This window comes from Schistocerca gregaria, chromosome 4, assembly GCF_023897955.1.
Source record: "Schistocerca gregaria isolate iqSchGreg1 chromosome 4, iqSchGreg1.2, whole genome shotgun sequence".
Classification (NCBI taxonomy): Eukaryota; Metazoa; Arthropoda; class Insecta; order Orthoptera; family Acrididae; genus Schistocerca; species Schistocerca gregaria.
Window position 1 is genome coordinate 601973902 of NC_064923.1, and position 72089 is coordinate 602045990.

Here is a 72089-nt window from a genome sequence, read left to right on the forward strand (position 1 = left end):
GTATACTAAAAACTATGAATGTCGCTGATAGGGTCGATAATGCCAGATCGCTGACTGCCCGACCGCAGAGCCAAAGATTCTGCTGTGCTGGAGTAAGAGGGCGCTGGTCGCATAGTTGTAGGCAGCTGTCTGTGAGCGAAAGACGGTGGAGTAGGCAATCTTTGGGGTGTGCTGTATGAAGCCACCAAGAGTTAGATTAATGTAGATATGTCAATATTGTTGAACATGGAAGCAGAAGTCTTCATGTAAATAAGGTAAATATGTTCAATTATTATGATTTCTGACTTTGTCATGGCGTTAGTATAGATGAGTTGGCTGATAATTTGTAATTGTTGAGTAACGCCAGAATGTACGTAAATGGATCTGATAAAAAGGCTAGTTAATTTTTTCATTTTTGTAGTGCTTTTAAGATTTGTTAAAAGTGCTATGTGCAAGTTGATGATTTGCATTGATGTGGGATTAAAGAAGGTAGATAATACTTGCTGTTTAAATCTCATTGTTTGTAAACCAATTGTGAGTAATGTAACTTCAATTGTCAGATGTTTTTGAAAAGACGAAGTTAACTTGAAATATAATTTTCCTAAGAAACTGAGTGTTAAGTAATTCAGCATAATCAGTACCGCCATCCGGTTCAGGTCATACACTTTTCAAAGCATTTGGATTTTCTTAAATGTTTATTAACGAAATGAATTTCATGTGCATTTCAAGTGTTATGGCCGGAACTGCACACTGCTGAGCCTGTACATTTTTTTTTTTTTTTAATGAGAGACCAGAACATATCGCGGTTCACCGTTGCTGCCTTAGACGTAATTTATTTTTTATGTGCACAGGCATCAAAGTTATGAGTTTTGAACAGGCTGAGATGATTTAGTTCGTAAGGGGCTAAATGTCTTTTGCAGTCACAGTATTTCTTTATTCGTACTGGCAGTTGCATTGCCCAATCGATTCGTGTAAAGTTTTTCCAACAATAACACAGAGTAAGCACACCACTTGCAGTTACAACACGCAATGTGAAATTCTAGTTCGGTACTCATTCCACAGATCAGAAAGTCATTCAACGTAATCGTAAAGTATTAATTCTTTGAAAGAACGTTACAAATGGAACGTTACAGACTCTGCTCCGAAACGGGACAGAGGCACATGTAAAAGAAGAGTTGCTGAAATATACAGTGCTTCAGGAGGAATGATAAATACACTCCTGGAAATGGAAAAAAGAACACATTGACACCGGTGTGTCAGACCCACCATACTTCCTCCGGACACTGCGTGAGGGCTGTAAAAGCAATGACCACACGCACGGCACAGCGGACACACCAGGAACCGCGGTGTTGTGCGTCGAATGGCGCTAGCTGCGCAGCATTTGTGCACCGCCGCCGTCAGTGTCAGCTAGTTTGCGTGGCATACGGAGCTCCATCGCAGTCTTTAACACTGGCAGCATGCCGCGACAGCGTGGACGTGAACCGTATGTGCAGCTGACGGACTTTGAGCGAGGGCGTATAGTGGGCATGCGGGAGGCCGGGTGGACGTACCGCCGAATTACTCAACACGTGGGGCGTGAGGTCTCCACAGTACATCGATTTTTTGCCAGTGGTCGGCGGAAGGTGCACGTGCCCGTCGACCTGGGACCGGACCGCAGCGACGCACGGATGCACGCCAAGACCGTAGGATCCTACGCAGTGCCGTAGGGGACCGCACCGCCACTTCCCAGCAAATTAGGGACACTGTTGCTCCTGGGGTATCGGCGAGGACCATTCGCAACCGTCTCCATGAAGCTGGGCTACGGTCCCGCACACCGTTAGGCCGTCTTCCGCTCACGCCCCAACATCGTGCAGCCCGCCTCCAGTGGTGTCGCGACAGGCGTGAATGGAGGGACGAATGGAGAAGTGTCGTCTTCAGCGATGAGAGTCGCTTCTGCCTTGGTGCCAATGATAGTCGTATGCGGGTTGGCGCCGTGCAGGTGAGCGCCACAATCAGGACTGTATACGACCGAGGCACACAGGGCCAACACCCGGCATCATGGTGTGGGGAGCGATCTCCTACACTGGCCGTACACCTCTGGTGATCGTCGAGGGGACACTGAATAGTGCACGGTACATCCAAACCGTCATCGAACCCATCGTTCTACCATTCCTAGACCGGCAAGGGAACTTGCTGTTCCAACAGGACAATGCACGTCTGCATTTATCCCGTGCCACCCAACGTGCTCTAGAAGGTGTTAGTCAACTACCCTGGCCAGCAAAATCTCCGGATCTGTCCCCCATTGAGCATGTTTGGGACTGGATGAAGCGTCGTCTCACGCGGTCTGCACGTCAGCACGAACGCTGGTCCAACTGAGGCGCTAGGTGGAAATGGCATGGCAAGCCGTTCCACAGGACTACATCCAGCATCTTTACGATCGTCTCCATGGGAGAATAGCAGCCTGCATTGCTGCGAAAGGTGGATATACACTGTACTAGTGCCGACATTGTGCATGCTCTGTTGCCTGTGTTTTATGTGCCTGTGGTTCTGTCAGTGTGATAATGTGATGTATCTGACCCCAGGAATGTGTCAATAAAGTTTCCCCTTCCTTGGATAATGAATTCACGGTGTTCTTATTTCAATTTCCAGGAGTGTATTTTAAGAGGTGGTAGTATAGACGAATTGCAATTAAAGTGCGTTCTAACATGTGTCCAATATTTGTCAAGTACAGAGATAAAGCTGAGTTCGATGCATTGCGTTTCGTGTGTTGGCACATTGGTTGCTAAGGGAGTATTTATCTAATGTCAACAGTAGAGTGTTGATGTTCCCGTTGAGAAGTTGTGCTTTAGTTTACATTGCGATTTGTTGGCGAAGTCTACTGTACTGTAACGTGTAAACCAGCCGCATGTATTTGTGCTTGCTTGGTATGCTGATAAGGTGTTTGTGTATGGGTTTTGTAATTGAAACGTTGCTGCTGCTTGTAGAGAATACGGCATTTGATTTTCTAACAGGAGACTACCAGATTCAAGAGTGTTCCCCATGTGTTCAATACACTGCTTGACACTGGTACAGTGCCAAATAGGAATATTGCATCCGAACCTGTGAATAACATACAGTGGGTGAAGTAGGAGACATTATTCAGACGGAGGGACGTAGTCCTTTAACAAGAATTTATGCACGTACCGGTGTTCCACATGCAAGTGTGTGGCAGACATTAAGTATGCACGGGTTCCAACAGTATGATTCACAGCTCATTCAACATCCTCTAGAAGAAGATGAATATAAACAACTGGAATTTTGTCATTGGATATTTGATAATCACCAATTAACCTGGTTTTTACGCTTCAATGATGAATCCATTTTCACTTGTGACGAGATCAGCAACACTGTAAGTCACAAAATGGTTGAAGAAAAACCCACATGCCGAAGTGGAGAAACATTTCTAGGACTGCTTCTCTGTAAATGTCTGGTATGTTTTGATAGACAATCGGTCGATTTGTCCTCTTATGTCACCACATCGTCTTGCAGGACTCCGTTATCTACACTTTCTTGAACAAGAGTCTCCGTCGTCATTGGAAGCGATTCCTTTGGCTACAACAATGCATACGTTCATGCAGTGTGACGGGGCTCCTGCACTTTGGAGTCGGCAGGTGAAGCATCATCTAAACCTAAACTCCCCGAAAGTAGGAACGGTAGATAGAGGCACGTTTCTTCGCCGTCAAGGATCCCGCACCTTACCCCTTTGGACTTTTTCCTGTGGATATGGTGAAAGGTGAAGTCCACAACGAAAAAGTAACCACAAGAGTCGATTTGATCGTTCGGATTCTGAGTAGTGCGGCCCTCGTAAAGAGCGCAAGGACGCCCTCAGAAGAGGTACAATTGATGTCATGAAGAGAAGTAAAAAACTGCATTCAAGTTGAAGGTGGAATTTTTAAAATAAACTGTGAATATCATCATTTGCCTTTGTTTTAAGTTTATTTGGTTTACATACTAACAGATATATTTCCGTACTCAGTTAAGTTACAAGGAAGTTTCTAAATCTCCATCAGTAAAAATTGGACACATGTTAATGGCATTTTTATTGCAATTCGTCTAAATTACCACCTCCTAAAATATTTAGTATTCCTACTGAAACACTATGTAGACACTGATACGATTAATAAATAATCACATTTGTATTTCCCCGTCGATTTCCAGATTTGAAGAAATTAGTGATTATCATTGTCGCTGCAGCCAAAAGGCACTCCACAAAAAGTTCCAGATCTTTACAGACAAAATCGATAAATTAGAACCTGCGGAACTGTCCTGAGATTAGATATTACGGTACTGTTGTCGCTGGTATACACGTAGGTCCACAAAAATATATTCATAAATTGAAACACTCAGAAGCAATGGCCTGCAACGCGCCACGATTAGAGAACGTCTAGAACATAAGTACCGTTGTAAGTGATTTAAATGGCAGAGAGATGACAATATCGTCCTCTTCTGTATGACCAGGCAGGGCAGTGTTTCGCAACGCTCAGTAGGTGTGGAGACGTCGTACGAAGTGGAAATATGTAACCACGGATACTGGAATACACGGTAGGGATCACAAGGTGTATGCGCAGTAATAAGCCGCGTCCTGACGTCAGAGTGAATCCAACCAGCGCGAAATAGCTCTCAGTTTCCCTAACAAATGGTGTTGATATTGAGTTTACGAGTGAAAGTAAGGTTGCTTACGACAGTGCGAATTGTCATTAGTGACTATCATTTGAGTACAGAGCTTTGCCGTGATCATCAGTGTATTGAGGGATTTAATAGAGCAAATATTGGTTCGCTGTGCGATAGCCAGTTGTACTAACCACAGCAGACAAACAATAAGTTACAAGGAAGTTTGTATATCTCCTAAGATGAGACGAAGCGAAAACTGGTAAATGCTTGTAACGTTTTCTGTTGAAAATGCTCGTATCTGCACAATACTTTTTACTAATTCGGATCATGAAAAACAGTTGAAGAGTAAGCTGCTGAACATTGCTTCGAAATGCAAGTTGAAAACAGATGCTGCTCCAGCACTAAATCTACCATTCCCCGGTGCTGATGTAGGGCGCAGAAATGAGCCTAACGCATACTCGGTCACAAAAACGAAGCTGCCAAGCAGAAGTGGAAGATATTACACATGCAAATATATTATCAACTAGTGAAGAAATTACTACTGAATAAAACGTTAACCGTGTAAATAAACACTGCTCTGAAGGCAAAAATATGTCATTATGCTAACAATTATAAATTATGGAAACAGAAATAAAAGACGTTAGGCAAAAGACGATTTAGCGATGAGTTTCAGAAAATAAAACATGTTCAAAAATGATTCAGGGCTATTATTATTACTGTCAACAACAAGTGTTATGAAAGAACGGTGTACTAAGTGGTCAATTGGACGTATTTCAAAGGCTCTGGAATTACGTCACCGATCTTATAAAGCATTATCCTCTTCAGGGATTTGCTGTAATGTGTTTTGCAAGCACACGCACTTTTATCAGAATGAAAGCTGTCAACAAAGGCAGAAATGCAATGGTAGTAAGAAAACAGAGTGAATAAGGATAAAAAACGGAAAAAATTAGAACAATTTTAAGATAACTTTCCAGAACAGAAAAATAAAGCCTGTTAATACAGTTAGAGAGTTTTAAATGTCCTCGCAGAGGATTTCTCCACACTACAGGTTTATGTTGTCCAAGCCTATGTGGTGATCCGTTCCTATGTGAGCCTCTTTCCTAGGGGAAAAAAATCAAGAGATGCCCTCCAAGGTCCTTGACATGCCTCAGAAGCTTGACCACAGACAAAAATAATCTAACTAATATAAAGATCATCATCATCATCATTTAATACTGATTATGCCTTTCAGCGTTCAGTCTGGAGCATAGTCCACCTTATAAAATTCCTCCATGATCCCCTATTCCGTGCTAACATTGGTGCCTCTTCTGATATTAAGCCTATTACTTCAAAATCTTTCTTAACCAAACCAGGTACCTTCTCCTTTGTCTTCCCTGACTCCTTCTACTCTCTACTGCTGAACCCATGAGTCTCTTGGGTAAGTTTGCTTCTCCCATGCGTGTAACATGATCCCACCATCTAAGCCTATTCGCCCTGACTGCTACATCTATAGAGTTCATTCCCAGTTTTTCTTTGATTTCCTCATTGTGGACACCCTCGTGCCATTGTTCCCATCTACTAATACCTGCGATCATCCTAGCTGCTTTCATATCCGTAACCTCAACCTTACTGATAAGGTACCCTGAATCCACCCAGCTTTCGCTCCCATACAACAAAGTTGGTCGAAAGATTGAACGGTGCACAGATAACTTAGTCTTGGTACTGACTTCCTTCTTGCAGAAGAGAGTAGATCGTGGCGGAGCACTCACTGCATTAGCTTTGTTACACCTCGCTTCCAGTTCTTTCACTATGTTTCCATCCTGTGAGAATATGCATCCTAAGTACTTGAAACTGTCCACCTGTTCTAACTTTGTTCCTCCTATTTGACACTCAGTTCCCTTATAGCTCTTTCCCACTGTCATTGATTTCGTTTTGGAGATGCTAATCTTCATACCATAGTCCTTACATTTCTGATCTAGCTCTGAAATATTACTTTGCAAACTTTCAATCGAATCTGCCATCACAACTAAGTCATCCGCATATGCAAGACTGCTTATTTTGTGTTCACCTATCTTAACCTCACCCAGCCAGTCTATTGTTTTCAACATATGATCCATATATAATATGAACAACAGTGGAGACAGGTTGCAGCCTTGTCATACTCCTGAAACTACTCTGAACCATTAACTCAATTTACCGTCTACTCTAACTGCTGCCTGACTATCCATGTAAAGACCTTTAATTGCTTGCAAACGTTTTCCTCCTATTCCATAATCTCGTAGAATAGACAATAAATTCCTCCTAAGAACCCGGTCATATGCCTTTTCTAGATCTATAACGCATAGATACAATTTCCTGTTCCATTCATAACACTTCTCTATTATTTGCCGTAAGCTAAACATCTGGTCCTGACAACCTCTAAGAGGCCTAAACCCACACTGATTTTCATCCAATTGGTCCTCAACTAATACTCGCACTTTCCTTTCAACAATACCTGAGAAGATTTTACCCACAACGCTGATTAAAGCGACACCTCTGTAGTTGTTACAATCTTTTCTGTTTCCATGTTTAAAGATTGGTGTGATTACTGCTTTAAGATTAATAATAATAATAATAATACCCTAACACATAGAAAATTACGATTGCATTCATACCTAGGTATGAGCTGAACACGTGTGCGCCCTGTGCCTATAAGCTTCAATACAGCGTGGTGTGCGGAGACGGCTCACGGAGACGTAACAGCCCACAGCACGCTTGCTCCTGACCCCTATCGTGTATTCTAGTATCCGTGCGTGTAACCAAGTACCATTACGTCTGGCTGAAAATACAAGGTGGAACACAAGCAAGTGACTTATTTAGAACGGGACAATTATTGGCCTCCGGGAAGCGGGCCTGTCATTCCGGGACAGCGCGGCCTGTACTGAGCACGTTTTTTTCGACAGTGAGACATATGTAGAACCAGTGGAGAGAAGAGGGCCGTGCACAGCGCCGACAGCCTACTGAATGACACAATGTGACAACAGCGCGAGAAAACCGCAACCTTGTACACTCTGCCGTAACAGAAAGAACAGCTTCGTGTTGGCGCAACGTTGGAGGACTGTAACGGTTGTGAACGTGTACGCTTCTTCAGGGGGCTGGACTGGTGACACGCACATCATTGCGTCGTCTTGCATGAGCGGAACCCACCAACGCCGTAGAGTGCAGTGGTCACGTGAATGTCTACACTGGCTTGCTGAATGGAAAAATATACGTGTCCGGACGAGTTCCACTTGTCCTACAGTGATGGTCGCACATGCGTTCGACGCCATGTTGAACGCACTTAGGCAGGCTATATTGTTGAATGGTATAGCAGACAAATGCCAAGTGAGATTGTATTGGGCCCCATTGCCTGCTTAGCTGAGTGGTAAAGTGCTTGCCTCCCACCCAGCGGGCACGGTTTGGATTCCCGGCTGGGTTGGAGATTTTCTCCGCTAGTGAACTAGATGTTGCGTTGTCTTCATCATCATTTCATCCTCATCACCGGATCGCAAGCCTCCCAATGTGACAACGACTGAAAACAGATCTGCACTCGCCAGCCCAACTTCCCCGGGTGGGGCCTCCCGGCCAACAATACCACTCGATTATTTCATTTTTAGTTTTGCTGGATCCTGACAAACGCTGCTGATGGTGTTGTTTCATACGGACGTTTGGAGCAAAAATTTGATCGCTGTTATCCGCAATACTGTTCATCTCCCATTGGCAAAGCCGTGGACGTTAATGGTTGGATATAGTTTTATCTAGTCATCCGAATCACATTTCTGATTGTACATAATTGACGCTTTTTGATGTGTGTATAGTATATTCCAGAACGCATTGTGATTGGATTATATGCAAGAACTGGTTTATCGGGAGGTGGGCTACTGTTTGAAATATTATTTAATAGACCCTGTTGACACAGAAAACTTGTGGACAACCATAACTCTCAATTTTCTCTGCACGGTTACCTTCTAGCCGGTTGTTTCTTAATTTTTAGTTTGCCAGACATGCATCAAACGCTTGTATCTTCATTGGATGATTCTACTTTTGTTTTTTTATGCTACTTCCCCACAAAGTATCTCCTGTACCGTAACTGAGATTACGGGTGCCAGGCAACTCGTATGAAGTTAAATTCGATTACTCTTAAAGAAGAAATGTGTGCAACGGATAACTATTCCTCTACACCAAACTAACGTATATGGGAGGGGTGGAGAGAGACAGTAACCGCGTGCTACAAGGATGCCTGGCCTAGGGGTATTAGCTACTTTCTGAATAATGCTTCTGAGAATTACTATAACTGAACACCTTTTATGGGGGCAGTAACTATCTCTCATTGCTTATTGGTTGTTTGTTAAGTGGGTTTAGTTAGGAAAGGGGGTCTCATTTTCGAATAGCACTTCATAATTTATATGGAGATAGATTGTACATTTATTCTTTAGACAATACTCTTGTTTAGTTCATTCTACACGCATTTGACTCTACACACATTAATTTAACTATTTGCAAATCTAAATGAACTTAGGAAATTGTCTCTTATTCCTCATTACTGTGAGCCACACTAAGAGGGAGTGTGTGAGATTAACATTCTGTTCTCTCTTTAACCAACCCGATAACTTCGTTTAAAACTTGCCTCCCCCCCCCCCTTCAAAGACACACACACACACACACACACACATGCGTGCACATACATACACAAACAAACTTACTCAAGGCACAGCTATTCTTTTGGTTCCGCAAAACGCAAATGCGAGAAACCAGAAAGTCTACGCAACTGGCTGCAAGTTGAGAGTTTCACAAGCAAAATCAAAGACCACACCAAAAGGACTTATTAGTATGTTAACCGAATTAAACTACGTTACTACAGCAATTCCCTTGATCTGCGCCGCCTCGGCTCGGCCAATTCGAACACTAGTTGGCGGAAGTTAGCAGGGACGCTTTCTCGTCGGAAATATTAGGGCGATTGTTCTGGTTTTAACACGACCGATATGGGATTCATTCGAACTAATTAAAGACTGAGTATTTATCCAAACAAAGAAGAACGGAAACTGAACACGGGGTCAGACCGTCCAGTACCTTAAACGAGGGGGACTCGGAGACAAAGCTATCGCCAAACGTACAAAAATTAGGCGACAAAAGAAAAAGGTTACACTATGAATTGCACTAATGAATTTGCGGAGTGATTAAGTATAGTTCCCATATCTCTACTAAGGCAGGAAACTGTCTCACATAGCACGTGGTGTGAGCAACAACTGTCAGTGTTCACACAAAGAAAACCACCCGGATATTTACAAAACTTGCAGAAAACGCGCCCTTCTCATTTCGGAAACTTTATCTTAATGTTTTAGCAAGAAAAAACATTGCGACAGCGGAATACTACTAATAGTGCTGCGTTTGTTCTGTCTCTGCACGATACGTGGAGGGAACACAACATATGAAGAAACACATCAAAACTCACAAAATAATCCTTAATCTACTGCTTCTCCTATCCTTACTTGCTCACAGAATGTATTCATGTGGACACTGAAGGTGTCACGTGGAAAGCACGCCAACATGCGGCCCGATATCGATCACAAAGTAAATGCAATAAAATATTAATTTCTCCCCACAAAATTTATACCACAAATTGAAATCATTTATATTATAGCGAAAAACTGTATTGCTATTCGTTTTAATTCTCCAAGAACTATTTGGTCATACTAGTACAAAGCCATTAGAAAAGCTCTGAATCTGCCTAAATTACCGGCCGGAGTGGCCGAGCGGTTCTAGGCGCTACAGTCTGGAACCGCGCGACCGCTACGGCCGCTCGTTCGAATCCTGCCTCCGCATGGCTGTTTGTGATGTCCTTACGTTAGTTAGATTTAAGTAGTTCTAAGTTCTATTGGACTGATGATTTCAGACGCTAAGTCCCATAGTGCTCAGAGCCATTTGAACCACTTGCCAAAAGTAGAACAATTACTGCCTTGTTCACCTAAACTGTAGCTAACGGCAACGCCTAGAAACGTATGAAGTAGAATATCGCATTTTTACCACTTCTTACCCCACGGCAGAGGCAGCGCCTCCCCGACTTGTTCTCTCTCCAGCGCGCTCCAGCTAACAGTAACACTCCAGAGGGCTTCTGCTCGGATTCGGCGTCCCTTGTTCGTATCGCTCGCTCACATTGTCTGAGAGCCGACCGATGCCTTGTCTACTCTACCGAACTGACCTGTCTCAAGCAACTCAGGCCATTCCTGCTTTGAGCCTTGCTAATTTCTGCACTGAGAAACCTACTGCCTACTACCTACCATTAAAGCCACCTACATCCGGCTAGTTCTTATTCCTTTCTCTCATCATTAAGTTCTCACATTTAGTAGGAGGGTCATGGAAAGGATCAGGAAGTGTGATCCAGCACGATATTTATTGAATTAAAGCACTTGTTTGCTCCATTCATATCTCCTACAGTTGAGGTGAACAAAAAATAAAAAGAAAGTGTTACGTTAATAGTGACTTCTAATTAACAAAAGAATTCATTATCTATCAACAACCGTCATTCATGAGGCTATCAAGTGACTTTCGTAAACGAAGTGTACTGCTAGTACCGCTTCATCTTCATTCTCCTTTTCATCTTAACGGAGATCTATCATTATAATGCATTGTAGCATCCACAGGGCTAATAATACGACCTTTTGGTTCGATGAACACTGAAAATCAAAGACACATGTAGGCTGACCTCCAAAGTATCTTTGATGAAATATGGCGTGTCATGCTACACACAGTGACCGAATGTAGCTCAGCAGAGGTGCCGTTAGTTAAGGACAGTGTTTGTAGAAAATGCATAAACATTTGGGTGACCAATTTGCGATGTGGAAAGCAAAGGAAGCGTTAAGTAATTTGTCAAAACTTTTGATCTAACTTATTTAGTCTCTAATGAGGAAATGATTACAGTGAAAATAATCGTAATACTTTATAACGCAGATGCAACTTGAGTTTGCAACGACTTGGAATGAAACTAGGTACTCTTCTTTAAGTGACGACAGACTGTCTTGCTTAGTCATCTACGTATTTGTGTTCGGCACGATGAAGTAGCGAAATTCAAATCATTGTCAAATCATCCAGGGTTCCCACGATTTTCATAAATCTATTGACGTGAATGTGGTATTATTCCTCTGATATGGTCGCCGCTGCTCTTCTTCCACATTCTTTGTTGCTGAGCCCTGTACTCCGTCACTAATAGAGTTAAACTCAACATTGATGTGACACTAACCTCTACTGTTCCATCGATGTAGTTGGTTGTTATACGATTTCATAGCATGTAACACTGTCTGAAGATGTGAAGTTTCTTCTTGTTTCTCTGCATCAGGTGTGACTGGCTCGAAGTGTTACCGAGCTGTTGCACCTGATAAAACTGACTATGAGCTACTAAATCAAGTCCCAACCTCCACTGTTACCTTATGTTCGGAAACACATTGTACCCTAATTAATCGACACATAATTATTACCATAGTCAAGACAACATAAGTAACAGATATATCATACACATACAACGTATAAAGAGAAGAACTTACACATCATATCTAAATCAAATTGTCTTCTCTCAGGTCTTCCATTAAATACACTTATAATTTTAATTTTAAATACATCCACAACCTATTACTTATCTTATTATCATAAACAAAATTGTGCATATACGTCAGTACATTTCACATTTTTTTTAAAAAATTTATTTTATCCTTTTGTAAATTCTCAAAACAGGCAGCAGGTCTTTACTTGAGAAATAAATAAACAATATAAATAAACATTCGATCCTTCCGCCCTTTTCTGCATAATTTAATTTAATTTTTTCATGTGGGTGAGTAATGTTACACTCATCATAAACATAACTGTTACTAATAGCAAACACTCCAGTTGATGTTACAGGTTTGATCCCGCAAAGCATTGAAATCTAAGACGGTTCTTCCTAACGCTCTCATCTCTCTCGAAAGATGCGATGTTTCCAATCAGATTGTCTACTGTTTATAGTACATTCCTGACTGTCGAAGGCTAAGTACTACTCTTTACAGGAACCTGCGGCATGGTTTAGTGCTCTGAAAGGCGAACGAATATTCAGAGAAAAGCATCACTTTATAACTGGAAGAAATTTTTAGTTGTGGATTAACACCTAGGAAAAACTGGACCGTCCAACAACCAGACCCTTGGCCGAAGTTCTTTACACAAAATTTATTGATCATCGCTATCATGAACTACTTGTGGAAGCAATAAGACCAAACAACTCATAAATCAACTCAATTCTGGCAATGAATTTTGTTCTGCTGTATGTATTGAGAGTAGAGGCTGAGACTTAGGAAATCAATAAGTGCTGTTATAAGGGTTAAACTACTTTTTTAAACTGTTTTTTCGATAAATATATTCACTCGCAATTTACGGAGTTTAGCATTTTGAATCACCGGTACAATTTTGAGCATAACGTTTAGAGCCGTTCTGTGTACAGAGCGTTATCCAGTCAGCACTTAACAGCACAACTCCTGTCTTCAAGTGTCCTGCAACCACAATACCACTGAGACACAAGCTTACAGGCTGTCAGACTTGAATACACGGTAGTTCTGCTTCTATTGACAGCCAGTAACAACGAGTATATAAGTAACCTTACAGCTCAGTGACAACGTCTTTAATGACGGAGCAGCCGGCTGGGGTGGCCGAGCGGTTCTAGGCGCTACAGTTTGGAACCGCGCGACCGCTACGGTCGCAGGTTTCTAATCCAGCCTCGGGTATGTACGTGTGTGATGTCCTTAGGTTAGTTAGGTTTAATTAGTTCTACGTTCTAGGCGACTGATGACCTCAGAAGTTAAGTCGCATAGTGCTCAGAGCCATATAAACCATATATATATATGAGCCATGTTCCAAGATACAACATGGTCATGGTATCTAGGAACGAATACTCTATTCAAATTTAAATGTGCTGCAGGTGAGAGAATCTTGTCAGTACTGTAATCTGGTTGTGTGTCTGTAACTTTATTAATCTGCTAGATAAAAATTATCAGTAAGTAAAGTCAAATTTAACGGAAGTATTCACAAAAACCTCTTACAAGTCAAATCATTCTTAATCTGATGCTACTGGAAACTAACTCAAATTTCTATTTTCAAGACACGTAATGTTGTTAAGACATTAACGAAACTAAGGTAATTTGCAAATATCACCTGTTCCATTGTAACAGACTGTTTCAAGGTACCAGAAAGTCCGGAGAACTGTGGCTCGACAGTCCACACGTTTCATAACTAGTTTAAAAAATTTATAATTTTACTTGCCATAAAATTCTGTAACAGAAGAATTAACAATGTATTCCGAATAGCATACACTTACACACTGTAAAGTATTTACATATGTAGATCTCTAAAGGTTTACAAATGATTCATATCTAGTAACAACAAAACACTTTAGAAAATGGCGGGAAATGTTTATGGCAGTCCCTAGATGCGCATTCTATGATGTGCTTCTACAAATAAGTCACTAGACTGATGTACTCCGTTGTGCAGGTACGACGTTCTCCCTTTCTGACAAAATACATATTTATATGCAGTGTGTCCTTGAAGTTCCAATATCAAAAGACTGTAAAAACAGAACCACTACTCAGAATGACGTCAAACCTCAACAGCATACTATTTAAACAGGACTAAACATCGTGGAAGAAAACAAAATTTAACGAAAATTTCACCAATACATGGAGCTGTAAGCATATTGACGTATATATGGTATGCTACAAATAACAGATTAATTGCAAGAGGACGAATAGTGTTTGAGCTGGAATTCACGCCATCCATACCGTTCAATGAGCATTATTGCACAAATTCGGCAGGCAACAGTTGCTGTACTGTTAGTTACGTAAGCCCAACCGGCACAGCAAAGTCGTACCACATCGGATGGGTAAAAACCGAATTTTAATCGTCCTGAGGACAGGAACTGCGTAAAAAGGAATATATCATTGGTCTTTAGCTGTCCGGGAGCAATAAACATCGAGATAAACAAAATGACAGAAATGACAGAGATGTTCAGTATACTATCCACCGTTTTATGCCACAAGCTGGTCAGGGAAGAGCATGTCCCCAACAGATCTGAATGTCTTGGGACCACGCTAAGAATGCTTTGGGCAATGCGTGCTTTCAGCTCAGCTACATTCGTATTTAGTGCACTGAACACAATATCTCTCAGATAACCCAATAGCCAGACGTCACGTGGATGAAGATCAAGTGACCTGGGCGGCCAAGCTGCAGGGAAATGACGGCTGATAATTCTAACATGCCTCAGCAGCAGCGCGGAGGAGCACGACTTTGTATAAAAATGATCCTACCCACACATCTACACTGTTGAAGAGTTGAAATGACGTTGGTGACCGAATGATTCTGATACCGTTGAAAGTGTCTGTACGGGTAATAGGACCCACAGGACTCATTTCCTTGAAAAAAAAAAAAAAAAAAAAAGACACATGGCCCTACGATAGACGCCACTGTTAACACTCACCACACAATCGCCTTTGCAGAATGATGTGGTACTGACTGAGGTGCGTGAGGATTTTCTATTGCCCATATTCTGTAATTCTGCGTGTTTGTATATCCTTGGAACTAGCTTCGTCTGTCCTCAGAATGTTCCATGCCCATTCAGTGTCCACTTCCACGACAAAAAGATGTTCCAGAGCGAACGACTGTCTAGTGCAGGGGATATTTTATTTATTTAAACACTTACACAAAAGCGGGGATGTCTTATTTGGAAATGGAACAGTTACAAAGACCTCTGCAGGCCATACCTCCTTAAATGTCCGTAGTATCTCTCTGTAACGGCCGCCAAATTAAAGTACGCCTGCTTCAGCTCCTTAGGTGTCTGGTCTGTTGTGTTTAGGTCCTTTGTATGGATGATCTGGTCCAGTGGTGTTCCATTAATGCTGTGTAGCATGTATTTGAAATTTGAAAGGTTATGCGTCGCAGCGTAATTAGACTAATTGTGGATGGTTGTACACTTCTGGTTCTGGGCACACAACACTTAGCTCTCGTATTTATTGTGTGACACCTTATGTAACCTCTTTTCGTCTTGTAGATAACCTGTAATACCTGTGTTATGTACATTCCTTGCTTCAAACGAGTGTAAATGTTGTTTTAGTATTCTGTATCTTTATATAAGTAGAAATATTATCGTAAATGTCCTATATTTTAAAGCCTTGTTATTTCCGTATACTTACATACTAAACTATTACATGTGTAACAAATTCCTCCTTAAGAACTGTAGAATTGATTAGGATGTTAAGAACTGGAGGGGAGACTCTCTACAATGAAAAGTTTTAGACGGGAGTTTGAGAGGTGATTTGGCACGAAGTGGCGTGAGAGGATCTTCTGTGGCATGCAAACAATGAGCTAACACGACGAGTGCGTAGCGAGACAAGGACTGTAGTAAAAGTGGAGTAAATACGCCTCGGATCTGGATTATTATTTGTTATACACTAATGGAGAAAAAACCACAACACCATTGAGTTGTGCTACATAAACGAAAGTAGGTATGACTGTTCCTACATCAGAAAGATAACGTCTATTCAGATTTTTTTTTCAAGACGTTACTGGCTGCTCGGATATTTCATGCTACTCGTGAGCCGAAGGCTGTCGAAAACTCTGCTTCCTATTTAGTAACCATCTTCACTACCTGCACCACTTTTCTTTCAGGTCCGAGTGACTTACCTTTTGCGACAGTACTGTGTAAGCAGTGTTTTTATGTCATTTTAATTTCCTGCACAGTTATCCGAGGCTTACACCCTTTAAACGTAGACAGTATTTCTTTTAGCCCCGTATCGTGTTTGTTGCTCTTGTGATAATCATTACTTTTGAAACAAAAAACACGTTTTTAATTCATATTGTCGATAAAGCCTCACACGATTTCCCCTTCATATTGCGTATAGTATCTTCTTTTCTTCTCCATCCCCGTCCTTGTAAAGTGCAAAAGCCGGGAGGGTATAGAAAATTTAGGCCCACTGTACGACATAGCGAATTCTATTTAGCGCTTAAAAGTATCGTGTAAATAGGCGCTTCGAAGACAATCTACTAACGTCACATCATGGAAGTTCCAAAAAGCACTCAATTTCCCCAATGAAAGTTGGGTTTTCATCTTTTGCGGCGATCGTGAAACCACGTGTTTCCACTGCTTCCTTTCCTTATTTTTCACGAAACCAATATTCATCAGCACCAATTAAGTGGCCAAACAAGTCATCTGAATTCAGCTGACTAGTCTATAGTACTTCTGTTGCTACCTCGGTTTGGCAGACTTCTTGAATGGATGTGAGGATTCGTGTAGTCCGGCGAGCGGCAACATTTGTTTTGTTCAAAACGTCGTGGAAGATGTTGAAAATAATCCATGCAGGTGTTTCATTTTTTTCAAATATCGCCTCGATTTTGATATGCTGGTCGGTGAGAAAGAGATCCTTCATTACTCTTGGGATTCCCAATTTTCCACAGAGAGATGGACAGCGACTTGGTTTTTTGTCATTAAAACTATATGAACATAATCTGATGTGTATAAGTGAAGGGCGAAAAGAACTTTCGAATTATGTATCACTGCCAAGTAAAACAGATCGATGAAACTTGGACCAGAACTGCTACAGTATAGTACAAGAGGCAACAGAAAGAACACGCAGTGAGATGAACAGAAACGACACTTTCATTAAAATGCAATTACTACGATGAAGCCACTCACCGTGACTCATGATGGGCCCCTGGACACTACAAGAGAGGGACATTGTTGTTAATAGGGTATGTGATCACGATGGATTGGAGTGCACGCTCTGCTCATGCTAGTCATGAGGTTAGTAGAGAGTTCTCGTGGTAGGGCGTTCCATTGCTCAGCAGCGTGATTGACAACTGCTGAACGGCCCTTGGTGCACGAGGAAATGCTGCATTACGTCCCCGCAATGTGTCCTACACATGCTCGATGGGGTTTGATGTGATCGCACATTGTCATCCTCAAAATTGGATCGAATGCGCCGGTGAAGTCGCACGAGGGAAGAGGTGTGTCATAGCAACGTTGACACTGACATGCAGCATTATACCTCTGGACAATTTAACTGATTATGTTCCACAATGCTGAACATACGTTTATATGACGGGAGGGCAGGACACTTAATGCAGCCAGGCACATGTGTACACACTAGTCTACGTTATTCTGACGGTTATTCCTTCGCCATGTGCGTCTTTTCAGGGGTGAATTCGGCCCTGACTTCATTTTTATGGATTGCAATGCCCAGCCACATCTAAGTACACAGAGAGGGGTGAGGGGGGGGGGGGGAGGAGGGTGGAGCTCTTGGAGCAATACGGTATTCGTCAAGTGGACTGCCTACCCGTCCTCCCAGAGTTAAATACCATGGAACACTTGAGAGATGCGTTGGGAAGATGTGTTACAGCACATTCACACGCATCAATGACCGACCAACGTGTAGCGATACACTGAAGTAGGCGAGTTGATGGGCCACCTAGAAGTGGTACGGGATGAGCTGAATTTCTTTGTGAAGCTATGCAGCACTAGAGCCGAGGACTTTCTGCGGTTGGTCCAACTAAGCAATTGGTACAGGCCAGCCAGGTACGAAGACGAACAGTATATCCGGAAATGGAAAATTTCCCAGAAGGGGGAGCTGGACATTGGTTGCTCACTTAGCAGAATGCAGAATGCACCAGCAAAAGGCGGACTTAGGGACATCCTCAAAGGTAGAAAAGTTACTACCCTTCGATCTATTCACAGTTACATGTAACAGCAAATATGAACACATCAGCGATCTCAGGAAAATAAGGCACATGCAATAACACACCAGTACTTTCAATATATTTAACACTACAGATATTAATGTATTACAATGAGTAAACATTTTCATAATGAACCTCTGCATCAACAACTTTTAAACTATTTATTCGAATTCAACAAACTCTATCTCAGTTAACAGCATTGCACTATAGCTATTTATCTGTCTATATCTTATAGGCTGACTTACAGATGTCTTTTATATTTTTTTGTTATGTCTGTCACAATATCTTATTCTCCACAGTAACACAGCGAATATATGCAGCATGAACACCTTATACCTGTTCATAATTTTATAGTTATTTAATGATTATGTTACTAATTATCCAGTTATTTATTTGACTTGTGACTGAATTTGCGAATAAAGAATCATGGGACTTGAAACTTCCTGACAGATAAAAACTGTGTGCCCGACCGAGACTCGAACTCGGGACCTTTGCCTTTCGCGGGCAAATGCTCTACTATCAGAGCTACCGAAGCTCGACTCACGCCCGGTACTCACAGCCTTTTAAGAAGTGGTCAGTTAAATGTGTCAGTCGTATGTGTTAGCTGACAAAATTACTGAAATCAGGGCCAAAAGATGCTCTATCAAGCAGACCTAATCCGTTGTCATTTAACATGAGAACCGGCCGCTGTGGTTTAGTAGTTCTAGGCGCTTTAGTCCGAAACCACGCAGCTGCTACGGTCGCAAGTTCGAATCCTGCCTCGGGCATGGATCTGTGTGATGTCCTTAGGTTAGTTAGCCTTAAGTAGTTCTAGGTATAGTGACTGATGACCTGAGATGTTAAGTCCCATAGTGCTTAGAGCCATTTGAACCATTTGAATTTAACATGAGCGCACATGCACAAGAATAATGGAAAGTGATCAGGTGGAGTTAAATCATGTCTGTAGAACTATGGTGACGAGGTGTATGTCTTTGCGTAGGTGATAGATTTAGATCGACGTACGGCCACTACGATACTTTAACCTAAGAGCTACTTTATGTTGAGTTCTTGAAGAAGGCTGACTTGCCAGAAGAGACGTGATCTATTCGGTCGTGTAGGTGATTGATTCTGGGCGGTGAACGGCCAATACGGTACTCCAATTTTTTCAGATTGCATTATGGAATGTATAATAGTCATAGGATTAGTTTCTACTCGTTATATTGCATGTGTTTATTTGTAAATCATCATGTTGAACTTTGATTTTCTCTGAGCTGGCGAATATTTGGTGTATTGTGGCCACGAAATGAACTTAGTTTTTGCGGATCTTGGGTGACTCTGTAAGGTGTCAGGCAAACCCAACACCTTCAATGAAAACCCTGACATGATAAGAAAATCCAGTAGTATGTCACATAGCTGCGAATAAATCGTGACATTAAATTAACCAAAGTAATACAAGTAACGAGTAAGCAAATGGAATACCACAGACTAACACAAGAATGCATAAATGCATGTCATACCTTCCCACCGTGAGGCAGACGCAGTTCCGAGGGGAGAAACAAGAACAGAAGCTGAGAGCAGAGCCGTGTTAAGCTAGAAGGCCCTACAATAAGTGACGGACTGGACACCCATGGCGCCAGCTAACCACTAAGGCACACCACCCGCACGTTTTAGCGTGAGACTTTTTCGCGTCTCTGTTACGTCAGGGACCACCCACTAGCCCATATTAAAAGCTAGAGCCCTCCAGAAAAACAGTATAGATCTTACGATAACGCTAAAAGGACCACACCAGCTGCAAGTTTTAGAGTGAGACTTTTTCGCTTCTTGTTAAGTTGCAAACTTTAAAAACATTGCCCCACCACGAAAAGTATAACGTTTCTCATTGGATGGACAGAATTTTTGTAGGCGGAGCTTAAGGTTAACATTGAGATCCTAATTGGTCAGATGAAAACACAGCCAGATGGTTTTTTTTTAAACCAACTTCGGTAAATTGTAGTAAGTAGAAGTTAGGAGAGGGTTAGTTCCGAGACGGCGAACTGGATGGCTGCTGCGCCGGCCGCTGCCCCCTGACGAACACCGACAAGGTAATGAACGCACGCGATGCCGCATAAAAGCACATAAAGCTTTACTCAGAACTGCAGAAGTCTCATCTGTTACACCCCCTTTGCGTAATACTAGTGTCGATCGTAAATTAAAGCTCATGGTGTTCACATTTGCCGCTTGAAGTAAAAATCTGAAACGCGATGATTTCTCTGTTATATAATTATTGAGAAGCCACATCAGCCACTGTAATTTACGACAAGTTAGATAAGTAATTAAAGATAATTGAGGGTCACTGTAGACCATTTTGATAGTTTCCTCTCTCGTGAAACTTAATGTAAACCTAGATTATAGATGTGATATGGCATAGGTCATCCTTCGATCCATTGTAGAACTTGGAAACCCACTCAGGGAATATTCGTTCACATTTTTGTTGAACGCAGTTGGTTTTTACCATTCTGTATTAAAACATTTCCTTTTATCAATAGTGCAATTTATAAACGATGTTTTGCGAGTAGAATATAATTTCCAATGCTAAACGTAACTGCTTTTTCGACGTTATTTTACCAGCTAATTAAACTAGGAAAGCCTTGAACCCCTTCCACTAAATTTAGTTAGTATTAAGATTCTTTTACAGGTAGTGCAGTGGAGCTTACGCTGAGATAATTAAGTATTTGGTTATATCATCGCTAGTCTCACAGAACTCTTGTGAATTCTACATGTCATGTGTGGTCTGGCGTCTCCTTACCAGCAACAGGTCCCAGGTTCAAACTAGTTAATTCCCTAAAAAACACGCTCAGAGCGTCGTTGCGCAAAAGTGGTAGGGAGACACGATATAGAACAAAAAGACACCACTATGAATGTTTAGAAAATGGCGACCCTGCCATGATAGTAAAGTACCATGATTGAAGGTCGACCACATACCTAATTAGGATAGAAAAATATCCTGCAGAAAAAATCTCGTAGCAAAAAATTTTTTTTCTAACATTATACATAGTCGAAAACAGTAGCTGCAGCGATAGATAGTAAAAGTATTAAATAGAAATTAGTCTGGCAGAGACAATAGCATAAATAAGTAATGAATTTTAATATTGCTAGAGTTAAGTTTTCTCTCCAATGTAAGCGCACAGGTGGCGGATACATCGTTATCAAGTTGGTTATCACCAAACAAGTAAGTGAATTGTTTATCAAGTAGTGTGAACAAAAATTCTGTGAAACGTGTGAGATCGTATGAGCGCATGTTGACTCGAAGCCGTTCGCGTGAATTGCTTTTAAAACAGAAAATAAGGAATTCGGAAAGGTTAGCAATGACAGATCGAGACCTTGACCGAATTGAGGTAGAGACCCAGCATAAAAATGGACAGAGAATAGAGGACAGTACAACAGACGATGCAGGATCGCGAGATATAGGACAGATAACGCACCATAACGAGGAGAATGTACACCAAGGCACAGAAAACCTTGTTCAGCATACGACAGAGGAGCAGGAAAGAAGAGAGACAGGCGATGAGAATTCTAACCTGCGTCTTGAATACGTAGAACCCATAGTACAAGTAATCAGATTTCCCTCACCACAGAGTATAAGGAATGCGAGCAGAAACGTGTCACAGCACAGTTCAATGCAATCGGTGGCAAACCGACAATTGGGCGAAAACACAGAGCGTAGGACGTCGGAAGAAAAGGCAATAGGACCCACCAATCTGGCGGAATTATTAAAACAAATTACGGAAACCATGACAAGGTAGAATAAAGAAATTGCGAACCAAATTCAAATTCAGAATGCAGAAACCACGAGACAAATGCGTGAGATTAAAGAACAAAACAAAAAAGTTCAGTTACACCTAAGTCATATTGAAGACAAGGCAAAATAATCTCGAAAAGTGATAGGAAACTTAATAACAGGTCACAATCAATTGAGAACAGACATTGACAAGGTACAAGCGGACGTACAAACATTGCGTAATGACACTCAGGACGAGATCAAAACATTACGTAACAACACCCAGGGAGAAGTTAAGAAACTAAAGAAACAGATAAACGAAATTACTAGACAAGCAGCAGGTACAGCGCGTGAAATTGTTGAAAACAGTGTGTTACACAAACGTATCACAAGAGCAGCGCTGAAAATATATAATAATCGCATAGTCAAAATAGAAGCGCAAACGAAGTGACAATTTCAGAAATTGCGAACAGAGTTGTTGCAGACTTTATATGTGCACACATGTCGGGAACAGTCGTAGAAACCATGCAGAATGTTGCAGCGACATGCCGATCGTACGAAGATTTCAGAGAGAAGTTTCTCTCACGATGTTGGTCCAGCGAAGGACAGAACAGAGTGAAGTACGAATTATTACAGAACCCATATTTTGAAAATTCTGGAGAGAAGAGTCCCGTGACATTTTTCGAAGTAATGACGAAAAAATCAATACTTAGATGTACCATAGAGTGACGGAGAGTTGATTAAATTATGCGCGATGAAGCTACCAATGAAATACCAGCAATCATTAGTAGGTCGCAGAGGCAATGACGTCGAAGCATTTAAAGGTATTCTAAGGGAACTAGAGTTCATATTTTTGGAAGATGACGCAAGAAAAAGACGAAGCGCACGTGAAAACGAAAGCAAAAAGCAGTGGAATCCACAAGACACAGTACGAAGAAACAATAATTACGAACCACGTGATAACTTCGCACTAAGAAACGACAATAGATTTCAACAAAGAACCGGTTTTCGATTTAGAAGAGAATATGGTAATAACTATAATTCACTCAGGAACGGCAGCAACTATTACAGAGGGAATAACGACAACCGGAACGGGTACTGGAGAACCAATAGACCGACAAATTATCAACAAAGAAACCACCATCAACAAGCTGAACAAAAAAAGCGAATACAGGTAGAAGAGGTGGAGGTGAGACCACCAAACCCTGATAAACGTTCGAATTGACAGCTAAGCGCCCATGCCAAAGGGAATGACGCACCGACCCAGGACAATTGTAGCACATTGAACAGAGAAGTAAAAATCTTATCACGAGAAGAGAAGAAGGAAGAAACAAATCCGCAGGGACCAGATGAAAACGAAGACAATAACATAACAATATCGTGTTGGGACGAAATTAATTGGGAGAATACTGACGAAGAAGATGAATTACCAGAGGCATGCACAACGAATGTAGGAGGAAAGGACGAAGTAATGAGTATTGTAGAGCTATTTGAGATGGAAGCCAGAGAAAGCGAATTCAATGAGGATAATGCGCAGTCGACAGAAGTTGAAAATAAGTTACAAGTGGGCACACAACCCAACGTATATAATGAAGGAAGTTATGAAGCGATAATTAGCGCATTTAGATTCGATAATGTGGAAGTAGCGACGAAGAAGGAGAAGACAGACGAGGATGAGGAAAACGTGGAGGATGTAGAAGAAAGCGTAAATGAAGGAAGAAATAGAGAAGAGGAAATAAAAGAGAGAGAAGTAGCAGTCGAAGCTCATCCTACAGAATGTTCGAATTCACAAGGGAAATTCCTAAAAAGACTCATGTATGATTCAGTGGAGGATTCCTTGATGCAAGAAGAAGAAGAACAGAACCAACCCTTCCAAATTCAACCAATTGTGAAGGCCATGGTAAAGCATATCCCAGTCAATATTGTAATTGATAGCGCAAGTGAACTGACTGCGATCTCAGAAAATTTATTCATGCAGTGTAATGCCAATGAGGAATTGCCAGTTTTGAAAACACGTAAGATTAAAATAAGAGGTCCTATTAGAAACAATGCTTCAGAAGTTACGAGACAAACAAGGTTAAGTCTTTCGTGCCAGGGCCAAACGATCGAAGCCAACTTCGTGATTATACCTAAACTAACTGTAGATTTGATTATAGGTGCAGATTTTTTAAATGAGAGACAAGCGATAGTAGATATGTGGAAAGGTAGCGTAACATTCGGGAATGTCACACTTCTCTTGGAGCAAAAGCTAAAATTAGAAGGAATACCAGTTATAAACAAACAATTAAGAATGACAGGAGATAAAGTGGATGAAGAATTAGAATGGTATGCACAAAAGAAGGAATCGCCACAACTCATGTTGGAAGTCCATAAAGAAATCGACGAAAAATTGCAAGAAGTTCAAGGTATTTCGGAACACAGTAAAAGAGAATTAGAGGGTATTTTACAAGATAAAGCAGAGGTATTTTTACCTAAGACTGGCAGTATTAAACACTCTCAGTACAAGTTTGAAGATTAATTTTATTGCTGGTAAATAATCAGCACAATATTTCAAGATTATGTTGCAGATAAAATCGTCAGAAGCAAGAAGAATGAAGAGAGAGGAAGGTGGGAAAAAGAAAGTAGTTTCAATAATAGCACCAACAGTACCATAGATTAAGGTGAATGGATAAAGCGTAGATAGTCTAACAGCAGGAAATACTAAAATGCTACACACCACGACACTACACAAAAATAAAAAACGAATTTGAGAATTCTTGAGTAGACGTTAAGACTCCAAATATCTTAGAATTATAACATGGAAAGGGCGCCGAAATTTGTAAAGCTTTTTAAGAAGGCGTAAAACAAGTAGGTACTAGATATATGTTAGATGATTATAAGTAAAACTTTTTGTAAGAACCATTGTAAAAACTCCAGCAAGGAAGAGATGCAACTACCCACAAGTTGCAATGCGAGAAGTATCAAGAAAGAAAGGATGTAATTAAAAAGACACGAGGACAGTGAGACCAACAGAAAGCCCTTGTAGCGACAGTGGGCAATAAATTTGCCTGCTAGGTGGAACCCTGCTGGGATGGACAGTGACAGAGCCCTGCAGATATGCGATGGGATGCCGAACGTCAGAAGGGGCTGGTTGCAGGGACAGACAAGCAGATACCGGATTTTCACCGCTCGTAAACCCCCGATCGCCCCCGACTCAGCAGAGCGAGCAAAAACCAGCCTGACGAGAAGACCGCTTGGGCAAGCCACTGCTGGCAAAAAAAAAAAAAGTGTAAAAGTCACACTACTGCTATTAAACAGCACGGTGATGCACGAAACTGAAGAAAACTTCCACAAAGTAAAAATGACATGCCCAAACAACTTATCAAACTGTTACTAGGACGAGAACTTCAAAGCGACTAGTTATCAATAAATATTTAGATATCCTGCCCAGAGAAGAACTAAGAAGCAAGTAACAAGCAGAGAAAAAGCAGGAAGAACAGAAGTTGAAGATACGCAAGATTGAGAGCAAGAAAGAAGATGGGTGAAGAATAGACGACATACCTACCCAAATCCCTATCCTATTGTAAACTAGTCGTCTGAGAAGTATTACAACGAAAAACGAACGCTTTCAGCGACACATAACAATGACTTTCACGCATACAAAGCCAGTAAACCACGAGATTCTACACTCACAGCTCCATTCCATTATGGGACCTCTACAGAAGCGATACACCCTTGCAAAGCGAACAAGGAACGACGAACGAAGGTGTACATCAAATACTTGCCCACATCCATCTCGCTTAATTCCATGACCTTCATGCAAAAACAGTCGCCAACCTCATGCTTAAACAGTCATAGGATTGTGTGAATGTGTGAAATCAAATTATGTGATGTAGGAATTGTGCAAAGAAAACATGTGAAAAGCTAAATACGTTAAGCACACCAGACAGCTAATAAACTGCAAAATAAGAGTCATTGACTATGGACTTAAGTAAAAAATAGACTATCGATAAAAATAAGTCATTAGTTCTGAAATGGACAGTATATAAAGAAACAATATGCCACTTAATTTATCCTCATAAAAATAAAAGAATAACTATATTTTACTTATTTTATAAAAACAAAAAATAAAAAATTACCTTGTTGGATGTTTACCTTTTTTTAACATTTGTACCAATTTTTAGGATAATATCTCAATATTTGTGTAGGTATATTTCTTTGTCAAAGCAATTTTTGGAAATAATTCTTATTTGTTAGTGTAACAATGTTGAAATGAGTGTCTAGAAACAAAAACATTATACTTGTACATGATATTTAGAAAATGTGCTAGGAATAGATTTTACTTAATTACTACATTTATAAAAACAATATTTCTAAGAAAATCGATGTGAAAGACTCCTCACTTTCGATAACGAACTTCTTAAAAAACAAACTTCGCACTTAAATAAAGAAAGAAAAGAATTAAAAATTAATAATAGGATTAAAGGATTCTCTTGTCATTTTTAATCATAATGTGGAAGAATATAAAAATATAAATTATTAATACAAACTAGCATAGAACAGAATAATATGGCTGAACAGTACGAAAAAAAATTTAAATAAATTAGAAAATTTTTGACTGACTTAGACAACGATTCAATCATTGCCTAAATTCAGCCAAAAATTAAATTCGAAGGGTGGTGATATGTAAGGTGTCAGGCAAATCCAACACCTTCCATGAAAACCCTGATATGATAAGCAAATCCAGTAGTATGTCACATAGCTCCGAATAAATCGTGACATTAAATTAACCAAAGTAATACAAGTAACGAGTAAGCAAATGGAATACCACAGACTAACACAAGAATGCATAAATGCATGTCATACCTTCCCACCGTGAGGCAGACGCAGTTCCGAGGGGAGAAACAAGAACAGAAGCTGAGAGCAGAGCCGTGTTAAGCTAGAAGGCCCTACAATAAGTGACGGACTGGACACCCATGGCGCCAGCTAACCACTAAGGCACACCACCCGCACGTTTTAGCGTGAGACTTTTTCGCGTCTCTGTTACGTCAGGGACCACCCACTAGCCCATATTAAAAGCTAGAGCCCTCCAGAAAAACAGTATAGATCTTACGATAACGCTAAAAGGACCACACCAGCTGCAAGTTTTAGCGTGAAACTTTTTCGTGTCTTGTTAAGTTGCAAACTTTAAAAACATTGCCCCACCACGAAAAGTATAATGTTTCTCATTGGATGGACAGAATTTTTGTAGGCGGAGCTTAAGGTTAACATTGAGACCCTGATTGGTCAGATGAAAACACAGCCAGATAGTTTTTTTTTAAACCAACTTCGGTAAATTGTAGTAAGTAGAAGTTAGGAGAGGGTTAGTTCCGAGAAGGAGAGCTGGATGGCTGCTGCGCCGGTCGCCGCCCCCTGACGAACACCGACAAGGTAATGAACGCACGCGATGCCGCATAACAGCGCATAAAGCTTCACTCAGAACTGCAGAAGTCTCATCTGTTACACCACCTTTTTGCGTAATACTAGTGTCGATCGTAAATTAAAGCTCATGGTGTTCACATTTGCCACTTGAAGTAAAAATCTGAAACGCGATGATTTCTCTGTTAACTAATTATTGAGAAGCCTCATCAGCCACTGTAATTTACGACAAGTTAGATAAGTAATTAAAGATAATTGAGGGTCACTGTAGACCATTTTGATAGTTTTCTCTCTTGTGAAACTTAATGTAAACCTAGATTATAGATGTGATATGGCATAGGTCATCCTTCGATCCATTGTAGAACTTGGAAACCCACTCAGGGAATATTCGTTCACATTTTTGTTGAACGCAGTTGGTTTTTACCATTCTGTATTACAACATTTCCTTTTATCAATAGTGCAATTTATAAACGATGTTTTGTGAGTAGAATAAAATTTTCAGTGGTAAACGTAACTGCTTTTTCGACGTTTTACCAGCTAACTAAAAATAGGAAAGCCTTGCACCCCTTCCACTAAATTTAGTTAGTATTAAGATTCTTTTACAGGTAGTGCAGTGGAGCTGACGCTGAGATCATTAAGTATTTGGTTATATCATCGTTAGTCTCACTGAACTCTTGTGAATTCTACATGTCATGTGTGGTCTGGCGTCTCCTTACCAGCAACAGGTCCTAGGTTCAAACTAGTTAATTCCTTAAAAAACACGCTCAGAGCGTCGTTGCGCAAAAGTGGTAGGGAGACACGATATACACTCCTGGAAATGGAAAAAAGAACACATTGACACCAGTGTGTCAGACCCATCATACTTCCTCCGGACAATGCGAGAGGGCTGTACAAGCAATGATCACACGCACGGCACAGCGGACACACCAGGAACCGCGGTGTTGGCCGTCGAAAGGCGCTAGCTGCGCAGCATTTGTGCACCGCCGCCGTCAGTGTCAGCCAGTTTGCCGTGGCATACGGAGCTCCATCGCAGTCTTTAACACTCGTAGCATGCCGCGACAGCATGTACGTGAACCGTATGTGCAGTTGACGGACTTTGAGCGAGGGCGTATAGTGGGCATGCGGGAGGCCGGGTGGACGTACCGCCGAATTGCTCAACACGTGGGGCGTGAGGTCTCCACAGTACATCGATGTTGTCGCCAGTGGTCGGCGGAAGGTGCACGTGCCCGTCGACCTGGGACCGGACCGCAGCGACGCACGGATGCACGCCAAGACCGTAGGATCCTACGCAGTGCCGTAGGGGACCGCAGCGCCACTTCCCAGCAAATTAGGGACACTGTTGCTCCTGGGGTATCAGCGAGGACCATTTGCAACCGTCTCCATGAAGCTGGGCTACGGTCCCGCACACCGTTAGGCCGTCTTCCGCCCACGCCCCAACATCGTGCAGCCCGCCTCCAGTGGTGTCGCGACAGGCGTGAATGGAGGGACGAATGGAGACGTGCGTCTTCAGCGATGAGAGTCGCTTCTGCCTTGGTGCCAATGATGGTCGTTTGCGTGTTTGGCGCCGTGCAGGTGAGCGCCACAATGAGGACTGCATACGACCGAGGCACACAGGGCCAACACCCGGCATCATGGTGTGGGGGGCGATCTCCTACACTGGCCGTACACCTCTGGTGATCGTCGAGGGGACACTGAATAGTACACGTAACATCCAAACCGTCATCGAACCCATCGTTCTACCATTCCTAGACCGGCAAGGGAACTTGCTGTTCCAACAGGACAATGCACGTCCGCATGTATCCCGTGCCACCCAACGTGCTCTAGAAGGTGTAAGTCAACTACCCTGGCCAGCAAGATCTCCGGATCTGTCCCCCATTGAGCATGTTTGGGACTGGATGAAGCGTCGTCTCACGCGGTCTGCACGTCCAGCACGAACACTGGTCCAACTGAGGTGCCAGGTGGAAATGGCATGGCAAGCCGTTCCACAGGACTACATCCAGCATCTCTACGATCGTCTCCACGGGAGAATAGCAGCCTGCATTGCTGCGAAAGGTGGATATACACTGTACTAGTGCCGATATTGAGCATGCTCTGTTGCCTGTGTCTATGTGCCTGTGGTTCTGTCAGTGTGATCATGTGATGTATCTGACCCCAGGAATGTGTCAATAAAGTTTCCCCTTCCTGGAACAATGAATTCACAGTGTTCTTATTTCATTTTCCAGGAGTGTAGAAGCAACAGACACCACCATGTATGTTTTGAACTACTTAACTTCAGTATTCGGCTACCATTCTCATGATGCTCTCCATTCACTTTTACAGCTTTTTCTAAGGTTATTCTCTAAGTTTAACTGGACATCGTACGACCACTCTCCGTTTAGTTGAGATACACCTTCAGGAATAAAAATTATTCAGCATTACTTTCTGTCGTGTACATGAATTGCAGTAGATAGAATATAATCCCCTTTATTAATCATTCATTTCTCTTTCGTTTAATACGTTTGTTTATCTCATTGAGTCGCAATTCTATTGGACTGCAGATTCACAACTAGAGGTGTTAGATGCTGACATGAAAAACAAACGTGTTCGGTTCGACCCTAGAACATTATCGAGCTATTATTTTTTAAACAGTGTAATGCTTCCCCCCAGTTTCTTGGGGCATGAGCAATATCAGGTAAAGGCGGAATTGGTTTGCTAGTATGAACTGCTGGTTTGAGAGTAAGTACTCAACGGAAAACGCTTTGCTAACGTGGCAAGCAGTTGTGAACCGCACTGCTGGGGAATGGAGCCTTCTAGAACTAGAACTCCTTATCAACCTTGTGGCCAGAGTGGGAGCACGTACCAGAGCATGCACGTACGTCTGTGATGATCATACGCTCCATAAAGAACCGGGTAGCGCTTTTCCCTAATGTCCAGAGCTCCATCATGGAAACATAATGAATTCAGTGTAATTATATTTTTCTGGTAAATGTGTCATTTCTGATCGTATCACTGCATATTTCTATCAGTTACTTTCTGTACTACACTGTAGCAGTTTTCGCTATGTATGACGCAAGATTCATCTATGTACGTTACTTCGCTGTGACGTATTCTGCGAGAGCTACTTTTATTCTCGAAGTTTTGCACACCACTGTATTTGGAGTGTATGCGCCAACTAAACCACCTACCAGCTGTTAATCATATGACAATGCATTGCTGCCGTACACTTCTTATGACTCAACATGGATTTATATGATTTAGGTAACGAACATGATGTTCATGATGTGTAATGGCTGTCAGCATTACCGATTCACACACACAATATTTATTTATACACATAATACAGATAGATACAACTTAAACGCTTGGCGTCTCAGAACACACTGCCCATTTTCCAGAGGTACTGTTTTATTAGCGATATTCTTTGGGACGGAAGTCTATAGAGCTTGTGTCCCCACAGAGTGTTACAGTGCTGTCCCCTCTAAATTCAGAAATTTAATTATCGTAGGGTACTCCAGAGTAGACCTGTTCTGCAAAATTTTGTTTTGTCTGCTGTAAGGGCTTGCTTCAGTATGGTGGAGCAAGTATTTCGATATGTTCCTGTGAACACACAAAAATTTAATCGTGCAACATTATTTTTTCTGGACGATATTCGAAACTCCACGGTACCCCTCTAAGAGATGTTCTGTTGAACAGAAATCGTAATTGTAAGAGTTCATGCTTAAGCTAGGTATTATTAAGCTATGGTGACTTTGTTCACAATTCATTTCTGTTTGATGATGTATAGTCTGTTGTTGTATGCTCTCTGTAAATACAGCGAATCGTTAAATCAGGGAAGAAAATTTTTTTTGCACTCCATAAAGGACCCTGCACTGCAGTAACACTCCACGTTTAAGTAAGAGACGAGTTATCATTGAAAAAAAATTGAGTAAATGTAAGATAACTGTTAATTTAAAAACATGGAGGCTCTGTTACCGAGATATCACTTACATTTTGAATATTGGCTCTTCAAATACCAGCTACTAATGTTCCTGCAGCGTTTTTCGGAGTGCACCACAATTAACGAGTTCTGATTGCAAGTAGTACCTTTACGTGATTACTAAATCGTCTTATGTAGTCAGTGCACCTACCTGTATAAGGTGGCAAAATTGTTAATCTGATGGTGCAGCATTATTGTAGTGACTAATTTCCCTTTTTAGTCTTTTACGAAGGTATGTGATCTTTAGCCAACTACATAGTTAAGTGTATAACACATTTCACAAACATTTATAAGTCAGACTCAGAAAACTTACAATTTTAGACATAAACAGTTCACAAGCCTGTCTCATTACGAAAAATTGTGTTTTCTTTTGAAAGAGTGTGGAAGTTACATTTATTTTCGCTTTTCATAGTTTTCCTTGCTACAGATTTATTGTTGTCCTTCAGCATCATCACAAGTCGCTGTATTTGCATTATGTCGTATAGTGATAGGAAATACGAATAGTGATAAGTGTAGTTGTCAGTTGATTTACCTGTCCGCCTTAATATTTTAAATTTAATTTATTTCGTCGTAACATGTCCGCTTTAGGAATCAGTTGCTCGTAGACTTCAGTAGCTTGTCCAAAAGCCTCATATTTATGAATTTTGTTAGATAGTTACTTAATACCATTGGGGTATTACACATTTACTTAAGATCACTGTTAATTACTGTCGACGATGTCGTAATTAGTATAAAATACCTAGCGTGTATAAAACGTAGGCTTGGGACAAGTAGTCATAACAAAAACTTTAAAGCTTTTTATTTACGTGTAGAAAATAATTTCTTACGAGCATTTCTACTGAAGAGCCAAAGAAACTGGTACACCTGCCTAATGTCGTGTAGGCCGCGCGCCAGCACGCGGAAGTGCCGCAGCACAACGTGGCATACACTCGAAGGATGTCAGAAGTAGTGCTGGAGGTAACTAACACCATGAATCCTGCGGGGCTGTCCATAAATCCGTAAGAATACGAGGGGGTGGAGATCGCTTCTGAGCAGCACATTGCAAGGCATACGAGATATCCTCAATAATGTTCATGTCTCAGGAGTTTGGAGTCCAGTGGAAGTGTTTAAACTCAGAAGAGTGTTCCTGGAGCCACTCTGTAGCGATTCTGGACGTATGGGGTGTCGCATTGTCCTGCTAGAGTTGCCCAGGTTCGTCGGAATGCACGATGGACAAGAACGGATGCAGGTGATCAGACAGGATGCTTACGTACGTGTCACCCGTTGAGTCCTATCTAGGCGTATCAGGGGTCCCATCACGTTAGCTGCACACGCCACACACAATTACAGGGCCTCCGCCAGCTTGAAAGTTCCCTGCTGACGCACACGGTCCATGGAATCATGATGTAGTCTCCATACCCGTACACGTCCATCAGCTCAATATAATTTGAATCGAGACTCGTCCGACCAGGTAACATGTTTCCAGTCATCAACAGTCAAATGTCGGTGTTGGCTGGCCTAGGCAAAGCGTAAGGCATTGTGTCGTCAAGGGTAGGCGAGTGTGCCTTCGGTTCTTAAAGTCCATATCGATTATATTTCGTTGAATGGTTCGCATGCTGACATTTGTTAATGCACCAAAATTGAAATTTGCTGCAATTTGCGGAAAGGCTGCACTTCTATCACGTTGAACGATTCTCTGCAGTCATCGTTGGTCCCGTTCTTGCAGAATCTTTTCCAGGCGTTGCGATATCGGAGATTTGATGTTTCACCGGGTTCCTGATTTCATTCGTGAAATGATCGTACAGGAAAATCCCCACTTCGTCGCAACCTCGGAGATGCTGTGTCCCATCGGTCGTGCGCTGACTATAACACCACGTTCAAACTCACTTAGATCTTGATAACATCTCATTGTAGCAGCAGTAACCGATCTAACAACTGCGCCAGACACTTGTCACCTTATACTGGCGTTGCTGACGCAGCGCCGTATTCTGCATGTTTACATATCTCTGTATTTGAATACGCATGTATTCTTTGACGCTTCAGTTTATGAAGAAAAAGAAATTGGTAGGAAGAACACATCAACGTCCATACATAGTATCATAATTGATGTGTGTATCTGTGTTGTGCGCACACGTTTGTGCGTGTGTGTGTGTGTTTGTGTGTGTGCGTTAGCATGTCTTTTCTTGAACCTCTGGGCCGATTGCAACCAAATTTGGTTCACATTTACCTTACTGTCAGGCAACAATAACTTGGGAAGAAAAACCACCTATCTATCTTCCAAAGGGGTGGGTGTGGGATTGAGAAAGTACCGTAAGCCACAACACGTGAATTCCTAGATTGTAACCATCCGGTATTTTCAATAAGCTTTACACGTAAGTTCAACACTGCACGAAATTCTTTCTCTCTGAGAACCCCTAAAAATGATGTTTTTTGTGGTTGTGTACTGAATTTTACTTTGTATAATAATGATGTTAATCAGCATAGTAATGGATGGGTAACTGTGGCTGTAGTACGGTATCCAGGATGCAAAGTGTCCAAAGTCGAAGGACTTGAGAGTTTTAATGACAGTGACATTATTAATTATCGCACCTTTCACCGGCCGGAGTGGCCGAGCGGTTAAAGGCCCTATAGTCTGGAACCGTGCGACTGCTACGGTCGCAGGTTCGAATCCTGCCTCGGGCATGGAAGTGTGTGATGTCCATAGGTTAGTTAGCTTTAAGTAGTTCTAAGTTCTAGGGGACTGATGAGCACAGCAGTTAAGTCCCATAGTGCTCAGAGCCATTTGAACCATTTATTGCACCTTTTAAATATGTGAGGTGTACAACAGTCATGGGAAGATCTTATTATACGTCTACAATACCGTTGGTTCTTTGGTCGAGGAACCATCGCAAAATAAATGAGTAGGAGTTGATGTGCGTGTGGGTCAAAGGTGCACTGAACTGTGTAAAGATTAAAGTTACTGGTGGTCTCAGTTATTGCTATAGAAATTAAATAAAGTTCCCTTCCTCATTCTTATTCCTTATCAGATAAAAAAGAAATACACATTGATCTTGAAAAAAGCCGAGAAGCGATTCTTCTTGGTGCTGTAGCTGTCAGCGGCACCCTGGGATTCTCTCAGTGAGGTATCTCAGTGCATCTCCGTGAGGCGCGGTTCATGAGTTGTAGCGCAATATTGAGCCGTGTCAAAGGAGGGGCTGTAGGGGAAGTTGGTGGGGTCCTGTTTTTCCTCTGTTCATTCAGTAAATGTACCATACGAAGCATTACGTTATAATTTATTACTTCTTTACTAGTAACTTTGTTAGTGACATTTAGCAAACAGTACCCACAAATGGCACTGATGTAATTGCTAAATTATTTCATTGTAGAACACAAAGTTGAGGAGATATGACGTCATGAACAATTAGATGAGTGAAATATTGCCACATCGGGCATGACTTTTAAATTTATTATTTCGTAGCTACTAATTCCATTGGCAACATACTTTGAAGGTGATACACCGCTGAATGTAATTAAACCATTCGTCCATGACGCCAAGCGTAATCCTCTCTCTACTAAGAGCAATCTTCAGTTAAATTTCTTTGGGAACATAACGGAGAATGGTACATTTAGCTTGCGTTTTAGCTTTCAGAGTATTTAAATGTGTACAATCACGTTCGTTCATCTGGTGTGTGAAAAACAGAAGCGGAAGTAAACAATTAATTTTGTGATCTGTACAGATATATGGAGCTCTCCTATATCTGTGACATAGCTGACTGGCTCTCACGTTACTGTAATACCACAACAGCCTCCTCTTCTCCTGATCCATCACCTGCAAACTCGATCGCTTAAACAACTGATTTCGTTGTTGCGGAATTATTGGAAACATGATTTGAGAAACTACAGCGAAGCGGGCGAGGTTTTATTCCCTGTATTTCCAAATATTCCAGTAGCTTGCGTTAACAATACACCACGTATCTGAGTTTATTTCCGCATTCTGCTCATATTGTTTTGTCTTTCATATCATAAAAGGGGTTTAGTTCACAAAGCTATGAATACAAGTATTGTTTGCTGTTACTTTTTTCCTCTTCTTCGAATAAAAAGCGTCCTACAAACATGTTTAACTGAAAGAGCGGACAGGCTTTTGTGGGTAACATTGCTACGTATCCAGCTTTTGATATCAGCAGAGATTTATTCCTCATGAGCAGAGAAACACTTCATCCGTAATACTCATGAATGTACATTCACTTGTTTGGGAACAACTGTTATTTGCGCAGAAGGCCATTAACCCCCGTAAGAGTTCACGAGGTAAGTGCCTTTATGTTTTGAGCTTAATGCTATCTAAAATTAAACGAACTGGCGTAGAGTGCTCGTAGTCACACGATATCTTGAACAGATCATATATCTCATATACAAATATTTGACAGTAATATTACTACAGGCAGTTATTAAAGAAAAAAATGAAGATTAGATTCCAACGTTCCATCGAAGGCGATACCTCTAATAACGGAACACGAACTCGGATTGACGAACGATGGGGGAAAAAAAGAAATATTCAGAGTAGTTTCCAAAGAAACCATCCGGGAATTTGCCATGAACAGTCTAGGAGAACAATGGAACACTAAATTTTAATAATGAGGTAGGAGTTTGAGTCTTCGATCGCCCAAATATGACACCATTGTTTTAAGCAACGCGTCACGTATGGACATGTTACAGAAATACACAGTTGGATTATCACTGTGTTCTCGTGGAATTTCATATGAGCTTGTTATTGCTCTATTAGTATAACGGGACCTAGCTACGTTCCATGGTGTGTAGCAATCCTAACCTTCTAGGACAGCGTCATGTTCAGCTCTCAGGAAGGTTAGCGTTTAAAGTGCGAAGACGAATTGGTTAGAGAGGAATCACAAGCCAAGCCCGCACGTGGGAAGGATGGGGTAAGATTCATGCCGCATCCTTATCAAGAGAACCAGCCCAGCACTTAAATAGTTAGGAGAGCACAGAACATCTACATTGACATACGTTCTTCATAAGTCACCGGATGGTGTGTGGCGGGGAGTGTTCAGTACCACTACTAGACATTTTCCTGTTCCTGTAGTAAATATAACGAGGGGAAAAGAACTGGCTATATGCCTCTATACGAGCCCTTATGTCCCAAATCATATGCCGGGGCAGAGAACATCTCCGACGTAGTGCTATGCTGTAAGCATTGGGCACGACATTCCTCAGAGAGACATCCAACAACTTCATCAATCAATGCCAAGCCGATTAACTGCTTGTTATAGACTTGTGCAATTAGTGAAGCACTTTCTCTTGAACGAATCTTACAATTTATCTGAAATTATAATCTTTTCTTTTTGCCTGTACAGAGTGTATTTCTTCGGATCTCTGTGTCTAAATAATACCCACTTTTCATTGCTGGATTGATAATCATTTGCATATGCAAGCAAGTGGTACACCTCATGACATTTTGACGTATGTTGCACGCCGCTTTCACTGTGCTGCAATTTTCGTGGCCAGCGGGTTAAGGTGGTGATAGTGATAATATTAGTACTACTAATAGTCAATGATTCAAATGACTCTGAGCACTATGGGACGCCGGCCGGTGTGACCGAGCGGTTCTAGGCGCTACAGTCTGGAACCGCACGACCGCTACGATCGCAGGTTGTAATCCTGCATCGGCCATGGATGTGTGTGATGTTCTTAGGTTAGTTATGTCTAAAGAGTTCTAAGTTCTAGGGGACCGATGACCTCTGATGTTATGTCCCATAGTGCTCAGAGCCATTTGCCACTATGGGACTTAACGTCTGAAGTCATCAGTCTCCTAGAAGTTAGAACTACTCAAGCCTAACTAACCTAAGGACATCACACATATCAATGCCCGAGAAAGGATTCGAACCTGCGGCCGCAGAGGCCGCGCGGTTCTGGACTCAAGCGCCTAGAACCGCTCGGCCTCAGCGGCCGGCTACTAATAGCAATTTGTATATTATTTTAAACCGAAGCTTTATTTGTCAGCTTTAAGTGAACGTAGAAACATAATTACAGGTGGAAACTGTGGCCTTGTTTAGACTACTCCGTAATAGGCCATAATGTTGAGTGAATAAACAAATAATAAATGTTAACAGACAGCCCAGTTGTGTACACATAGGTGCCACCGTTAGAACCATATTACGAAATACAGATTTCCCCCCTGCGATGAAGATCTGAATCTGACCACAAACATAAATAAATATAATTTAATACACGTAAATAAAGCGAAAGTATGGGTTTTAGATTGGTTTTTTAATCGACGGTATGCGACTAGAATCAATCACAATTAAGAAAAAGCTTCAAATCCCCGTCCGGACATCCAGATTTAAGTTTTCCGCGATTTATTTAAATCTCGTTAAACACTAATCTACCCCCTTTTCGTCACAAGTAACAACAAGTATCTTACAGTATCAGTGCGGTGTGATTTTAAGTGTAAAGACAACGGGATAGAAATTGCGATAACCAGTCTTATGACTCTTGGATAGTTGAACTTAAAGCTTGTGAGTTGAGCTGTGACACGCTGATTACAAATACTTCTATGCGGAACAGAAATAGGTGATGCTGCTTCATTTTGTCCCTGACCAAAATGTTCGTGCTCACGTTCATTTTAATATCGTAGTAGTAGCTGAGCTATTGATTAGCTGTGTGAGGTTTTGCTGATGGATCGGAAGACATTTACGTAAATGACGGTCATCCAGCTGCGTTGGTAAGTGCGAGAAGGTACATAGATTGAGCGTCGTTCCACAACTCCTTTAGCTTCCTCATATCTCAAGAACGGCCCCTTTGCAGGTACCACGGTCTGCTTTCTCTGTCTAGTCAAGATATGAATGTTATTCGGAAAGTAAGGAACGACCGGTCGCAAATTGGAAACCACAGCGAAAATCCGATGAAGTCTTGCACAGGTGCGTTGGGAAGTGTCTCTACTATGCCCGTCGATCGCATCACTTCGTTCTTTTTAGTTCTGAGCACACAGGGAGCACATAAAGATACGTAGAACGATAGTGTCTCACGCCAAGTACGAGTGCATGGTAAGGAATTTCGCCTGAAACCATGCAGCAAACATTACACAACTGTCACGCGTTTTCTTCTTCAAGACAGTTCTCAGCTGCATTCTGCAGAGGCAATGAAGATGCTCCTGCATCGTTTTCAATTGTAAATGTTTGATTACCCACAATACAGCTCGTATGAGTCTCCCTCTGAGTTTCATCTCTGCTCACATGAACTGCCGGCTATGAAGAAAACATTTTAGCACAGACAACGACCTGTAGGCCAGCGTAGAGAATTGGCGGAAAGCACTGGTGGCTGCCTTCTATAACGAGGGTACACGAAAGTTGGTAAAACGCTATGACAAACGGCTAAGTCGGATCGGCGACTATGGAGATAAGTAGCTGGAAGTTGTAGCTAACTGTTGCAAATAAAACGGTTTTGATTTTCACTGTGGTTTCCATTTCACGACCTATCGTTCCTTACTTTCCGAATAGCCCTCGTAGCTTTGAAAACTGTAAGCAAAATAATTGGCACAAATACCTCACTATATGAACACACTGCACTACCTCGGTTTATCCCAGCAGCGCATACTGCAATGAGCTTCGCCACTCCTAAATACTCCCTCAGTTGGTTTCTATTGTAAGGCGGTTGTGTCCGCAGCAGCAAAAACGACAACCTTGACGACAAGGTAAATATTACTAATACTAATAATAATAATAGTAGTAGTATATAGTACTAATAATTGCTGTATTGCTGTTGTATATAACAGACGTGCCTTACGATGAAGACGAACTGTGTTTTGCTACGTCTAATGACAATAAGGCACTAAAGTTATCACAAACACGTAAGCTCATATGTTTCTTATTTTTGCCAGCGTGGTCATCACCACCATCGTGTCACTGAATATTCTATGCCGGATTAAGTCATCTTTTGACTTTTCCATCGATTACGTTCTTTAGCCAAATGCTTCCACGTCATTCAGGTAAATGAAGCTGTGATCAGACTGAAGACTATTTGAACACCACAATGGTTTACTAGGGATGCTCCTGTCTGACGTTGCCTGTGCCTTTCTTCGACCTTTGAATTGACTTACACAACGAATTATAGAGAAACTCACAGTTTAAAGTGGAGTACGAACCACGGTGCAACAAGGCATCTTTCACGTCAAAAAACATTGGTATACGTGAATGAAGCGATAATGACAGACAAAAGTCCTGTGACTAACCGGTGCCGAAACACACTTCTTTGTATAGGTAGTGTAATACCTTACCACTAAGAATCCAACCACTTTCGGATACATCCGATCATTTTCTGCATATGACCTAAACACAAAAGCTCTTCCATTGTTTCTATGACTTCATCGTTGCTGTGTACCATTATCTTCACACTGACTTAGACATAATTGTGGTCCTGTTACGATTGATTTCAAAATCAAATTTGGTAGTTATTCTAGTACGCTCTTTCATTCGTTGTTAAGACAAAAAGATTTCATTATCAAAGTAAAAACCGATCGGGTATGTTTCATTGACTTGTTCATTCGCATTTTTCCCACTCGAGGAATTAAAATTGTCCTCGGTATCTTATGGGAATAGGTTTGGTAGTAAGGAATCTACTGTCTGATGCTGGTATCTCCCACTTTCATGATGGCGTTTGAAATAAGCTATAGTATTAACGTGAATATTCTTCAGTATACTAACGAAGGTTGTTTCTCAAGGACTGCTAGTACAGATGATGTTAATCTTGGTCAAAAAATTCGAAAAATGAGCTCATACCAGAATGAAGTTGCAATTCATACTCATTGCTCGATAATCCAATGATTTCCTTCACGAGTTTCCAAACGGTCGATGTTGCTGTATTCGTTTCAAAAGCCAGCCTGCTCTTTTACTTGATTCAAGCCTAACGATTTTTCTACATATTATGTCATAGTTTTAACGGATGTGTTCCACATTAGTGTGAGTAGAGTCATACTTTTTTGGTTTTTTGTTTCTCGTCAGTCCAGCTCCTTATAAAGTACAGTAATTACAGCGCTTTCTCACTTTGGGACGATTGTTTTCTTCCACAAATGTTTTACAAACTTTATGAAATTGTAATTTCTCTCGCTATACCGTCTTACGCTTAGCATAATCTTCATTTAAAAGCACTACTTCCATTTCCCTTTGTTGATTATTCTCATATAGATTGAGTACTATGTTCTCTACAAAACATGTGCCCCCTTTCTTATATCGGGTATCTCTGACAGATAGCTCACAAGGACTTGGTCTGGTGGGGAGATTCAAAGAAGTGTAAAATTCCTTCCGTTACGGCCTGATGACCCAAGAGCACTCTACGTATGCCCCGCACGTTCATTACATGTATGAAATTCTGCCAGGAGTTTAACGTCAACTCCAGAAACGAGGTCTAGAGCGATGCACTTCTATCTGCACGCAACAAACACGTCACAGGGTTTTGCACGGACACAGTATACAGCGTAAATACAGTCGGCAGAAGTCAGCGAATACTGAGCAGTAACTTCTGGACGGAATCCCGAATACACTCACTGAACGCAAAACCACGACTCCGAAATCTATGTGAAGTAGTAGATATTGGACGCAAAGGGTGTCTGCTTCCTCTTATAAGGGAGTCTGCTCTGTCGAAGTTTATGCAGCCCTCCCTACTGGTTTGCATTGCAGATTTTGCTGCCAATGGGCCGCTTTGCAAGGGTCTATGCAGGGCTGCAGCTTACAGATTTCAACGTTCCCCTCCTCCCCCACTTCCCTCTCCCCCGCCCCCCCCCCCCCCCAAACCACCAAGTCGGCAAACAAATTGGAAAATACGGTTTTTAAAATTCCGTACAAAGCTATTCCTTACGCTGTGATCATCGTTCGAAGATAATGAGATAAAAGAGAAAGACCTCTTGTGATTCTAGTACGACTTGCTCCGTAAGTAATTGTAGCCCAACAACACGTGTGTGGGTGTATACTAGAAACATACTAGAAATATTCTCTACTCTTTGATGACGTATACTGATTACATCTAATTCATACTCAGAACATCAGGTAATAGTGGCTGGGGTATTCTTCTGTTGAAGTTTTTGGAAATATACTTACTTTCTTATGGGTGTATCCCAATGTATTCCTAATGGTACATTCAGAGCGTAAGTTTGTAACTGTGGCAGAAAATAATTTTTTTGTGCCGACAGAAATTTTTTGCAAAGATGACAAACTCCGGTAACAGTTGTAAATATACGCAGACGTAACAAAAGGCGAGGGATACCTCTTTATAGCGTGCCTAACCTCCATTTGCCGTTCCTAGTGCAGAAACTCGACGTGGCATGGACTCAACAAAAGTTCGCTGCAGAAATTGAGCTATGCTGCCTCTGTAACCGAGCGTCATAGCTAAAGTGTTGCCGGTGCACAAAGCTCGAACTGATTTCTGGATTATGTACCGTAAATGTTCTATGGGACTCTCGTTAGGGTGGCCAAATCATTCGGCCGGATTGCCCAGAACCAATGTCGAACAACTGTAGCACGTTGAAATGGCGCACTGCCATCCATAAAAACTTCATCGTTGTTTGGGAACGTGATGTGCATGAATGGCTGAAAATTGCCTTCAAGTAACCGAACACAATCATTTCCAGTCAATGACTGGCTCAGTTGCACCAGAGGCCCCTGTCAGTTCTATGTAAACATACAAATATGGCGCCATTACCATCTTGCACGATGTCTTATTGAGAACATGGGTGCAAGGTTTCGTGGGGTCTGCACCACACATCATCACTTACCTACTTGACTCATCCGATCAGGGCAAGGTTTTCCATTCGTCTAGGGTCTCACAGAAGTGGTCACGGTCCCAGGAGAGGCGCTGTAAGCGATGTCGTGCTGTTAGCAAGGACACTCACGTCGGTCGTCTGCTGCCATATCCGATTAACGTCAAACTTCGCCGTACTGTCCTAACGGGTAGGTCCGCAGCACGTCCCGCATTGATTTCTAAGATTATTTCACGCACTAACAATATTTCGCATAATTGTGCAATTGTATCAGTTTGGGCCAAATCAACGCCAGATAGGCAACGTTCTGATTGACTGAATCATCATCGCCCAGTCAAATCGCTAGGAACAGAAATTTGAAATTTAGGGAGGGTGTTGATCTTACACAGTATGCGTCGTTTAAGTAGTGATTTTTCGAAATTCTACAACTATGGGAATGAAACGGGGTATGAAATATGTTTGTAGGAAGTCGTAATTAAGACAATTTTGAAGCTAGGCTTAGTCAAATTGGTATGTTCTTTCTTGGTCAGAAATAAAGAAATGCGTTTTTAAGCACTTTTGTAAATTTAAGCCATGTGAGATGAAATAGATGGTGATTTTTAAAATATATCATTAAAAACAACTTCTAAACTATTTTTAAAGCTATCTCTATGAAGAACAGTTGATGACTTCTTCGTAAGAAATACAAAAATAAGTGTTTCACTGCTTTTGGAAACACAACTCCAACGAGGGTGAGATAGGGGAGGAAAGCTTTTACTGAACTATTTATTTACGTAATCAGTTACTATCATAAATCTATGAAAATTTGTGTTTCACTTCTCTGTTGGAAAAAATACGCATTTCACTGTTTTAGTAAATTCAACTCATAATAAGATGAAATAGGGGATGAAATGTTACAGGACGATATTTCATTGTGAAAACATTTTTGAAATCTTTGAAAATTGGTATTTGGATTATACTTTAGAAATGTCAACTACGTTTTGCACTGAATTTGGAAATTCAGCCCCAAAGGGAGTGAAATAGGACCAGCGTGGTCGAATGACTCATCATCGGCCAGCACAGTCATCTAAGGATGTTAACTTGAAGTTTGAGACAGTGTGGATCTTATACTGTAGGTATCGCTTAAGAATGTGTCCGAAATTCCACTCCTAAGAGAGAGAAATAGATGATGGAAGGCCTTCTGAAAATATCTCGTTATTACGTCAGTTTTGAAGTTAGACATATGAAAAAAGGTTTTTGGTTTCTCAGCCAGAAATAAAAAGATATGTCTTCCAGCACTTCAGAAAATTCAGTCATTAAGCGGATGAAATAGTCAGTGAAAGTTTTGTTGAAAATAAATCATCATTAAAGAATTATTAAAGCATTTTAAAGCTGCATCTGTGGAAACTGGCATTTGACTCCTCAGACTGAAATAAAAATTACATGTTCGTGTTTTCAGAAATTCAACCCCATAAGGAAGTGAAACAGACGACAAAAAAATTATGAAAACTCTTGTTCATCTCATCCTGTGCACTCGTCTAATATAGAGTGCCTAGAAAGATATTTTCTTGGATCGCTAGGCAACAATTCAAGCAAATAATATTATTTGAGTTTACTACAGTAAGTTAAATTGACAATAATTAACTTCGCATATACACAGAGGTGTGTTGCAAGCACATAGCGATATGCAAATAGTCAATGGCCTTTGGTATATTCAATTTCAATGTAAGCAAAAGACAACAGTTCCTAAGTCAGTGCTGTAGCGTTAGTATGACGGCTTGTCTCCCACTCTGGCAGCGCCTAGGGGGCGCGGCGCTTATGTTCGTTTCGTGTAGACGCCGCTCCTGTCTTGGTGTCGCCCTAGCAGCGTACTATTGGCTGGCGTCGTATCACAGCCATCTCTGCTGTAAGGTTCCAAGCCGACGTGCGGGCTCTTGACCTTACGCCAGAACAATTATGAAAACATCTTCAAAGCTAAATCTATAAAAATACGTGTTCCACTTTTTTTTAAAGTTCAGCAACCATGGGCGTGAAATAGGATACGAAAATTATTAAGAAAATATTTCGTTATATTAAAAAAATGTTAAAGTTAAAGCTGTGAAAACTGGTATTACCCTTATCGTTTAGATATAAAGAAGTTTGTTTTGGGGGCTGAAAGTTTCTACGAAAATAGCGCCACAGGAACGTAGAGGTCTGACCATAAACAAAGTGCCTCTGACTAGAAAGCGATCAGAATCGCTTTATGGTCAGAGGTACATTCGGAAAGGACCATACTTCTATGGCCGTAATCAGAGGGAAAAGCTTAGAAGGTGTTGCGATTTCCAAACAACACAAGAATTCAGCTGTAGAAAAAAAAATCTGTGCAGACCATACAAACTACGAGAGCGAAGCAGCGGTTGATAAGCTAATAAAATAACAGGAAGTGACTGTAGCTCACCGTTGAAAATAACGATACATTTTTAAAAATTTAAATTGTAATCTTACGTTTGTAACAATAATAAATAATTTAAGAACATTGAAAATGCAGTGATGTGAGAACCATGAATTACACATAACAAGTAAATTAAAAAATGTAATAAACCAAGTAGTATTTGGCACACAATGCATTGAATGTTTGTAATGGTTTCAGATACGTGGCCAGGATGATGAGCGTCTCTGAAACCTAACAGTGGTGGCTGGCGAATAGAGAGGGAAAAACTGATTGATGAAGTTTGGGTACTGTGTTGCCCAAAATAGGCTTAGATGACGGGCAAAGTACCACGTTACTGAAGCTTGTGAAGACAGGGGTTGACTTTCTAAATAGGGAGAGTTTTTACATTCTGATAAACGGTCTAACACGAAATTAAGGAAAACTTGCAGTATTTCAAAAGAGATTTGAAACTAGTGCTAGTGTTGATTATCCTACCGAGCTCAGCAGTGCAGGCCACTAATGGTGCACGACTCGGGGGTAGCTGGTTCGAATCCCAGTTATGGAAGTAGTTTTCACAGTTCGTATTTCACCAGCCAACGGAAGATGTGGTGGCTTATGGTTCCTGATCCCCAGACTTTGCATCAAGATCCAGGGCCAAATTCCAGACCTCTCCGTAGAGTCTCGTGGAGTGAGGGCACCTGGCACTGTCGATGGTAATCAAACGTTTTGGACAAAAATGTTAAGCTCGATGGTTCCCATACTATCACACACTCACAAGAAGAAGTCATTGTGCGTCGAGATAGAAAGCCCTTTTCGATCAGGCAACTAAGCCAGTTCTTTCGGTGTCTTGCAACCAACAACACCAATCGAATCTTTCTTTCCATTTGCTGATAAACTCGCTGTCATATTGAAATTGTTCTTTCATAGGAAGTGCTTGAAGGTGAAAGCAAATGTCCGAGCTGGCGTTTAGTAATGTTACGGAGATTCATGATTCAGAGTCTGAGAGTTAAGAATATATTCCATTGATTTTTCAGCACACTTTCAAACTTGGGAAGATAACAAGGTAATTCACTAATACCAAACTTGTTTCATCAATCGTGATTCCCTTCAAAATTGAGGAAGGAAAGGAAGGAAAGGAATGAGACAAACGCAGGCGAGAAAATTTGATACTTTCTGGGCGATTGCGCTACGTGATTGACGACACTGAAATCCGAGAATGAAATGTTGTGTACTGCCCAGTGTTGTAGTGGGAAAAAAAAGAAATGTAGCAATTATTGCACTGGAGAAATTTTAAAATACTTGTTTCTGATTTCACAGATGTGCTACAAATTCTTCCTTTGTTACTCTCAGATTTCTTTACTTCTTGTTAAGTTTACTGATGAAAGACACAGGAGACAGTCTACAAAGTTGTCCCACACTGTTCGCAGCTACATCTACTTCTGCACAGATACTGTGCAAGCCACAGCATGGTGCATGGCAGAGAACGCCCTGTACGGCTACCAGTCATTTACGTTCATGTTCCACTCACAAATACAGGAAGGGAGAAACGACTGTCTACATGTTTCCCTATGAGCCCTAATTTCTCGTATCCCACCTTCGTTGTATGCACCCGTGGTCTAGGATGTCGGCACGGCAGCTCAGTGTGTTCGGTCAGACAGCCGATTTGCCTCTGAAATTGCCGGCCGGAGTGGCAGTGCGGTTCTAGGCGCTACAGTCTCGAGCCGAGTGACCGCTAAGGTCGCCGTTTCGAATGCTGCTTCGGGCATGGATGTGTGTGATGTCCTTAGGTTAGTTATGTTTAATTAGTTCTAAGTTCTAGGTGACTGATAACCTCGCATAGTGCTCAAAGCCATTTGAACCAATTTTGAACCTCTTAAAAAAACTCAGTGGAAGGATCAATAAACGAACCTGAATGGATGTCATGTGACGTCCGCAGCAACCAAACACACACACAAAAAAAGAGTGGCGGCTTTCATTTATAATCAACACGTCTTCAATCCCGGGTTCGAATTCCACCGCTGCTTAAATTCTGACAAATAATCAGCAATGGCGGCCGAAGACTTCCGGCATAAGAAGTCACCCTCACTCTGCCAACGGCCTTGTCAAAGAGAGCGAAGGAGCGGACATAGGTTCAGGGCATTCTCTTGCCCTAGGGGTGGGAAACTGCCCCAAAAGGTGGAAGAATCAGCGGCGATCAACGGCATGAGGATGCAGAAGGCAATGGAAACCACTGCATTAAAGACACGTTACGTGTATCCACAGGACATGTGGCCTGTAATTCAATAACTGTCATGATGGTCTCTCCGTTGGCAAAAGATTAAGGAATAGTCCCCCATTCGGATCTCCGGAAGGGGGCTGCCAAGGGGGATGTTACCATGAGAAAAAGAATAAACGATAAACGGTAGGATAACGTTCTACAAGTCGGGTCGTGGAATGTCGAGGCAAGAATGAGGTAGAGAAACTAGAAAATCTGAAAAGGGAAATGCAAGGCTCAATCTAGATATAGTAGGGGGTCAGTGAAGTTTCAAAGTGGTGTAAAAGGAGTAGGATTCGTTATGAATAGGAAGATAGAGCAGACAGTGTGTTACTGTGAACAGTTCAATGACGTAGTTTTACTTATCAGAATCGACATCAAAACAACATTGACAACAATCGTTCAGGTAAACTTGATGACGTCGCAAGCTGCAGATGCAGAGATAGAGAAAGTGTATGAGAATATTGAAAGGGTAATATAGAATGTAAAGGGGTACGTAAATCTAATAATCAAGGGGGACCTGAACGCAGTTTAGGGGAAGGAGTAGCGCAAAAGGTTACAGAAGGATATGGGCTTGCGACAAGGAACGAGAGAGAAGAAATACTACTTGAGTTCTATAAAGAGTTTCAGCTAGCAATAGCGAATAACCTGTTCAAGAGTCACAAGAGGAGGAGGTATACTTGGTAAAAGCAGGGGGATACGGGAAGATCTCATTTCGATTACATCGTGGTCAGACAGAGGTCAGACAGAGGTTCCCGAAATCAGATACTGGATTGTAAGGCGTATCCATGAGCAGATAGCCTCAGATCACAAAATAGTGGTGATGAAGAGTAGGCTCAAATGTAAGACATTAGTCAGGAAGTATCAATACACAAAGAAGTGGGATACAGAAGTGCTAAGCAATGACGAGATACGCTTGAAGTTCTATAAGGCTATAGATACAGCAATAAGGAATAGATCAGCAGGCAGTACAGTTAAAGAGGAATGGACATCTCTGAAAAGGGCCACCACAGAAATTGGGAAGGAGAAGATGGGTACAAAGAAGGTAACTGCGAAGAAACCATGGGTAACAGAAGAAATACTTCAGTTGATTGATGAAAGGAGGAAGTACAAAAACTTTCCGTGAAACTCAGGAATACAGAAAAACAAGTCATTAAGGAATGAAATAAATAGGAAGTGCAGGGAAGCTAAGACGAAATGTCTGCAGGAAATATGTGAAGACATCGAAAGAGAAATAAGTGTTGGAAGGACAGACTCAGCACACAGAAAAATGAAAGCAACCTTCGGTGACATTAACAGCAAGAGTGGTAACATTAAGAGTGAAACTGGAATTCCATTGTCAAATGCGGAGGAGAGAGCGGATTGGTGAAAAGAACACAATGAATGGGTCTATTAGGGGGAAAATTTATCTGGTGTGATAGAAGAAGAAACAGGAGTCGATTTAGAAGAGATAGGGGATCCAGTATTAGAATAGGAATTTAAAAGAGGACATAAGGTCAAATAAGGTAGAAGCTATAGACAACATTCCATCAGAATTTCTAAAATCATTGGGAGTAGTGGCAACAAAACGACTATTCATGTTGGTGTGTAAAATGTATGAGTCCGGTGAGATACCATCTGACTTTCGGATAAGCATCATCTACACAATTCCGAAGCCAGCAAGAGCTGACAAGTGCGAAAATTACCGCACAATCAGCGTAACAACTCATGGATCCAAGTTGCATACAAGAATGTTATGCAGAATAATGGATAAAAAAATTGAGGACGCGCTAGATGACGATCAGTCTGCGGTTAATAATGGAAGCAAGACTAAAGAAAAATCAAGACACGTTCATAAAATTTGTCGACCTGGAAAAAGCATTCGACAATATAAAATGGGGCAAAATCATCGAAATTCAGAAAAAGTAGGGGTAAGCTATAGGGAGAGATGGGTCACATACATTATGTGCAACAACCAAGAGGGAATAATAAGAGTGGACGTTCGAGAACGAAGTTTTCGTAACAAAGAGGGTGCAAGACAGGGATGTAGCCTTTTGCCTCTACTGTTCAATAATCTGTACATCGAGGAAGCATTGATTGAAATAAAAGGAATGTTCTGGAGTGGAATTAAAATTCAAGGTGAAAGGATATCAATCAAATGATTCGCTGATGACATTGCTATCCTTAGTGAAAGTGAAGAGGATTTACATGACCTGCTGAACGGAATGGTCGAGTAAGTACACAATAAGGATTGTTAGTAAATCGACGAAAGATGAAGGTAATGAGAGGTAGTAGAAGTGAGAACAGCGAGAAACGTAGCATTAGTATTGATGGTCACGAAGTAGATGAAGTTAAGGAATTCTTCTACCTAGGCAGAAAATACCCAATGATGGACGGAGCAAGGAGGACATCAAAAGCAGACTATAGATGGAAAAAGGGGCATTCCTGGCCAAGGGAAGTCTACTAATATGAAATATCGGCCTTAATTTTAGGAAGAAATTTCAGAGGATGCACGTCTGGAGTACAGCATTGTAGGACAGTGAAACATGGACTGTGGGAAAACCGGAAGAGAAGAGAATCGAAGCATTCGAGATGTTGTGCTACAGACGAATGTTGAAAATTTGGTGGACTGATAAGGTAAGGAATGAGGATGTTCTGCGCAGAATCGGAGAGGAAAGGAATGCGTGGAAAACATTGGTAAGTAGAAAGGAAGGGATGAAAGAACATCTGTTAACACATGAGGGAATGACTTCCATGGTACTAGAGGGAACTGTAGAGGGCAAAAACTGTAGAGGGAAACAGACATTGGAATACGTCAAACAAATAATTGAGGACGTAGGTTGCAAGTGCTACTCTGAGATGAAGAGGTTGACACAGGAGAGGAACTCGTGGCGGGCCGCATCAGACCAGTCAGAAGATTGATGATGAAGAAGTAATAGAAAAACACTTCCTGGTCGTTAATCGCATTCTATGTTGCGGCAGCAGAATCGATCGACGGTCGGCCTCAAATGCCGGTTCTCTAAATTTACTGGATAGTATTCTTGGAAAAGAACTTTGCATTCTCTCCAGGGATTCCCATTGGAGTTGCGGAAGCATCTCCGTAACACTTGCGTGTTGCTTGAAGCTACCGGTAACAAAGGGAGCATACCGTCTCTTAATTGCTTTGACGCCTTTCTTCAATCTGACCTGGTACGGAACCCAAACACTCGAGCAGTACTCAAGAATAGGTCGCACCAGCGTCCTACATGGGCCCTCCTCTACAGGTGAACCATCCTTTCCTAAAATTCTAATAATCCGAAGTCGACTATTCGCCTTCCCCACTACAGTTCTCACATGCTCGTTTCATTTCATTCACATAGACATTGAAACTTCGTGACTCTGTTAAGCAGGACACATTAGCGTAACCCAAAATTATAGTTTTTTTTCCTTTAACTAGTCCGCATTATGTTACATTTTTCCACATTTAGAGCCAGCTGCCATTCATAACACCATCTACAAATTATGTTGCAACCGTATTGTATCATTTTACCGTCACTCAACTTCGACATCTTATAGTACAGCACAGAATCCTCAGGAAATAACTGCACTTTGCTGCTTATCCTGTCCACCAAATCATTTACCTACATTGAGAACAACAGCGGTACTTTCACACTTTGCTGGGGCATTCCTGACGATACCATTGTCTCTGATTGATACTGGGTTGTGTTACTTAAGACGTCTACGAGCCACTATATATCTATGAACTTACTCCATATGTCAGTACCTTCGTTAACAGCCTGCATTGGAGCATCGTGTCAAACGCCTCCCGGAAATAAAGAAATATTGAATCTGCTTGTTGCCCTTCATCCACAGTCAGCAATATATCATGTGATAATAAGGCAAGCTGAGTTTCACACGAGCGATGCTTTCTAAAACAATGCTGATGCGTGGACCTAAGCTTCTGAGTCTCAAGGAAGTTATTATACTGAAATGAGAATATGTTCGAGGCTACTGCAGATAACCGAAGTTAGGGATATTGTTCTGTAATTTTACGGGCTCATTGTTCTACCTATCTTATGTCCTGTTGTCATATGCGCTGTTTTCTAGTCACCTAGGACTTAGTGCTGGGAGGGAGATTCACGATAAATGCAGGTTAGGTAAAGGGCTAATGTACACATAGTATAACCGAATTGGTTTTCCTTCCGGAACTGGAAATTTATTTGCTTTCAAGTCTTACAGTTGTTTCTCTGCGCCAGGGACGCTATGTCGTCCATACGGGAGTCTGTCTGATGGTCAAATGACGGTATGTTTGTACGATTCTCCTTTATGAACGATTTCTTGAATGTGAAATTTAAAACTTCGCCTTTCGTTTCGTTATCTTAACTGCCGCACAGTACTGCACAACACGGGATTGAACGGAAGCCTTAGACCCGCTTAGCGATTTTACTTAGGACTAGAGTTTTCTTCGATTCTCTGCCATATCTTTTGCTAGGGTGTGACGGTTGTATGCTTCGCATATAGATCTCTTCACAGACTTATGCCTCTTGTCATTTGTGCGTTGTCTTTTGAACCGACAGTGCAGCAGCCTGTGCTTCCACAGCTTTTCCGATTTCAGTTATTAGATCATAGTGGGTATTTTTCATCCTTTATACACTTACTAGGCACCTAACTCTTCAGACCATGACTTATAATACGCCTAAACTTTGCCCATAATTCCTTTACGTCCCTCTTACTGGAACTAAATGATTTCAGTTCACTGTCTATTGCTAACAACCGCTTATCTACTCCATCTAGAAGAAACACTCTCCCAGCCTTCTTACTGATTTATTAACTTTCGTAACAACAGTTGCTATAATGACATCATACTCTTTAGTTTTTCTGAGCCTTCAGTCTTCTGACTGCTTTGATACGACACGCCACGAATTCCTCCCCTGTGCCAACTTCTTCATCTCAGAGGAACACTTGCAACCTACATCCTCAATTATTTGCTGGATGTGTTCCGATCTCTTTCCTCCTCTAAAGTTAATGCCCTCTACAGCTGTCTCTAAGTACCATTGAAGTCATTCCCTGATGTCTTAAAACATGTCCTATCATCTTGTCCCTTTCTCTTGTCAATGATTTCCACATACTCCTTTCCTCTCCTATTCTGGGCAGAACCTATTCATTCCTTACTTTATCAGTCCACCTAATTATCAATATTTGTCTGTAGTACCACATCTCAAATGATTCGATTCTCTTCCATCTCGATTTCCGCACAGACCATGTTTCACTACCATACAGTACTGTGCTTCAAACATACATTCTCAGAAATGTTTTCCTCAAATTAAGGCCCATGTTAGGTACTAGTATACTTCACTTAGCTACGAATACCCTTTTGCCAGAGCTAGTCTGCTATTGATGTCCTCCTTCCTCCGTCTGTCATGTCTATGTAGCAGAAATCTTTAATTTCATCTACATCGCGACCATCGATTCCGACGTTACGTTTCTCACTATTCTCATTTCTCCTACTTCTGATTACAATCGTCTTCCTTCGATTTACTCGCAGTCCTTATTCTCTAATCATTACACTGTTCACTCCATTCAGCAGATCATGTAATTCTTCTTCACTTTCATTCAGAGTAGCAATGTCGTCAGCGAATCGTACCACTGACATTATTGCACCTTGAGTTTTAATTCCACTCCTGAAACTTTCCTTGATGTACATATTGAACAGTAGGGACGAAAGACTACATCCCTGTCTTACGCTCTTTTTAATTCGAGAACTTCGCTCTTGGTTATCCTCTCGGGTTAATCCCTCTTGGCTTTTGCACATAGTAACATTACCAGTCTCTCCCTCTAACTACCCCCGCTCTTCTCATAATTTCGAACATTTCGCTCCATTTTACACTGTCGAACGCTTCATTCGGGTCGACAAATCCTATTCACGTGTCTTGATATTTCTTTAGTCTTGCTTCCACTATTAACCGAAGCGTCAGAATTGCCTCTCTCATGCCTTTACCTTTTCTAAAGCCGAACTGATCGTCATCAAACACATCCTCAATTTTCTTTTCATTCTTCTGTATATTATTTTGTGTCAGCAACTTTGGTGTATGAGCAGTTAAGCTCATTGTAAGATAATTCTCGCACTCATACAGTTTAAAACCGCCTTGAATAGCTGTTTTGTTGGCACTCCCCCCCAACGATTTTAGAAATTCTGATGAAATGTTACCTATCTCTTCTGCCTTATTTATTTTTAAGTCCACCAAAGCTTCTTAAATTCTCATTCTAATACAGGATCCCCAATGTCTTCTAAATCGACTCCTGTTTCTTCTTCTATCAAGTCTGACAGAGCCTCCTCCTCATAGAGATCTTCAGTGTACTCTTTCATCTCATCCGCTCTCTCCTCTGCGTTTAACAGTGGAGTTACCGTTTCACTCCTTATGTTACCACTCTTGCATTTAGTTTCACTGAAGGTTTTTTTATTTTCCTCTATGCTGAGTCTGTCCTTTCAACAATCATTTATTTTTCTATTCTTCACATTTTTCGTGAGGCCATTCCATCTTAGCTTCCCTAAATATCATATTTATTTGATTCCTTGGCGCCTTTTTTTTTGTATCCCTGAATTACCCTCCTTTCATTGATAAACTGAAGTATTTCTTCTGTTACTCATGGCTTCTTCTCAGTTACCTTCTTTGTACCTATGCTTTTTCTTTCCAACTTCTGTGAATATCCTTTTTTAGAGACACCCTTTCCTCTTCAACTGTACTGCCTACGGAGCTATTCGTTACTGCTGTATCTATAGCCTGAGAGAACTTCAAGCGTGTACTGTCGTTCCTTGGCACTTTCGTATCCCACTTCTTTGTGTATTGATTCTTCCTAACAAATCTCTTGAATTTCAGCCTACACTTTTCCACTGCTACATTATGATCTGGGTCTATATCTACTCTCTAATACGCCTTACAATTCAATATATGATTTCGAAATTTCTGTCTGGCCATGATGTGATAGAAATGAAATCTTCTCCTATCTCCTGGCCTTTTCCAAGTGTACCCCCTCCTTTCGTGGTTCTTGAACAGAGTATTCGCTATTACAAGCTGAAATTTATTTCAGAACTCAATTAGTCTTTCTCTCATTTCCTTTCCCAAGTCCATATTCTCCTATAACCTTTTCTTCTACTCTTTCCTCTACAAACAGCATTCCAGTCCCTCATGGCTATTAAATTTTCGTCTCCGTTTCCGCACTGTATTATCCTTCAATATCCCCATACACTTTCTCTATCTCATCATCTTCAGCTTGCGATGTTGGTATGTATATTTCAACTATCGTTGTCGGTGTTGGTTTGCTGTCGTTTCCGATAAGGCCAACCCTAACACTGAACTGTTCACTTTAACACACTCTCTGTCCTACCTTCCTATTTACAACGAATCCTACTCTCGTTATGCCACTTTATGCTGCTGTTGATATTAACCTATATTCATATGAGCAGAAATCCTTTTCTTCTTTCCACTTCACTTCACTTCACTGACACCTACTATATCTAGATTGAGCCTTTGCATCTCCCTTTACAGATTTTCTAGTTTTCCTACCACGTTCAAGCTTCTGATGTTCCACGCCCCGACTCGAAGAACCTTACCCTTTCGTTGGTTATTCAAACTTTTCTCATGTTCACCTCCACCATTTCCGGATATCCGAATGGGAGACTATTCCGGAATCTTTTGCCCCTCTTATGGACTCTAATCTTTCTTTCCAACATACGTTGCACGACTCGCTAAACATTTCAGACTCTCTGGCTTTTTCACTTCGGGTTTCAGACATCTCTCGGTTCCAAGAGTAATTTGAGGGCGAGAACTTTCCTCGAGGGCAGTAGATTTTGGAACTTATTAAGAATACTTCGACTGTTTACACATAAAATTTTGACAGTCGAAGTGTCTTTATTGCGATTGCCGTCTGAAGTCCCTTGCTGCGTATCGATGTTCCTTCAATAACATTCATCTCTTATTGTTGCACTTGGGTTCCTTTACAAGTTTTAGGGGACTTACCACTCCCTAAATTTAATATCCTTAAAAGCTTCAGAATATCAGAGTATATTACAGTCAAAATCATCAGACGATTTTGTGATATGTACTGTTTATGAAAATTACAACACCCAGAGGAATGTTTGAATCAGTCCTAAAACGAATGATTTGTAGAGCAGCCGAACCGTAGTAAGTGATTATTATTTCAGAGAGATAAAGTTCATGTAGGCACAATAACCCGTTCTTTTGTGTGACCTGGTGGGTCAATATTACGTCATGCGCAGTCGGTGCAGAGCCTTCGAATCAAGTGCTAACTGAGAAGCAATTGTCGGCATCCCTCGTCGACGCCAAAGAACACAATATGACTATGTCAGCGAGTTTGAACGGGGTGTGATGATGACCCTCCTAGAAACGGGTTTGTCGCACCGTGACAATACGGCTCGAACGTGGCACGCTGCTACGACAGCAGTGCCTTTGTCGAACCAGTGGCCGGAAGAGGATCGCACACAGTAACTAGCGGGTAGTGGATCACACAATGTATTCGCAACGCAGAATGACCGCCATCTAGTGTGCAAGGTGTAATCGAATTATCAACGAAGTCCATGTAGTTGGCTCGACGCTGGGGCACTGGAACTAGTGTGGACACGTGTGAGTCAACAGTTCGACGCCATGTGATGAGGTGTAGACTGGTGTCAAGCATGCCGTTGCGTCCAGTACCAATAACGAGGAATCAGCAGTGCCTCACACTGCGAGGGGTTCGTGAAGTCCGCCACTGGTATGCTGAGTGGCAAAAATGTAGAGTTTTCGGAGGAGTACCGGTCTAGCTAGTCGTACAGTGAAGCCCGCATACGTTTCAGAGGCTACTATTGTGAACGCATTCGAGCATACTGCATTTTTGAGCAGCATAGGAGACAATCGTCGACTGCGATGGTTTGGGACACCATTGCCCATAACATGCGATCTTGTCTCGTTCGTATTGAGAGCAGGCTGGAACAGCGGCCTCTTCATCAGCGGTTTTTTAGAGCCCGAGGCACTGAACTTCCTGCAGGCAGCTCCACATGCCACATTTCTGCATGAAAATGAACGGCCAAATGTGACGAGCCATGTGCAAGAGTCCCTCTAAGGACAAAGGGTACCGAGATACGTTCGCTCGGTAATGTTTTCGTTCTGGTCCGCCTACAATCACTATCAGTGTTTGGTGGACGGGCCTACAAACCGCATGATCCCCATGAGCCAATCCGCGCCCTCTATGTTTGCATGTCTTCACATGTAGGATCTCTGAATCTAGCACGTGGCGGCTTCGCACCGTACTGAATTCTGAATTCTCAACGTCTCTTTCTTGGCGTTGTCGTTTCCACAATATCAGTATATGTGGCTTTCCCTAAGAGAAATAGTAGGTTCAATATTGGTCGCATATAGTTATATTTTCCCGGTTTCTGTTCTGAACACAAAACAAATAACATAATTGGAGCGTGCAAGTGCTTTGTGAATTTTCTGAGATAAGCATGATGCGAACCTTACACAATGATGCGTAACAATTTTCTTGATGCAGTTTTACAGTTGGGTCTTGGGACTGTGCATGTTTGCTGTAAAAGCGATATTCATGATAGGGCCGTTTCGCTAGCAGAAGCTATAACCAAGAAATAGTGACCAGCCACTCCATTATACAATGAACAGCCAATGAACATGGTGCAAATGCCAAATATCGTGTAGGCGCAACCTGACGTGGAATGGACTCGACTGGAGGGATCTGACGCCTTGAATCCTGCAGGAGTGTCCATAAATCCGTATGTGTGGGAGGGGATTGAGATCTCTTCTGAACGGCACGTTGCAAGGCATCCCAGATATGTTCAATAATGTTCATATCTGGGGAGTTTGGTGGCAAGCGGAAGTCTCTGAACTCAGAAGAGTGTACCTGGTGGCACCCTGTAGCGATTCTAGCGGTGTGGGGTGTAGCATTGTCCTGCTGGAATTGCATGTGATCAGGAGGGATGCTTACGTACGTGTCACCTGTCAGAGTCGTCTCTAGATGTATCAGGGGTCCCACATCACTCCAGCTGCACACGTCCCACCCCATTACAGAGCCTCCACCAACTTAACAGTCCCATGCTGACATACAGGATCCATGGATTCATGAGACTCGTCTGACCACGCAACATGTTTCCAGTCACAGCAGTCCATTGTCGATGTTGACGGGCACAGGCGAGGCGTATAGCTTCATGTCGTGCAGCTGTCAAGGGTATACGTGTGGGCCCTTGGCTTTCAAAGCCAATATCGATCATGTTTTTTTCGTTGATTGGTTCGCACGCTGCCACTTATTGTTGGACCAGCATTGAAATCTGCAGTAATTTGCGGAAGGGTTGCACTTCTGTCACGTTGAACGATTCACTTCAGTCGTCGGTAGACCCGTTCTTCCAAGATCTTTCTCCGGACGCAGCGATGTCAGAGATTTGATGTTTTACAGGATTCCTGATATTCATGGTACACTCGTGCAATCGTCGTACGGGAAGATCACTACTTCCTCGGTTCCTCGGAGACGCTGTGTCCCATCGGTCGTGCGCCGAGTATAGCACCACGTTCAGACACACTTAAACCTTCATATCCTGCCATTGTAGCAACAGTAACGGCTCTAATAACTGCACCAGACACTTGTTATCTTACATAGGCGTTTGCGAACGTAGCGCTGTGTTCTACATGTTTACATATATCTGTATTTGAATACGCATGCCTTTACCAGTTTCTTTGGCACTTCAGTGTATAAGATGGAAAAAAGCTATATACCCAGAAATGTGGACTCTTTAAGGGAGGTAATAATAAATTATTTTTATGCGAAAAAATGTAAGATGTAGAGCGTGTAACTTTAGGAGTCCACGAAAGTTTTGACACAGATAATATTCAGAGACGATGATCAAACTGAAGAGTGATGACTATCATTTTGATGATGTCGAAACTGTCGTTCGTTTACTTTAATAAACGTCAGCTGCGCGCTGATGACTATGTAACACTCCCAAAACCACCAAGTGTTTCAGGAATAATGGCTATAGCTTCTGTGAAAAGGGCGACTGGCTACTGTGCAGTGGCTATTGGTGTCTCATAAACGTAACGCTTCCGCCCCCCCCCCCCCCCAAAAAAAAAGAAATCCATTGGATTGAAGTCAGGAAAAAGTCGTGGCCACTGTACTGGCCAAACGCTCCCAGTACAACAAAACAGGGAAAAATGTCGTCTACATATTATCTAACTTCAACGGCAAAGTGTGGTTAAACCTGTCATGCTGGCAATACAATCGTTGCCTGACTGCTAGAGGGACATTCTGAAACATTTCCAGTAGTACTAGAAAAGGAAGGGTAATTTCCTGCAACGGGCGTGTCAGATAGAAGATTGTCGTCACAATATGACTGGCCCGTACATTTATAGTACGTCTCTATTTATGGTGGAATACTCGAGCTGAGTTGTGATTTTCCCATATACAGACAAGCCTTCTGTGGCTACAGAATTTTGTATTTCTTTTGGGGGCTGCCTCATCAGTGAACAAAATAGTAGTTGTACAGAGATATTGGCAATTTGATACAGATACCGCTGAGAGAATTCCTCGCATTGAGGAAAGTCATCGCCTGATACGACATGTACTGTCTCATGGAAGACGCCCATGCAGAGTGTTGGAAATATTTAGTTCCTTGTTATGTATCGTGCTGTGCAGCTGGGAGTGTCCTCAGTGCATTGTAGCACAGCTTCACCAAATTGTACTGTTCACATACTACGAAGTTTTTAAGTTTCTCGTCGGTCCTTGTAATGGATTCTGTTTCATGAAGACAGTCATCAAGTTATAGATACGTTTCCACTTAGAAAATCGATAAATCTATTTGCAAATAGAGCCTTTGCAGTGTGACAGTTGCATCGTGCCGGTCCATAATTGAGATGTACACTCCTGGAAATTGAAATAAGAACACAGTCAATTCATTGTCCCAGGAATGGGAAACTTTATTGACACATTCCTGGGGTCAGATACATCACATGATCACACTGACAGAACCACAGGCACATAGACACAGGCAACAGAGCATGCACAATGTCGGCACTAGTACAGTGTATATCCACCTTTCGCAGCAATGCAGGCTGCTATTTTCCCATGGAGACGATCGGAGAGATGCTGGATGTAGTCCTGTGGAACGGCTTGCCATGCCATTTCCACCTCGCGTCTCAGTTGGACCAGCGTTCGTGCTGGACGTGCAGACCGCGTGAGACGACGCTTCATCCAGTCCCAAATATGCTCAATGGGGGACAGATCCGGAGATCTTGCTGGCCAGGGTAGTTGACTTACACCTTCTAGAGCACGTTGGGTGGCACGGGATACATGCGGACGTGCATTGTCCTGTTGGAACAGCAAGTTCCCTTGCCGATCTAGGAATGGTAGAACGATGGGTTCGATGACGGTGTGGATGTACCGTGCACCATTCAGTGTCCCCTCGACGATCACCAGAGGTGTACGGCCAATGTAGGAGATCGCTCCCCACACCATGATGCCGGGTGTTGGCCCTGTGTGCCTCGGTCGTATGCAGTCCTGATTGTGGCGGTCACCTGCACGGCGCCAAACACGCATACGACCATCATTGGCACCAAGGCAGAAGCGACTCTCATCGCTGAAGACGCACGTCTCCATTCGTCCCTCCATTCACGCCTGTCGCGACACCACTGGAGGCGGGCTGCACGATTTTGGGGCGTGAGCGGAAGACCGCCTAACGGTGTGCGGGACCGTAGCCCAGCTTCATGGAGACGGTTGCGAATGGTCATCGCCGATACCCCAGGAGCAACAGTGTCCCTAATTTTCTGGGAAGTGGCGGTGCGGTCCCCTACGGCACTGCGTAGGATCCTACGGTCTTGGCGTGCATCCGTGCGTCGCTGCGGTCCGGTCCCAGGTCGACGGGCACGTGCACCTTCCGCCGACCACTGGGGACAACATGGATGTACAGTGGAGACCTGACGCCCCACGTGTTGAGCAATTCGGCGGTACGTCCACCCGGCCTCCCGCATGCCCACTATACGCCCTCGCTCAAAGTCCGTCAACTGCACATACGGTTCACGTCCACGCTGTCGCGGCATGCTACCAGTGTTAAAGACTGCGATGGAGCTCCGTATGCAAACTGGCTGACACTGACGGCGGCGGTGCACAAATGCTGCGCAGCTAGCGCCATTCGACGGCTAACACTGCGGTTCCTGGTGTGTCCGCTGTGCCGTGCGTGTGATCATTGTTTGTACAGCCCTCACGCAGTGTCCGGAGCAAGTATGGTGGGTCTGACACACCGGTGTCAATGTGTTCTTTTTTCCATTTCCAGGACTGTATATCGTTAGAGTGTAACCTGGAGCCAAGAATCTGTAAATATCACCAGAATCTTTCTTGTAGACACGCCATAACATAATCAATTACAATGTAATTGTTTAACACAGTCGTAGTGTCTATTAGCAGTAATGAAAAGTTTTCCTTCCTAGCAGTACGATGTAACTGCTTACCAGTCAGGCTACAATGTCAACGTGTTCTAAACGAAACAGTCCAAACAAATGCGTACCTCAGCCCAAAGAAAGTCCAACATCAAACTCTTGAAGGACCCGTGGCGGCATACGTTGCACCAGCGGCATTTGTGTTTCTTTTTGTTTCTTCCAAAATTTCAATTTGGATCTTTTTAATCTTCGCCACTCGTGAAGAAATATGGACTCTTCGAAAGTAGATCATGATACTTATATTAGGAAAATTATTTAAACGTGGATGACTGTGCAGCTCAAGGCACAAGGTAATTAGTATTTACGCTACTAGACATTAAAATTGCTGCACCAAGAAGAACGGGTATTAGTTGGTATTAGTTGGACAAATAAATTATACTAGAACTGACATGTGCTTACATTTTCAAACAATTTGGGTGCATAAATCCTGAGAAATTAGTACCCAAACCAACCACCTGTGGCCGTAATAACGGCCTTGATACGCCTGGTTATTGGGTCAAACAGAGCTTGAATGGCGTGTACAGGTACAGCTGCCCATTCAGCTTCAACACGATACCACAGTTCATCAAGAGTATTGTGACGAGGCAAATGCTCAACCACCATTGACCAGATGTTTTCAATTGGTGAGAGATCTGGAGAATGTGCTGGCCAGGGCAGCAGTCGAATAATTTCTGTATCCAGAAAGGCCAGCAGAGGACCTGCAACATGCTGTCGTGCATTATCCTGCTAAAATGTAGAGTTTCACAGGGGGGATGATTCTGTGCCCACTCCTATCGTAATTGACGATTCAACATGTGAACACGAAGGGGTGGTTTGCTGCGGAGCTCAATGTTCAGTAATGTACGATAAACGGTGAGATTCCAAATACTTACGTGTGCACCAGCATAGCGCTCTTCCCGTAGAAATGCTGCAGATCACCATTTATCCTACTTTAATTAGCAAATAAGCCTCAGAAACACACGTTTTGTGAAGATACGTGAATGTCCAACCATTTAGCAGCTAGTTGTAGTTTCAATGTCCTTCTATCTCTTCCGGAGAGCTCACGAGAGTAGCACGTAAACATTCGACCAGCTTCGCCGTTAACGAGATACTCGTTCACTGACCTTGCGTTATAATGATATATCTCAATGGATTTCCCCATTTACAGCCCATACCTTCGATAGGGTGATCCCTCCGTCCGTGTCTCCTCCGCTTACATACGTTTGTTACGGCATCACGTGCCTTCAACCCAAAGCCGCGGGGGCAGTGACCAAATGATGTGTCTGATCAGTGTATATGAAATATAAAGGAGAAACATTGTTGCCAAACATCTCGAAAACGACTTCAGAGATTTACCTCAGTGTTCTTGGCTGACTTTCATCAAATTTCTGTATTCAGCCGAAAAAGCGAAGAAAATCAATGAAAAATTAAATGCCTGACAAACGAAATATATCGTGGTAAACTCACTGTAATTCCTAAAGCGACAATAAATTGCAGCCACAAAACCTGTCTTGGAGATAGGTCCAACATCGCAGTTCAAGTGAAATCTAGAGAATTTGACAAAATCACTAATGTTAACTCTTATTTATTTATTAGTAGTCGTTATTACATATGCAACGCAACAGATCTTGCCTCGAACAATCTATTGCCGAATGAAGACATAAACATTCCTTGCATACAGCTGATACCCAGTGGTTTAAATATGTCCTTCGATATAAAACGATTGCAGTTTCTTATGAGGCTTGCGTTCGCTAAGGGTGTCAACAAGACTCAGGGCGAATCACTTTGTGTGGCAGGTATTAATCATGTCGACACAGTAGCTGCTATTTGCTAAACCTCAGTGACGAAGTAACCTGTTTTGCGTTTGTGCGACCAATGCTTCAGTAACGTAACAGATGGAGTAGTTATATTTATCTTAAATTTTATTTTTATTAACGATGTTTGACGTGAAAAACTATAACAACAGACCTGTTGTAACTATATTTGTAATTATTCTTTTAAAATTAGTAAGTATCTGTGAAATCGTTAACATGGATAACAAGGAACAATACGGCAAGGAAAACGTCACGGATGTCTTAAGCTTACACATGAATCTTTACAGTTGGATAGGTGACGAATTTCGTCGCACCAAGGTGCGGTACGTTTTCCTGGGATACTCCGTCTTTCGCTCGACATAATCCACGGTCAGTGGAAAAGCGTGTCATGTACGATGTGCTAGAGAAAGGGCTGGCAGAGATGAATGGCTATTATGAACTGCCTGTACTCTGCTCACATGGGTAAGGGTAGACACTGTTAAAACTGAGAACGTGCGTAATAGTGTTCATGGAAAAGCTCAGACCCCAGAAAGGTCAAGACACCTAGTTAGACAGAAAGAATTTAAAAAAATTACACTTTTAGGCAATTTAGTACACATTTCTTGTATTTGGAATTTTCGTTGATAGGACAAATTGCTATTTCTGATGAAGAGAGGTACAGTCACACAGCTAGTGAAGTGAATCGAGATATACCAAAAGGTTGAGGATTTGCAAAATAGATGAGAATGAGATAAAATCACTAGTTACTGATTTCAGAGTTTTTTTTAAATTGTATCTTGGGAAGTGTTTCGTAATCCGAACATCAAGAATTGAAACATTTTCATTTCCTGTGTTTCCCTGGTGTCCTCGAGAATTAATACATAATATTCAAATACCAAACATGAGGGAAAGACATCCAGTATCACGTTGGAGTTGGTTGGTCTCATAAAGCTTTCTGTTCTCGGAATTGTATTAAATTCTTTTATCGTATACATTGTAAGTATTTAATGGATATATTCATATGCATCCAGTTCCGGTGCTACAATACACCATTTTCGGGATCCTTCTTAGATGCTTCTCATGTTGAAGTTGACTGCCGTCGTCATCGATCTCCCGAAGGTGACAGCAATTTTTGCCCACGGTTGATATTCAAACCAGGGTAGTAGAATGATATAGCTTGAGTTAATTAAGGCGCTGTAACTACTCATTTAATATAAGCATTAGTCTGAAATTGTAAAGAAAGAAACTAATGTTAAACAGGAACATTGAAACAAGCTAAGAAATAAAACAGATGTAAATAACTCGTAACATTTTGTCCTGTGCTATTTTTTCATGACACGCCGACGTCAACTTAGGAAGAGCTTCGAGTTTTTGAGAGTGTTTGGAAATCGTGACCAGAGATTATAGCATCTCATTTCTATAACTAATATATTCCACCCGGCGCAGTGAAACTCAAATCAGTTCTTCCCACAGAATTCTGTTCTACCTTAATTTGTAATGCTGCACGTTGCAGACTGTAATAGTATATATTGCGTTCTGTATCACTAATACTTCAGCGGTAACTGCCATTTATAGTGCATTCGTATGATGTTTGGTACCTCCACCAGTTTCTTGGGTCGTTTGAAAATACGAAGGGACAGCACCTTTTGAGTATACAAACACCTCCAATAAACGGAGACCATAAGCTGACACTGGCGTTGTAGAAGTAATGAGGAAATTGAATGTATACCCTACGCTGTTGGCATTGTCCAGGACGTGCAGTGATGGCGTCTTCTTCATTCTGTAATAGACGTAAGAGTCCTATGACATTCTTCACAAAATGCAACGTAGTACCAGTCGCAATGTTGTCTCAGCACTGTGTCATCTTCTCGTATTTCAAGCCATTAAGCTTATTGGAGACGTCCGGGAGAGGCCACTAGCCATTGGCTGGAAGAGTATTATGGCCATTCTTCACAATCCCCTCCTCCACCCTAGGCGCCAAATAGTTATTACGTGAACACACAACCGATTGCCTATCTGAAACAACTGACCGCCAGGTTTTTCGGATATTGCTCGCGCTTGATTTATCTCCAGCAGTGCCCCCTAGGGACGAACACATTTTTTAGCTATCACTGATAGCACCAGCTTATTGTAGTAAACATTTAAGTGATAGATGGGCCTTTTACGTTCAGTATTTCAGTCTGTGTATTTAACGCACAACTGGCGTTGCAGTGTAATCATATATGGCGGTCCTGGAAGGTAATATATCTTACAGATTTCACACTAAACCCTATACTGACTTTCCTCCTTGCACTATTGTGTACCGGAATATAGCATGTAATGACCATCAGCAAATTACAAAAGAAAGACTAGATAATACTTACATGTATCAACCGCCGTCCCGTTGCTTCGGACCACCTACACAAGTTTCTACCTTGTTCGTCTTAGAATAAACGGAATGTTCTATATCGTCATTAATTTGTAGAAATTACGTAGTCAGCAAATTTGGTTGAAGGACAGATGAAAGTATTATCTAAAATTGTCCGCATATGAAAACATAATTTATTCCTTTGTGTGAAATGCTACATTTTTTAATTAAATATTTATTTTCTACATCAGTTCAATAGTGTCTTGTGAATCCCTGTTGTCTCCAGCTTCCTAAAAGCCCTCATCCTGTTTTCCTTCTCTTCTTAACCTTCAATAGAGAAACGTATAGCATTCCTATGACATATATGTACAAAGCGAACTCTATGATTCGACTAATTGTTATCTTAGGTATCACATTTCTCTGTTTTCCAGCTATTATAATTTTCACTCCCCATCTCAGCTCACAGTTAAATTGATAATTTAATCTTATTCACTTTTTAAAACTGTAGTAGAACGCTTCAGTTCATTCGGTCATTGATAACTCTTTGATAGTAACAATTTTACATGTCTTATTACACCAAATACTGTTTAGTTTTTGTACAGTAAACAGTGCTCGTTAAAATAAGGTGGTTAATCACTCTCATATTCAAGCTGTTTGCTAGATAAATATCTTGCATATATAAGCTTACTGTTATTGCTGGCAGTATTCCGTCCAACATTATCCCAGCCATCACATCTCACATATTTCAGTTAATTCACAAAATCTCTAGAGTTTTCTGTTCTCCATCAAGTTTTCTTACTACATACTACGCACCTTACGGTGAGTATCTGCTCAATATGTAAGACACGGAGCTGCAGTGGATGTCTAGTCTCCAATTTCCTAAATGACTGCTCTGTTTAACCATTGGAGTCCCAGTTGTTTCTGGCTGAAACTACCATCTTCATAATTTTTCTAAGCATCGGTGCCTTTCACGTGAAGCCACTAATGCTACTGCAAGGCAGAGACTTCTACTGGTACCCTGAAGTGCTTCTACGAATGTGGTGGATTTTAGGAGACACTTATAGCGTTCAAACCAACAGTAAGCTTGGATATAGTGCTTCGTGGTGGTAGGAGATTCTGATATGCAGGTTTTTTGTAGTTGCCATACTGAGGAGATCACTGACAGAAAAAGGAAATAGATATAGTGTTACAGTAACGTACATTTCAGTTTTTACTACTACTCTTGTGAGTGTTACCGAAATAAAATTGCAGGTACAGTATGTAGCCTTGATACAGAATTTATTGTTGTTTGTTATTTAGACATTATAATGTATTTTAGACAGTGTGATTTCAGGGACATTTCGAGAGATAGGGTTCTGTTTATGGAAAAACGCGAAAATAATTTTAAATATATCTTATGGAATGATGGGTGTTTCAAAATTGTATTTCCCAGTGGTTCCGAAGTGAAACCACCCCATTAAAACAACTGATTGTTTCTCTTTAGCCAATTTCATACTGTATTCTCTGTTTACTACGATAACAAAAATGAATTTTATGAAAAATTTTAAATTTATATTTCCAAATGCAATCATCTCCTTAAAACAACTTATTGTTTACTTTCTCCAATTTCTTCTTTAATTCGTTGCTTATTTCCGCAGTAAAGGTTAATTTTATGTAAAGGTTTGCAATTATATATTTTTCATATTGTTGGAACTCTTAGGGTTAAATCTAGTTCAAATTTTTATAGTGTACTGTACGATCATACTGCAGCCAGCAGCGCATAGAAAAGTAAAAAAAGACAGTTGATTTCCGTTACAATCAAGAGTCTAAAAAGAAACACATTTTTTTTCATGTTTCAATATAATGTATTAATACTTTCAGAAGTAGTCATTTTTAAATAATTATAATAATTACAAAATATGTGTTTTATTAATCATTGTCACTTGCTTCCATTAAACTAACGTCTGTGGGCCATTTTTGAAAATAGCAATAGAGTTACCACAATTCCCCATTAAACCAATTTTAGAGGAATGATTTTTGTACCTCTGTATGATTAAATACAAAATCGTATGGTACTTTAAACTGCTTTATGAGACCCACTTGTAAAGTGGTGGTAATATTATCATAACTAGCTTCATTAATCTCCAGGTATGCTACATGGAATTATATTGCCACTCTTGCTAACGAAGCTTAATGAACACACTAAGAGAAAATGTTAATTTTGTACCTAGAGATTTATGATCTCTTGCTCTTTACTTTCAAGATTAGTTCAATAAACACTTTGCTATTGCAGTCTTCTTGATTTCCTGTGCCCGATTTTCCTTTTCATTGATATAACATGACTGCTCTTCCCAATCCACATTCAATTATGCTTTGCAAACTTTCTGTGTCCCTTATTTTTATCACAGTAAATAGTAGTTCACGCTTAAGTTCATACCTATTATTGAAATTACCGTCCCACCCTCTCCGCCTCTAACAACGTATAGGCAAAAATTAAAGACATTAATTTGATTAGAAACTGTTTATTGGAATATGTTGTAAATTTTCGAAAAACGAAAGATACAGAAACGCGAAGCATGAAAAAAACCAGGTATGGAGGTAGCAGTCGTCAAACAGACAGATATTGAGGAAAAACCTATCAACCAAGAGAATAAGCAACTATATTCTAACGAATCTACGAAGAAATGAAAAAACGTTATTCAAATTTTAATAAATCGCCGTATAGATCACCAGAGGAGAAAAAAGTAGGTTTAATGAAAACGGTTCGCCAAAACAGTAAAATGACCTCAAGACAAATAACACCATGGAGTACGACTCATTTTTAATGGGGGCCAACTACGCTACCAAAAAACAAAGTTTTATTTTGAAAAATAAAGAGCAGATCTCTCGAATTGAAAAACAAGGGAAGTAGATCACCTATTTTGAAATTTTTGAGATTGGTGAACAGAAATTATAGAAACCAAAAGAGATCCACCCTGAATAAAAACGATCAAGAGTTACAGAACTGAAAAATATTATCAAAGAACTTGCGATCAGTAAACTACGTGGAGAACACCTGAGTATCGTATAAATGTAGATAATTGGAGTGGAGAAGGCTGCAAAGAATATATTTAATGTGACAGGTTTTACCTAGAGAAAAAAAGAAATACCTTGAGTCTGGAAATACCTCCTTATACATCTATTACATTTAAAGAGAGATAAAATTGATCCAAAAGCTACCGAGATCTTTTGTTGTTACGTTATGCACACATACACTACTTTCCACGGCATTATTTATTATGTATCATAAAGATGCCAGTCTTGGAAGAGCACTGAGACTGAAGCAAGAAGCAGAAAAAGAGGTACGAACGCCTGGTATATTAACCTCAATGCGTCATTCATAATGGAAAATCGACAGATGTAAAGATAATTATGTGTGTACCCCGAGTGAGTCTACCACAGACTGTTCGCAAACGGAGGAGGGAAGGGTGGAAATGATAGTGGTAGGAGAAATCCACTGCTGTTTTGCGAAACATTTCTTTTGTGAAGATAAACTCAATTCTAATTACCTTTCTACTGTATATCTCTTTTTCATTTGCTTTTATCACAGTAGAATATAGAAAGAACCTTCTCCGTTATCAAAAGCGAGATCCTTAATTTCGAAAAAAAAATTTAAATATCTCGATGAGAGGAGTCGATGAACCTGCAATCAGGCACTTAATTGTGAAATAGAGAGTAATAATATAGCTGTAGCTGTAGTTAAGTTTGCACCAGTCGGTCTAACGTTTACACAGTTTGTATGTGAATTTCTTCAGTTTTTTAAACAACAATATTTTTTTCTCCCTATATTTAAATAACGGAGATTCGAAGATTTCAGACCACGAGTCTGCTGATGAGTAAGGTGAACACTACAAATCTGCACCTACACCTTGGTCTACACTCTGCAAAATATCATGAACTGCCTTCGAAAGACTACTTTCTGTCGTATTGTGCATTAAAGCTTTTTTACTTCACTTTAATTAAATGAGTCTTTGAGAAATAATTGCTTACAATCCACAACGTGAGATTTTGTGAATTTAACATCATTTTCATGATATTTGGTGACATTAGGAATAGTCGTATGATTTACTATACAAAGATATGGTTGGAATTTTCTAATTACACTTTACTGGGACAGTAGATGCACTCTTTTACAAAACTATTATCTATGTTTTTTATTATACATTCTGTGATTAAAACGAGACTGGGATCACTTACGGTACCTTTTATAATAGTGACTAATATTCAGTATGTACACTCCTGGAAATTGAAATAAGAACACCGTGAATTCATTGTCCCAGGAAGGGGAAACTTTATTGACACATTCCTGGGGTCAGATACATCACATGATCACCCTGACAGAACCACAGGCACATAGACACAGGCAACAGAGCATGCACAATGTCGGCACTAGTACAGTGTATATCCACCTTTCGCAGCAATGCAGGCTGCTATTCGACGATCGTAGAGATGCTGGATGAAGTCCTGTGGAACGGCTTGCCATACCATTTCCACCTGGCGCCTCAGTTGGACCAGCGTTCGTGCGGGACGTGCAGACCGCGTGAGACGACGCTTCATCCAGTCCCAAACATGCTCAAGGGGGGACACATCCGGAGATCTTGCTGGCCAGGGTAGTTGACTTACATCTTCTAGAGCATGTTGGGTGGCACGGGATACATGCGGACGTGCATTGCCCTGTTGGAACAGCAAGTTCCCTTGCCGGTCTAGGAATGGTAGAACGATGGGTTCGATGACGGTTTGGATGTACCGTGCACTATTCAGTGTCCCCTCGACGATCACCAGAGGTGTACGGCCAGTGTAGGAGATCGCTCCCCACACCATGATGCCGGGTGTTGGCCCTGTGTGCCTCGGTCGTATGCAGTCCTCATTGTGGCGCTCACCTGCACGGCGCCAAACACGCATACGACCATCATTCGCACCAAGGCTGAAGCGACTCTCATCGCTGAAGACGACACGTCTCCATTCGTCCTTCCATTCACGCCTGTCGCGACACCACTGGAGGCGGGCTGCACGATGTTGGGGCGTGAGCGGAAGACCGCCTAACGGTGTGCGGGACCGTAGCCCAGCTTCATGGAGACGGCTGCGAATGGTCGTCGCCGATACCCCAGGAGCAACAGTGTCCCTAATTTGCTGGGAAGTGGCGGTGCGGTCCCCTACGGCACTGCGTAGGATCCTACGGTCTTGGCGTGCATCCGTGCGTCGCTGCGGTCCGGTCCCAGGTCGGCGGGCACGTGCACCTTCCGCCGACCACTGGCGACAACATCGATGTACTGTGGTGACCTCACGCCCCATGTGTTGAGCAATTCGGCGGTACGTCCACCCGGCCTCCCGCATGCCCACTATACGTCCTCGCTCAAAGTCCGTCAACTGCACATACGGTTCACGTCCACGCTGTCGCGGCATGCTACCAGTGTTAAAGACTGCGATGGAGCTCCGTATGCCACGGCAAACTGGCTGACACTGACGGCGGCGGTGCACAAATGCTGCGCAACTAGCGCCATTCGACGGCCAACACCGCGGTTCCTGGTGTGTCCGCTGTGCCGTACGTGTGATCATTGCTTGTACAGCCCTCTCGCAGTGTCCGGAGCAAGTATGGTGGGTCTGACACACCGGTGTCAATGTGTTCTTTTTTCCATTTCCAGGAGTGTATATTATCTGAAATAAAAATTACTACAGTCCATTTTGTGGAAAGTGAACCAAAACTGGAGAAGATCATGAATTCTACTGATGAATCTGGCTGCAAATGTATATGGACTCTCACTTCCTGCTGGTAGTCGGAATTGTTGCTCGTGTAACAGAGAGAGGTTAAGTGTTAGGATCACGGAGAAGTACGAGAAGAAAGATTAGATGAAAGAGATTCAGTTTATAATCGTATCACAACTCAACAAAACTAACACAGAGGTCAACTGCAGCCAACGATGAAACAGAGCTCTTGGACAGCAGAGGAAGAGCAGTGGATAAGTACGGGACAAAGCTTTTCCAGAACATCAGCAGAACTGAATATTACTTAAAGTCAGCCATGTGGCCATGACTCAACATGATGGAAATAATGTAACCCATTAACATACACATAGTAATTCGATTCGGATAACTAATGGCATTGAACATTAAGGGCGTATAGTCAAGGTATATTGCAATCTTATACAGGACACAAAGTCTACTACTATTGCTTTCATATAGACTCCTGTCACGTAAATTAATCTCAGAAGTTTTTTGGGCAAATAGTTTTCTATCCTGGCAGGGTTTCCCATACATACATATATATATATATATATATATATATATATATATATATATATATATATATATATTCATACATCGATATATTACACTGACAGAGATAGAAAGTGTTACACCATGAACAGTTCGAGCGAACGTTAGAAAACATGTACTCTAGCACTTCCACGCCTGTGGAACAAGTCAAGTACAATTTCATTCCTATGCTAGCCTATTCTGAATACAAGGAAAAGAAGGTCTGAGTACATGGTGACTAATGGGTGTGTCTAACGTTACTGGTGCTCTTCAGGTTGAAACCAGAACACAGCATGCCCGATGACGTCCACGTTGAGCCAGCTTTCAGACCTGATAATATGATGGTGAGTGCTTCTGGAATTGGTGAAAGGTTGAATCACTAGTATGAGGGACATGGGAGCATCACATTGACAAATTGCACATATAGTTGTCTTTAGGGGATAGCAGGTAATGATACAGCAATTTCGAGACATAGGCGCACAACTCATTTCTATGCCCATTCTTTCTGAATTTATCGTGTAAGTTAATGAGAAGCATTTGGTTATATGCACCAAAGTATTACAAAACTCAGGAGCAGTCATCCTGTTAGTGGCGTGGTGAACATTTATGTTTTTGTATTGTCTTTGCAAATTTGTAACTTTTTCAGTTATTTTAATGACACATTTACACATGCGTTAAACATTTAAACGGTACGCCAACAGTAGAATGCATGTACGAAAGAAAGTATTTGTATTTAGATAACATTAGTAAGCGCCTCCTACAGATACATGGTTTGTTGTTGATCAGCGGGTGGTGAGGTCTGAGAACAGGTGTGTCGTGTAATGGTGGTGCTCAGCGGAAGAGAGCTGGCTCGTTGTAAATGAAGAGGTAGTATGTTGTGAGGATGGAGAAATTCCTTTAATGCCACTGAATATTACCTACAGTGGTGTACTGGGGGCACTGTGCGAGAGGAAAATGCCGCTTCGCCACCTAAATTGTCATACACACTTCGACGATACGTTTGTCTGGCAACATACGTAAGTGCTGAAAGTTTTGTGAAGTTTTTGACGTTTCTTAAACGATTTAAATTTTCAGAAGAAACTTTTGGCTATGATAAAACCGTAGTTCAGAGATTTAATGACATTCATACCCACAAAGATAAAATAAGATCTTTGGTGATGTACCCTACTAGAATTGTGGCAGAAGGAATTACCTGTTGCGATGAAATGAAATGGTAATTTTGTGTAGCATCATTTAGGTTCAGTAATGCTATTTGACTGTACAGCTCCTGTTCGAGTGATCATATTTTCGCTTAACGAAATAGTACTTGGTATTTAAGTGTCACCATAAGCTTTCCACGGTACTGCACTAGCTGCATAAGTATTTCGGTATTATGTTGTACTATAAATTTATGACGTCATACTTGTGCATGCCTAATGAGTGAGTGTGTGAAGGCTTTCATGTGGCTGTTTCAAGTTACATGTTG